Source organism: Durio zibethinus, chromosome 12, assembly GCF_047325235.1.
Source record: "Durio zibethinus cultivar Kanyao isolate XHJ-2024 chromosome 12, ASM4732523v1, whole genome shotgun sequence".
Classification (NCBI taxonomy): domain Eukaryota; kingdom Viridiplantae; phylum Streptophyta; class Magnoliopsida; order Malvales; family Malvaceae; genus Durio; species Durio zibethinus.
The window spans coordinates 18,488,942-18,561,030 of NC_143173.1; the positions used below are offsets into that span (position 1 = coordinate 18,488,942).

The following is a 72,089-nucleotide window of genomic DNA, read 5'->3' on the forward strand; positions in this document are numbered from 1 at the left end:
AATTTATTATTCATTTTTTGTTTTTTATCTTTTCATCTTCTTCAACTTTAAAAATAATATTTATCTATTAATTGTGATAATTGATTTTATCTTTTGGTCTTTTAGTTTTTTTTTTTAATTTTAAATATAGTATTCGCTTATTTAAATTTGGATTAACTATGATAATTGAACATGTTTTTTGGGCTATATTTATCTTTTGATTTTTTTTATTTTAATAAAATAATGTCTATTTATTAATTTTGATAATTAATTGTATTTTTTTCACCATTTTAAAGAGATATATATTATATTAATTGTAGATTGCTTTTTTTGTCTTTTGGCTTTCAACTGACTTAAAGAGATATGTATGTATGTATACATATGTTTTTAAACTCTTTATTTATTTAATGAGATTTTCAAATAATTTGCATTAATATGAATTTAATAAATTTCATAACAAGAATAAAAAGATGCATAAAGTTACTAACGGATAGAGAGATATATTTACAATAGTAGTCCTACAAATATATAACATTATATTTAAATAATATATTAAAAAAAGATCTTATAACACATGGGTTAAAATAACCTACTTGAGTAATGAAAACATTTATGTCGTTAGAGTATCATTAAAAGTATTTTCTAAATGGTATATATTTTTATTTGCTGTAAACCAAATTTTATTTACGAAATTTTAATGGATGTTGAAAATTAACAATATTGCAATTTAACTCAAAAATTGATCAAATTTTAAAAGAATAAGGTATAAACAAATTTAAAAGAAGAATATAAGAGATTTTAATAAATTAACTATACTTAAATAATGTGAAAAGATAGAAAATTCATTATTCAATATTGATTATTAAATTTATTTATCTTTCAAAAGAAAAAAACATATACATATAAAAAGGACACTTAAAATATAAAAAATATTAATATATTAATATTATAAATATATTACTTTAAAAAATATAAAAAAGACAAAAAAATATTAATATTATAAATATATGTGAACTTGGATCCATTATTAAGGTTTAATACTAATTCACAAAACCCACACTTGAAACCAAGACTAAGTTTATTAACTTTTTTATATTTCTTTCTCAATTTAATTTTATCAAAAAAAAAAATCTTGAATTTGTCAATGAGAATAATTCTAACTGTGTCATTGATTAGTGGGGCCTAAGGTCAAGTCCAAAGCCTTACATTGCTAGGTAGTTTATGTTTTTATTAATTAACAAAAAAAAAATTTTTTTGTTTACGTTTTTTTCTCCATATCCATGATTTAGAACTTAAGTTTGAACTATAAATTTTCATGTAAAATTTCATTTATAATAGGCACTACTATAACTAACAAAAAAGGTTGGAAATTTTCCTATTAAATAAATTTGAAGTCAAATGAACACTAAATAATTAATGTCAAATTCAAAAATTTTCATTATTAAATATCATAGTTTTATTTGTAATAAAATAAAACATTGAGTGAAAAAAGTACTCTATGAAACTTTTCTAATTCTTAGGATTGATCTCTTCTTTCTCATGAGAATGATACTTTCATTAAAGTGATTGTTTTTTCTTTTGAAAAATAAATAAATCTAATAATTGAATAATGAATTTCTTAAAATTTTACATTATTTAAGTATAGTAAATTTATTAAATCTCTTTTTTTAAAAAAAGAATTTGTTTGTATCTCATTCTTCTAGAAATTAATCAATCTTTGAGTTAAATTGCAATATTGGTAATTTCCCTAGAATTTCTTAAACAAAATTTAGTCTATAGCAAATAAAAATATATACCATGCAAAAGAATACTTTTAATGATATTCTAATGTTATAATTTTTTTTTATTACTCAACTAGACTCTTTTAACCCATTTATTCTAAGATCACTTTTTTAATATATTATTTAAAATTAAAAATTGAATATATCTGAACAATATTTTAAATATCATATATTAAATAAATTATGATAATGAAATTTATATTTATAGGATTACTATTGTAAATATATCTCTCTATTAGTTAGCAAGTTTATGGATCTTTTTATTTGTATTATGAAATTTATTAAATATATATTAAAGTAAATATATGAACATTCCATTAAATAAACAAAGAGTTTAAAAACATATATACATATATACACACACACACATATATGCTTATATATTTGTAAACTTGTTGAAAGCCAATAGACAAACAAAATAATATAAAATTAATATAATATATATCTCTTTAAAATGATGAAAAATCAAAGAGTGAGAAAAATAAAAAAACACAAGCAATTATCACAATTAATAAATAGACATTATTTTATTAAAATAAAAAGAATCAGAAGGCAAATAAAACTCAAAAATAAGTTTAGCAATCACAATTAATCTAATTTTAAATAATTGAATAATATCTTTAAAATTGTAAAAAAAAAACTAAAAGACAAAAAATCCAAAAAAATTTAATTATTATAATTAATAGATAAATATTATTTTTAAAAGCGAGGAAAATGAAAAGCTAAAAAAATTATCACAATTAATAAATAAGAATTATTTTTTAAAAAAATGAAAAGGTAAAGCCAAAGAAAAAAAAGCAATACACAATCAATTTAATATATATAGCTTTAAAATGGTGAAAATCAAAAGATAAAAAATTTTAATCAATTATCATAATTAATAAACACAAATTATTTTTATTAAAATAAAAAATGCAAATTAAGCCCAAATTAATCCAATTTTAAATAAGTGAATATTTTCTTTCATACTACAAAAAACCAAATGATGAGAGAAAACTCAAAAAACATAATAATCATAATTAATAGATAAATATTATTTTTAAAACTGAAAGCTAGTTGCAACCAAATAGATATACAGTAATTTCCCTTGTAATTCCCTCCTGTGGGGTTTTTTTTTTTAATTCAATTCTCATAACTGTTCAATTTAAAACTTTCTACAAAGGCAGGTTCTAACGTGAACTTTCCAAGGCAAATGCTGGATTCCAAAACTGGATGGATTTCTCCCTCTTTTGGCTATAGATGATATTATTCTGCCATTTATGAGTTCATATTTGCCCATCAGTAACTTGGCTAAGTTTGGTCTTGATCCTTCTACAACATTGCCATAGCCTTTTTTTTTTTTTTTTTCTTTTTTGCTATTTTGAAGATGTCAAGATTTAAGTGTTGATAAATAAAACTAGCAGTTTAGCACTTAATGAATAGATTCTCAGGGTTTCAAATAACGGTTGTGTAAAGGCATTGTGGCAGCTATTTTGTGGTTTCTGTGGCCTCCGCCACCGCCAGATACCCAAAATTGGGGTGTAAAAAGAATTCATGCTCATAACGCTCATAGCTGCAAAATAACAGCGTAGCGAACAATAGCAGCTATAACGGGACGCTATAGCTACAATCACCATTTTCAATCCAAAATGTAATTTGAAAACCCTTTTCTTTTTTCAGCAATTACAGAATTGCACATGAAGAAAACAAATTCAAAACAAGAAAAACCATTAAGTTTACAATTCAATCAACAAATATAAACATAAATCAAGATCAAAGAAAATGTTATTGAAGTTAATTAATGACCACCTCATATCATGAGAGTTGAGAAGAAGCAAAACATCCTTCAACTACTAATATGGAAAGATGAAGGGCTTGGGTTCACTAGTAGTGTGGCTGGTGGCTTGGGTTGAGGAAGAAAGCAGAGATAGCGTGGCTGAAAATTGGAAGAGGTTAGGAGACAGAAGAACCATGAGAGATGCTATGGATTTTTGGAGAAAGAGAGAGAGAGAGAGAGAGAGAGAGAGAGAGAGGGAGATTTAGAGAAATTTAATTGTGAATTTTGAAGAATGTAGGGTTGTGGTTTGGGTTCAGCCTAACAATTATTTATTTTTTTAACTTAAAATCACAGTATTTCGATATTACTAATGTTATTGTTAATTGCATATTTTTATTAGTTAGTAAAGATTAGATTGTCACTATTATATTATTTTGGTTAATTAGTTATTTAATATGTTGCACTTGAAAATTTGATCTATTGGTCAACTATATGTATCCATGATCAAAGAGTTAGTTTTAATTATCTTCCCCTAATAAACATATGTTATAAAAATATCTAAAATGTTCATCACTATTTTTCTAATTAAACTAATTATAATCATAATTAACTTCTATAAGATTTTTTTTTCCGTCATATATATTTATAACATTTATGTCCATGAATTTAATGGGTATAATAATGAAAAAATTTATAATATGCAATTTAATTCTAAATTATAACTATAAAATATGAAAAAAAATATTTTAATTTATAAATAAAAAATTAAAAGTCATAAATTATTTTAAAAATCATAAAGTAATGATTTTTATTATTATAATTATAATTACTATTTTTATAGTAAATTATATAAAAATTTAAAAAAATTCACGATCGAAATTATCGCAATAATCATAATAATTTTTGTTATATCCGCAATCATAATAAATACAACACAACAGAAAACGTGTCTACGACCGCGATTTAAATCTTTGTAATAGATCACACGGCTGCTTGCTAAATGTCTTTATGGCTTTCTCATAGCCTAAATCCATTGGTTCACTATGTTAAAGAAGCAACGAAAACCTAGCGTTTAAATGTACTATATTTTTGTTTAAAAAAAAGTGCTACATATTTTATAAGGGTTTGAACTTGGATAAGCCAGCAAAGAAGTTTTTCAACAGCCCTTTTCATCGCATTCAAATTCAATGATGATAATGATGACTTGAGGAAGAAATACTTCAATAAAGGAGAAAAAGAAATACTACAAGATTAAAGGTACCATATTTTATAAAATAAGCATGAAAAATGAGAGAAAATGTGTTAGCAAAGTGTGTGGCTTGGCAGACAGAACCCCACATTCCCAAGAGACAAACAAGTGAAACTCAACCTACTTCTATAAATAAAATCAAAAATAAAAAGATAAAACACGGAGCCGTTCAGTGAGTATAGAGCGAATTATTCTTTCGCCTTTTACCAAAGAATACTGTGTGCTCGCTGCTCTTAGCGGCATACACCTGTTTTTGAAGGCCTGTTCCTCGTTGAACGGCCAGTCAATTTCAGTTAAAAATTCTTGTTTGCTTGGGCCATTGTCACTTCCCTAAGATGCTTGATTACAGCCAATGAACTATAAAATAACTTAAGAGGCAAAATTGAACAAAAAAGTCATTTTTTTTCATACAACTATGTTTCTAGTCATGGCTTCCACCATTGTTAGCTTGAAAATTATGGTACAACTCAAACAAAAATCCCATTTGTTCAACAAGTTCAATGTCAAGGCGGTGCTTACTGCTGTTGCAGATGTGATTTAAGAAATGCTGGTATGATTTAGATTTGCAGACAGTAAGAATCTTAGTGTTGGAGTAGATGCTTGTTGGTCTATGTTCAAAGTTCATACTTGTAGCAATCAGACAGACTTGATTTGAACCTCTTGTTATGTAATTGGGGAAACTTGATACCTATCTTTATCTGGTTTAGAGTCCTTTGAAGTTTAAACCTATTTAGTGAATTCTTTTTGACTTAAACTTTCAAATTATTTCATCATTTGCAAAACAGGATTGAAATCAGCAAGTACTAAACTGAGAAGTGGTCTGGTGCTCTAGCAATTGTGTCTCTTCAATTGACATAAATAATGGGTTCTGTCGTTAACTTGTTTTGGTTTTGTAAATTAAATTTCAAAAATGTCAGTCCAACTGTATAACTGGAACCTATTTGGTTATATCAAATCCTCAAACCATTACTTATAACCTCATTCTTGTGGTCTAAACAAAGTTTTGATTTCCTGCTATTGAAGGTAGCAGATCTCTTCAAGGAAAGATGATTGAAAAGTTTGCACAATGGTTGGTGAATCTATCCTCAGCTCTTTCAGCAGGTTTCGAATCTCCCTTCCCCAAATCAAAAATGGGAAAAGGAAAATAGGAAAGTTAAAAAATTAGGCCATAGTATAGCTTATAAGTAATCTATAAATTATACTTGTCTTATTAGTTTAATGGTTCATGCATATTTACCATAAAAGATGACATCCAATGACTTTGGTTTTCAAATTTCATCAGTACTCGCAATCACTTACCTATCCTAGATAGAAATGGTTGCAATTCATGGTTGCTCTATGTCCTTGGTTGCTCTATCTCTATAACACTTTGTTCTCCTAATTTTTATAATAAAAGGATGAGATTTGTTAGATAGCAGAATATTACGTACATCAAAATATTTAGTTAAAATATTTATAATTACTTTTACTTCATTTCACTATATTCTTTTGTTAAACAAGGGCATTGAGTGGTAACGTTTTAGTTATAATAAAAAAAAATTTTGTTTGTAGATTTTTTCTTTTAAACAGCACAAACATACAAAAAAAAAGTAAAAATATTAATATTAAATACATATAGGATTCATAAATCTTACAATTGAATTTATTTATTTTACTATTTTTAAATTTAATATTTTTATCAAAATAATAACTTAACTTGATTAATAAAAATGAATATATTTGATTTTTTGTACAATTTTTGCTTAAAATGTGGGCTTCAAGGAAAGATTTAATAATAGAAGTTTTGTCTAATTTTTTTCTTTTAAAAAGATAAAATACGCATAAAAACTATTTGGAAAAGTGTTCATACAACATATGAAATTGAATAGAAGCTAAGGGATTTAATATAACATTGATAAATCCTATAAAACTCGTAATAAATTTTATCTAATTTTTACATATTCTTTGCAATTTATTATCTATAAGACAACATCTTAACTTGATTAATAAATATTTTTATTTCTCATCTTATGCATTTATTTTTTAATTAAAATAGGGGTTAGAATGATGATTTATATGGTAAAAAAATTTTATAAGCAAAAAAAAAGGTGGATAATATTTATATTAGATATATATATATAAATAAATATATAAATATATATATATATATATAAACTAGATTGGATTCTAAGGGTTTAATGTTAATTTCGAAAATCTCATGCTTAATTAAATTTATTTTTATATTTAATTTGTAAATCAATTTTCCCAAAACATCTTAAATAGTTCTTTTATTTTTTTTCATTCACCCTCGTAGTTGAAGATATGAAATAAAGTGATAACATATAATAATAGAATTTTCATTTTAATTCTTACTTTAAAAAATATAAAAAAGGGACACATAAAAATATTAATATTATAAATATATGTGAACTTGCATCAATTATTGAGGTTTAATGCTAATTCATAAAACCCGTGCTTGAAACCAAGACTAAATTTATTAACCTTTTTATATTTCTTTCTCAATTTAATTTTATCAAAAGAATATTTTGAATTTGTCTATGAGAATAATTTTTTCTAACTATGGCATTAATTAGTGGGCCTAAGATCAAGTCTAAATCCTTGCATTCCTAGGTAATTTATGTTTTTATTAATTAGCAAAAAGTTTTTTTTTTGTTTACATTTTTCTCCACATCCATGATTTAGAACATAAGTTTGAACCATATATTTTCTTATAAAATTTCATTTATAATAGGCACACATATAACTAAAAAAGAAAGGTTAAAAAATTTTCTATTAAATAAATTTGAAGTCAAATGAATATTAGAGATTTAATGTCAAATTCAAAATTTTCATCATTTAAATATCATAGTTTTATTTAGAACAAAATAAAACATTGAGTGAAAAAAGTACTCTGAAACTTTTTTGACTCTAAAGATTGATCTCTTTTTTCTTATGAGATTGACACTTTCATTAAGGCGATTGTTTTTTTAAGATAAATAAATTTAATAATTAAATAATGAATTCTTTTTTATGATATTGATACTTTCAATAATGGAATTGTTTTTTTTAAAGATAAATAAATCTAATAATTGAATAATAAATTTATTATAATTTCACATCATTTAAGGATCTGTTTAATAAAGTAAAAACAACTTCTAGAAAATAAAAAAAAATTTCATAAAGATATTTTTAGAAAAGAATTCATTTTTCATTATTTGGATTGTTTAAGAAACAATAACATATCTTTCTTCTTTTGCCACCACAACCAACACGAAGTAGCAGTCTACAAAGTTAACTTTTCTACTTTCTTCCCTCTTCACTATCAGAGATGGTAACTCAACTCACCTTTGACAGGTTTTGACCCAATCCGACTTCTTAGGATTTTTTTTTTAAATTAGATTTCGGATTAGGTCGGATTGAATAATAGTAAGAAAAAGTCAAAGTCGAATCGAGGTTGGGTTTTAAACAAACCCACCTGACCCGACCCGATATATAAAAAATTATTTTTTAATTAATTATTTAATTTTATATTTACATTAAAAAATAATATTTTATTAATTTTGATTTGATTTAGATATGATTTATATAATATCAGTTCGGATCAAGATTGGATGTGAAAAAAAATAAAAAAATCATCAGACCGGATTGAGTTTAGATATTATAAATATAAAATCGAATCAAGTTTAAAGTGAGTAAAAACCTATCCTACCTCAACCCGTTGCCATCCCTATCCACCACAACCCACTAAGCCAACTCTTCTTTCTTATTCTTGTAAGAATAAGAAATATATGGGTATGTTTTAAAATTTTTGACTTTTTTGCTTTTAAAAAATCCTGTTGAAAATTTTTGGTTTTTGATAAAACAAAATCAAGCATGCAAGGTGTAGACACCCAATTTGGTCCAGGCCTGGATCAATTGGGCCTGGTCCAAATGGGTAAGCCCAATTTGACTTTTATTTTGTATTTTATATTATTTTATTTTTTTTCTTTGTATTTTATGCATTTATTTATTTATTATTACTATGTATTAATATATGTATATCTTTATTTATTTATTTATTTTTCTTCTGTTAATATTTATATATGTATTTTATTTATCTAGTTATATATTTATTATTATATTATAATTTATTTATTATTATTTTTTATTTATCTTGTAATATTTTTTATTTATCTTATTATTTTTTTTTTAATTATCTATTAATTTTTTTATTCATTTATATGATTTTTTTTCGTTTATCTGATTTTTTTTCTCTTTTTTGGGGTTGAGATTGAAGACTTTTAAGAATCCTACCGTGAATGGAGATTCAATTAGAGTCCAGATTGGATTCAAAGATTGAATCCCCATCCAAAAAGAAATAGAGATTGATCAAAAACTCTTTTGATCAATTCCTATAAATAGGTACTGGAACAGAAGGAAGAACACATAGAAAAAAACAGTGAGGAAAGAAGCTACTAGTTGAGAGAAAAGGGCATACAAAAGATTTTTGAAGGCTAAGAAAAGGTTTAGAAGTGTTAGAATAGCTATAGGAATCGAAAAAATTTTTTGGAGATTTTTGGCAAAATTTTTTCTGGAAATTTCTAGAAAATTTCTAGATTTCGGTGAACTTTCTGGCGAAAGTTGAATTTTTCGACAACAATTCCGACCAAGTTTGAAATTTTTAGCTAGCTACCCAGTTTTCGATGAAGATTCCCAGAAATCGACCAACTTTTCGGTGAACTTTCGATGAAAAACTCAGATTTCGACGAACAATTCTAGAATCCGGTGAATATTCAAACGGAGTTCTTCAACCATTTTAGAGAGAAGGGAGAGAAAAAGAAAGAAGAGAGAGAGAGAAAAGAAGGTTTCTGTCGAAAAAATGAAGGAAACAGTCTTATATATCATCCCAAAACGACATCATTTTTACGTTAAATAACCCAGAGGATCCGCATATTTTGCCAAGATCCGACCCGACCCAACCCCAGCGTCGACCTGCTTTTCGATCCGCGCATGTTTTGCCTCCCGAAACTGTTAGCCGAGCCGAGCCGATGTCCCGAGCCACTTCTCCGAGCTATTTTTCTTCCTTGAGCGGAGCTGAGCCGAACCGTTCTCCTAGCCGCTCCAGTTTTTTTTTTTAAAATTTATTTATTTATTTATTTATTATAGATTAGGTTTATTTAATATTCTTTTATCTTTATTTTATTTTTATTTTTGTTTTAATTTTCTTTATTTTTTTATTTTTTTATTTTTTTCTTCCATTTTTATTTTATTATTTTCTTTAAATAAAATCAAAAAAATATTTTTGGAGAAAAGTTGAAAGTATCAATTTTCCTTAAAAAATAAATTTTCAAAAAAGGATTTTTTTTGAAGAAAAGTTGAAAGTATCAATTTTCCTCGAAAATCAAAGTTTTCAAAAAATATTTTTGGGAAAAAGTTGAAAGTATCAATTTTCCTCGAAAATAAAAGTTTTCAAAAAATATTTTTGGGGAAAAGTTGAAAGTATCAATTTTTCTCGAAAATAAAAGTTTTCAAAAAAATATTTTTGAGAAAAAGTTGAAAGTATCAATTTTCCTCGAAATTAAAGTTTCAAAAAAAATATATTTTTTAGGGAAAAGTTGAAAGTATCAATTTTTCCTGCATAAGAACAATCATTCTTTTCTTCCTTCTTATTTTTATTTTTTATTTTTATTTTTCTTTAAATAATCCGATGATGGAGCCTCTGCAAGTGAAACAGTAGTTTTCTTGCATACTCCTGAGGTGAGGGAATTTTCTCAATTTTTTGCTAAAAGTATTAGAGTCAATTGAGAATAATTTTCAATAATTAATTACTTGGTAAAATTTTAAGGCTCTTTGGATAACACAAATTCAAGCTGGTACCATCTTTTGATGGGCGTTGTGAGGGTGCTATAACCTTCCTCACATGTAACCGAACTCCCGAACCCTGTTCTGGTTAGTAGACTTGAACCTATTCTTTTAGGGGCCCTTAAACTTAGGCGTTCCCTGAAAGGACAGATTCCTTAGGTGACCAATCGCACCTAGATAAAAAAGATTGGTGGCGACTCCTAAAAGTCAATGTCTAGCAATAGATCCCCTGATCTAGACGTTATGACAGCTTGGTGACTCCATTTGGGACTTTGAGAGTCAGGCCAACAAATAATTTATGTTATCCAAAAGCCTAATAAAATTGAACCTTTTTGTATATATGTGTTATTATTCATTCATGTTTATTTACTTTATTAATTATGTCATTCATGTGCATGTGCATAACATGAGCTCTATACCCGAGTTTCATCCCGCTAGGAGGGAGTAAAGTACCTATTGCTTTAGTGAGGTCTAATGCCTCCGCAGTGGCTAGTGAAATACTCCCAATCAAATTGAACATTTTCCGCTTGTAGCCTGTAATGGGTGAGGATTAGGGTGCCTTACTAGTCTGTGATGGACAAAGATGTAAGGAGCAATTTGGGAACCTTTAGACTTTGACCTTGAACCACATATAGTGAACCTTAGAAGTGCCTAAACCTAGGATAGAGCTCTTTCTACCCAATGATAGATATACCCTAAAAATAGGACACAAAAGGGTGTTTATCTAATCATTTTGATTGTTTAACTTTGTGCATCATTTTCATTATCATATGTAACATTATGCATCAGCATCACTTTCATTTCATCCATGAAACTAACTATGTTGTTTGTCTGATTGTATGCATCTGCATTACTTTCATGATCATGTTTTAACATAATCATTTGCATCCATTTCATATTAGATTTCATTCAGAAAAATATACATTTCATTCGTACATCAAAGCATCATACATAAAGCATAGCATAACATTTCTAATCATAAGTATAGTACTCAAGGTTCAAAGATAGCTCCATCTAGTGAGAACCCTACCCATCAATACAATACAAGATCCAGAGCCAGACAAATGGAGCAAAAAAATTCTCACAGATTTGAAAAGATAGAAAAAGCATATGAGAAGATTGAAAGTGAGTTGAGCAAAATTCTAGATGCTCTCAATAAGATGAATAAGGGAAAATGAGTTGAAGAAAATACAAGCCAACAAGTTCCCTCATTGCAAGAAGTGACTGACCTTTTATATCTTTCAGGTTTTGGCCCACCTCAAGCCCAGTCTGCTCAAGAGGTTTCGTCACAACACTTTATATATCCAACATATCCACGGTTAGCTTTCAACCCAGGGCATTATAATAGCTATGTAAATCCTGTCTTTACTGAAAAAGCAGTAGAACCAATTCCTAATGTAGATGATCTAAAAGAGAAAGAGAAAGAAAAGATAAAAGTGGAAACTCAGAAAAACTCCAAGATTAGTATGCTAGAGCAAAAGCTACGGGCTGTGGAAGGATTTGGTTTTTATGGGTCAATTGATGCTGCTGGACTCTGCCTAGTCCCTGATGTAGTCATTCCTCATAAGTTCAAAGTACCAAAATTTAAAAAATATGATGGTACGAAGTGCCCCAAAACTCACATCACCATGTATTGTCGAAGATAGCAGCTCATGCTCATGATGAAAAACTCTTAATGCATGTCTTTCAGGATGGCCTTACTGGTTTTACGATCAGATGGTATGTTCAGCTGGATAAAACCCGCATTCACTCTTGGAGCGATATGGCACATGACTTCATCAGTCTATATCGACATATTATCAATTTGGCCCCTGATCGTTTGTCTTTACAGAATCTGAAAAAAAAGGTAAATGAGTCTTTTAAAGAGTATGCCCAAAGGTGGAGGGATGTTGCTTCTCAAGTATAACCTCCTCTAATTGAGAAAAAAACTACGGTGTTATTTGTCAGCACTTTGAAGTCTCCCTATTATGAAAAGATGATAGGGAATGCAACAAAGAATTTCATCGACATGGTAATCTCTGAAAAAATTATTGAAAGTGCCATAAAAATGACAAGTTGAAAGGAGGAGAAACCAAGAAGGCATAAGAAAAAAAAAAAGCTCAAGCTCAAGCTATGAGCATTGATAAACAACTATTCAGGGGTTATCAACCCTATCCATCCCAAGGTTACTCTCCATACTATCCTGCTGTGAATAATGTCTCATCCTACCCATACCAGCTAGCTTCACAACCACCTTATTCATCCACATACCGATCAATTTTTAGCCCTCAAGATCTTACATATAGCCTTAACATTCAAGCTCCTGCAAGAACCCAAATTCACCCTACTAACCCAACAAGTGGTTCACGAGAACAACGGACTACTCACGAAAAATCTGTATTTGATCCAATTCCTATGACTTATACAGAGTTATATCGAGAACTCTATAATAGCCATTTGATTGCCCTCAACCATGTGGAGCTGCTTAAACCACCCTATCTAAAGTGGTATAATCCTACAGCCCGCTGCGACAACCACTATGGAATTATTGGCCATTCTACTGAAAATTACATTGTTTTAAAGCATAAGGTGCAATGGTTGATCAATGATGGAATGGTAAGTTTTGATCAAGGAAAAGCAACAACACCTAATGTTAGCGTTCTGAGTGAAAGTCAAGAACAAAAAAGGTCCGGGGAGTCACAATGAATTGAGGGGCAAGATGTCAATAGAGATTCTTCACCTGATCGCATAGAGGGACAATTTTAAAGAATAGAGATAAGGCTGGTTGAAGGTTTCTTTTGTCATTTTAGGATTTCTTTTCAAGTAATTGTTAGATTTCTTTTCGCAATATGATTTCACTTGTTATCATCTTAATAAAGGCAAGTTAATGCATTTCATTACATTTTTCTCTTTTATTTGACCATTACTCTATGCTTTGTTACCTTTCATAACTTTATACTCCCATTCTTAAATTTCAGATGATGAATATTTAGACAATGATAACAATAATTCTGGGATTTAATTTTGAGAACTCATCTACATTAATATGAGGAGATGATTTGAGCAAAAAAAAAAAAGGTAAGCCATTACCAGAGGTGAAAGAGATATGTCTTGAAGATATGTAATCTTCTATACAGGATCATGAGCTTTGTTCAATAGATGATGTTCAAGAAAAGTATTCACAATTGAGATGAAAATGGCCATATTTCTTTTACCATTCGAAAAACCATTTATTGCTACCCCTTTGAGCCTATTATGATTTTTTTTTTCTGAGGAACCCCAACCAATGATCACCCTCTACACGAGGGGGTAATTTTTGAAAAAATCACAAAAGGTCTCAAAGATGGAAAGAGAAAGAAAAGTAAAAAAAAAAATAAATGCCACACATGATTTGGGGTAAAATAATGAGAATCCTTTGTGTAAGGAAAAAAATGCAGTGAAATGATGTGGGGTAAAATGTCAAGTTACATCAAATGATCCTTGGTTTTGAACCTTTTTAATACATGCTTTGAGCCTATTATATCCATTTCTTTTATGACCCCTCACATTGACCTACATTATAACCTGAAAAGCCCATTTGGATCAAGTGTGAATGCTTAACTTAAATGATCATATGTTGAGCAAGGGCATGCTCATGATGAAACAATGGAATCATTGCTCTAAAGTTTGATGTATGAAAGATATCAACAATGGATGAAAAATGAGAAAAAAAAGAAGATAAAAAAAAAGGAAAAAAATGAGAAGAAAAAATGAAAAAAGATATTCAAATTGAAAACCTAAAAGGGTGATTTTGGTAGAAAAAGATCTAAGTCAAATGGTTCACATGGATGGAAGATCAAAGACATTTGAAGACCCCTCAAAGATTGGGGCAAAGTTCGCCAAGCTCAAAATGACTCCAACAGTAAATGGAATGAGTTTTTGAAAAAGAATCCTAGATTAATGTTGAAAATTGTCTGGATATTCATCGTTTGGACATACCATTCATCCCAATGACATGTATCTAATTTATTTCATTTCCCATTTGTTTTGTACCAAAATAGATCTTCATTGATTATTTTTACCATAATTCACCTTGTGTTCTCTTATTGTTATACCCCTAGAATGAATTGAGAAAATGCTTGATTGCATTATATTTGTCAAGATTTGAAATGATAATGAATGAATGAATATGTGCTTAAAAGAGTCTTGCATTCATTTGGAAAGAAATCTAAGATGATGGTGGTGACAAAATGAAGAAATGGTAGAAACCTAAAAGAGATTATTTGGAAGGATATATGATGTGACCAAATGGAGAATATGATAGGGCAAATCTTAAAAAGTGGTATAACCAAATGATGAGTACAAGGATGAATTGGTCGATATGACTTGCAAGTTATGATTGAATGATGAAAATAATCAGTGGACAAAGTTTGTTTTGGAATGGTTAAAATAACTCAGTGATGGTGGATGAAACTTGTTCTAAAATTTTTTAGTGCTGAAAAGTCTATGAATGGTGGTCAAGTGATAATCGATTGATGAAACTTATTCCAAAGTATTGAGAAACTGAACAAGAAATACATGCGAAATGATGGAGTTTTTTAGAGCCATATTACCATAATTATTTAGGATTTCATGACATTATTGACATTCGCATTACATGCATCATGGTGGCATCATTGCTTGAATAGTACATGCACATAATTTGATGAATTAAACTTTGTTTGGACATGCATGGCACTATGAGGATATAGGTTGCCGCGTTTGCATCATTAAGAAGGCATGTGCATATTTGGTCATGACATTCATTCATGCAAATTGTTGAGTCACTTGAAAAATAAATTGTGAATATTTTGATGAGAATTTTTGAGAACTCAAATGAGAGTCTTTGAGGAGTGAAACCCTAAAGTTCGTCGAATGTGAATCTTCGAACAAATGAAAAGTTTTGAACTTTTGGATGTGAATCTTCAAAATACAAAGCTTCAACCTTTTGGATATGAATTTCTAATGTTTTAAATGAGAACCTTTGAACTTAGATGTGAAACTCTAAGTTTATTGCATGTGAACCTTTGAACTCAAATGAGAAGCTTTGAATTTTTGGATGTGAATCTCCAAAATTCAAATGAAAAGCTTTAGATTTTTGGATATGAATTCCAAGTTTGCCAAATGAAAATCTTTGAAAAAAAAAAAACCTTGAACTTTTGGATGTGAATCTCCAAAATTCAAATGAGGAACTTTAATGCGAGTCTTGCAAGTTGCAAATGCAAATCTTGAGATCTTGCAAATTTGAACGAAACTGAAATTTTGAGAACCAAATCCAGTAAATTCTTACGAAGTTAGAAGGTTCTTGTGAATCTGAACCTCTGAATGTTGAACTCAAATTGTGAATCTTTGAGTTCCCATTACAAAATTTCTTCAATCACGATTTATAACTCCTTTGGACATGATTGTCAAAGAGCATTTTACTTTCCAAAGTCGTGGTGCCTCTGTTTAGAGGAGCATTTTACTTTTCAAAGTTGTGGTACCTCTATTTAGATGAGCAATTTGCTTGTCAAAGTTCCGTTGCCTCTGTTTAGAGGAGTAATTTACTTTTTCAAAGTCGTGGTGCCTCTGTATAGAGGAGCAATTTACTTTTCAAAGTCGTGGTACCTCTGTTTAGAGGAGCAAGTTACTTTCCAAAGTCGTGGTGCCTCTGTTTAGAGGAGCAAAGTCGCGGTGCCTCTGTTTAGAGGAGCAATTTATTTTCCAAAGTCGTGGTGCCTCTGTTTAGAGGAGCAATTTATTTTTCCAAAGTCGTTGAGCCTCTGATTAGAGAAGCTATTTATGTTTCTCAAAGTCGTTGAGCATCTAATTAGAGGAGCCATTTATATTTCTCAAAGTCGTTGAGCCTATGCTTAGAGGAGCTTTGGTAAAAAAAAAAAAACAAAAAAACAAAAAAAAATAAAAATGTTGAGTTGAGTCTTGATTGGGTGTCTACGTCTTTGCGCAATTTTTGTTTCACAAAAAATGTGCAAAGAGGGGTAACTGTAGACACCCAATTTGGTCCAGGCCCGGATCAATTGGGCCTGGTCCAAATGGGTAAGCCCAATTTGGCTTTTATTTTGTATTTTATATTATTTTTTTCCTTTGTATTTTATGTATTTATTATTTATTTATTTATTATTACTATGTATTAATATATGTATATCTTTATTTATTTATTTATTTTTTCTTCTGTTAATATTTATATATGTATTTTATTTATCTAGTTATATATTTATTATTATATTATAATTTATTTATTATTATTATTATTTTTATTTATCTTGTAATAATTTTTATTTATCTTATTATTTTTTTAATTATTTGTTAATTTTTTTATTCATTTATCTGATTTTTTTTCGTTTATCTGATTTCTTTTTTTTTTCTCTTTTTTGGGGTTGAGATTGAAGACTTTGAAAAATCTTACCGTGAATGGGGATTCAATTAGAATCCAGATTGGATTCAAATATTGAATTTTCATCCAAAAAGGAATAGGAATTGATCAGAAACTCTTCTGATCAATCCCTATAAATAGGTACTGGAACAAAAGAAAGAACACAAAAAAAAAACAGTGAGGAAAGAAGCTACTGGTTGAGAGAAAAGGGCATACAAAAAATTTTTAAAGGTTAAGAAAAGGTTTTAGAAGTGTTAGAATAGCTGTAGGAATTGAAAAAAAAATTTTGGAGATTTTTAGCGAAATTTTTTCTGGAAATTTTCCAGATTTCGGTGAACTTTTCGATGAAAGTTGAATTTTTCGACAACAATTTCGGCCAAGCTTGAAATTTCTGGCCAGTTGCCTAGTTTTCGGTGAAGATTCTTAGAAACCGACCAACTTTTCGACGAACTTTCGACGAAAAACCTATATTCCGACGAACAATTCCAGAATCTGGTGAATATTCAACCGGAGTTCTTCGACCGTTTTAGAGAGAAAGGAGAGAAAAGAAAGGAAGAGAGAGAGAGAGGGGAGAAGCTTTCTGTCAAAAAAATGAAGGAAACAATCTTATATACCCTTCTAAAACGATGTCGTTTTTGCGTTAAATAACCCAGAGGATTCGTGCGTTTTGTCAAGATCCAACCCGACCCGAGCGTCGACCCGTTTTTCTATCCGCGCGTGTTTTTCCTCCTCGAACCGTAGCTGAGCCGAGCCGACGTCCCGAGCCGTTTCTCCGAGCCAATTTTCTTCCTTAAGCCAATCCGAGCCATTTTCCGAGCCGCTCCAAGTTTTTTTTTTTTAAATTTATTTTTTATTATTACTAGATTAGGTTTATTTAATATTCTTTTATCTTTATTTTATTTTTATTTTTGTTTTACTTTTCTTTATTTTTTTTATTTTTTTTCTTCCATTTTTATTTTATTATTTTCTTTAAATAAAATCAAAAAAATATTTTTGGGAAAAAGTTGAAAGTATCAATTTTCCTTAAAAAATAAATTTTCAAAAAAGGGTTTTTTTTTGAAAATTTATTTTTAAGGAAAATTGATACTTTCAACTTTTCCTAAAAATATTTTTTGGAAACTTTGATTTTCGAGGAAAATTGATACTTTCAACTTTTCCTCAAAAACCTTTTTTTAAAAAAATTTATTTTTAAGGAAAATTGATACTTTCAACTTTTCTCCAAAAATATTTTTTTGAAAACTTTGATTTTCGAGGAAAATTGATACTTTCAACTTTTCCTAAAAAAAAAACCCTTTTTTGAAAATTTAATTTTTAAGGAAAAGTTGAAAGTATCAATTTTCCTCGAAAATTAAAGTTTTCAAAAGATATTTTTAGGGAAAAATTGAAAGTATCAATTTTTCTTAAAAATAAATTTTCAAAAAAGGTTTTTTTTTTAGGAAAAGTTGAAAGTATCAATTTTCCTCGAAAATCAAAGTTTCCAAAAAATATTTTTGGGAAAAAGTTGAAATTATCAATTTTTCTTAAAAATGAATTTTCAAAAAAAGTTTTTGAGGAAAAATTGAAAGTATCAATTTTTCTCGAAAATAAAAGTTTTCAAAATTATATTTTTGGGGAAAAGTTGAAAGTATCAATTTTTCTTAAAAATAAATTTTCAAAAAATCAATTTTTGAGGAAAAGTTGAAAGTATCAATTTTCCTCGAAATTAAAGTTTCAAAAAAATATATTTTTTAGGGAAAAGTTGAAAGTATCAATTTTCCCTGCACAAGAACAATCATTCTTTTCTTCCTTCTTATTTTTTATTTTTATTTTTTTTTAAATAATCCAACGATGGAGCCTTTGCAAGTGAAACAGTAGTTTTCTTGCATACTCCTAAGGTGAGGGAATTTTCTCAATTTTTTGCTAAAAGTATTAAAGTCAATTGAGAATAATTTTCAATAATTAATTACTTGGTAAAATTTTAAAGCTCATTGGATAACACAAATTCAAGCTGGTACCATCTTTTAATGGGCGTTGTGAGAGTGCTATAACCTTCCTCACACGTAACCGAACTCCCGAACCCTGTTCTGGTTAGTAGACTTGAACATATTCTTTTAGGGGCCCTTAAACTTAGGTGTTGCCTGAAAGGATAGATTCCTTAGGTAGCCAATAGCACCTAGATAAAAAAGATTCGTGGCAACTCCTAAAAGTCAATGTCTAACGATAGATCCCCCTGATCTAGACGTTATGACACAAGGTATTTCTCTACAGATTTCATCATCATCTTCACTATTGAAGACCAAATTATGTTTTTTTTACTAAGGTTCAAGATACTGGGTTTGAAAAGACTTACCCCATCTTCTGTTAAGCTACCCAATTGGACCTCGTCCGCCATACTCCTCTACCCAGATTGGACTGAACCCGTTCTGACTTGTTGATAGCCCAATAGAATGGCTTGAATTGACTTTAGATTAAGTTTGCTGGATGGAGAGCATGATTTCACGAATGGGTTAGCCTAACCCACATTAAGTCGGTCTGCCTCATTGCAAGAGGAAAGCTCCAACATCTCTCTCTGTTTGCTTTTGGCAACAAACACAAGAATCTTTTTTTAACTTCTGTTTTCTTTATGTTTTGTTGCTTTAGCTCCTGGGTTTGTGGTTTTTGAGAAATTGGGTATGATTGCCCATTTTTTAAGTTTTTATTTTTTTTTAATAAAATTTTTGAAGCAAAATTCGTTGGATTTGCTTTGGTGGTTGTTGGCAATAAATGAGATAAATTGTGGAAAATCTGTTGGGTTGTGAATCTGTTATATTTGTAAAGGTTTTAAGTTGTTTTCTTAGGGATCTCCACAAGGAAGACATAGGAGATGATCTGGAAATTGTCTACCAGAGTAGAGGAAAGGAAGACATTTTCCCCCAAAATGATACTATATGCCTTTGACTTAGAAATTATTTTCTGTTGACTGGAATATCCAAACACCAAAAAACACTGAAAACAACTTCTGGAAATGATTTTACGCCAAAAAAAATGAAGCCTAAGTATATTTAATTTATTAAATCTCTTATATATATTTTTTTAAATTTGTTTGTATCTCATTCTTTTAGAAATTAATTAATCTTTGAGTTAAATTGTAATATTAGTAATTTTCAACATTCACTAAAATTTCTTAAACAGAATTTAGTCTATAGCAAATAAAAATATATATCATGTAGAAGAATACAATATTCTAATGTTATAAATGTTTTTTATTACTCAACTACATTTCTTTAATCCATATGTTGCAAGATCAATTTTTTAATATATTATTTAAAATTAAAAATTGAATATTTTTGCACAAAAATTTAAATATCATACATTAAATGAATTATTAAAATGAAATTTATATTTATAGGACTACTATTATAAATATATATCTCTATCCATTAGCAAGTTTATGAATCTTTTATTTGTGTCATGAAATTTATTATATATTTTGAAGTAAATGTGTGAAAATTTCATTAAATAAATAAAGAGTTTAAAAACATATATATATATATACACACACACACACATATACATATACCTATATATTTTTAAGCTTGTTGAAAGCCAGAAGACAAAGAAAGTAATATACAATTACTATAATATATATTTCTTTAAAATGATAAAAAAATTTTAAAAAATAAAAAACATAATCAATTATCACAATTAATAAATAAACATTATTTTTATTAAAACAAAAAGAATCAAAAGGTAAATAAAGCTCAAAAGATACGTTTAGCGATCACAATTAATCTAATTTTAAATAAATGAATGCTATTTTTAAAATTGTAAAAAAAGCTAAAAGACAAAAAACCCAAAAAAAACAATCAGTTATTACAGTTTTTAGATAAATATTATTTTTAAAGGTGAGGAAAATGAAAAGGTAAAAAAAAAATTATCATAATTAATATATAAATATTATTTTTTTTAAAATGAAAAGGTAAAGTAAAAAGGAAAAAAAAAAAAAGAAGCAATACACAATCAATTTGCTATATATCTCTTTAAAATGGTAATAATCAAAAGAAAAAAAATTTTCAATCAATCATCATAAGTAATAAATATAAATTATTTTTATTATTAAGAGTGCATATTTGCCAATTAGTAACTTGGCTAAGTTTGGACTTGATCCTTCTATAAGATTGCATAGCCTATATATATATATATATATATATATATATATATATATTGGTATTTGAAGATGTCAAAATTTAAGTTCTGATGATTAAAACTAAAAATTTAGCATTTAATCAATAGATTACATGGCTGCTTGCTAAAATATACCTGTCTTTATGATTTTTTCATAGCCTAAATCAATTGGTTCACTGTGTTAAAAAAGCAACAAAAACCTAATGTTTAAATGTACTATATTTTTGTTTAAAAAAAAAAGTACTACATATTTTATAAGGATTTGAACTTGGCTAAGCCAGCAAAGTTTTTCAACAACCCTTTTTATCACATTCAAATTCAATGATGAAAATGATTACTTGAGGCAGAAATACTTCAATAAGGGAGAAAACGAACTGTTACAATTTTAAAGGTACCATATTTTATAAAATTAAGCATGAAATATGAGAGGAAAAGTGTTACAAAACTGTGTGGCTTGGCAGAAGAGTGAAAAATTGCTATAACTAAGAGTAGAACAGAACCCCACATTCCCAAGAGACAAACAAGTGAACGTCAACCTACTTTTATAAATAAAATCACTAATGGAAGGAATAGAACACGGAGCCGTGCAGTGAGCACAGAGCGAACTATTCTTTCGCCTTTTACTAAAGAATACCGTGTGCTAACTGCTCTTAGCGGCATACACCTATTTTTGGAAGGCTGTTCTTCGTTGAACAACCTATCAATTTTAGTTAAAAATTTTGAGATACCCAAATAAAATTTCATATTTTGTCGAGCCATTATGAACTTTGATTACTGTCAAGGGACTATAAAAGCAAAATTGAACAAAAAGTCTCATGTCTTTTTCATACAACTATGTTTCTAGTCATGGCTTCAATCATTGTTAACTCGAAACTTATGGTACAACTCAAACAAAAGTCCCATTTGTTCAACAAGTTCAATGTCAAGGCGGTGCTTACTGCTGTTGCAGATGTGATTTAGGAAATGCTGGTATGATTTAGATTTGCAGACAGTAAGAATCTTAGTGTAGGAGTAGATGCTTGTTGGTCTACGTTCAAAGTTCATACTTGTAGCAGTTCAGACAGACTTGCTTTGAGCCTTTTGTTATGTAATTGGGTAAACTTATTGTCTATATTTATCTGGTTTAGAGTCCTTTGAAGTTTAAACCTATTTAGTGAATTCTTTTTGACTTAAAATTTCAAATTATTTCAACATTTGCAAAACAGCATTGAAACCAGCAAGTATCAAAGTGAGAAGTGGTCTGGTGTTCTTGCAATTGTGTCTCTTCAATTGATATAAATAATGGGTTCTGTCCTTAACTTGTTTTGGTTTTGTAAATTAAATTTCAAGCATGTCAGTCCAATTGTATAACTGGAACCTATTTGGTTATATCAAATCCTCAAGCCATTACTTATAACCTCATTCTTGGGGTCTAAACAAAGTTCTGATTTCCGGCTATTGAAGGTAGCAGATCTCTTCAAGGAAAGATGATTGAAAAGGTTGCACAATGGATGGTGAATTCATCCTCTGCTCTTTCAGCAGGTTTCGAATCTCCCTTCCCCAAATCAAAAACGGGAAAAAAAAAATATAAAAGTTTAAAATATTAGGCCATAGTATAGCTTATAAGTAATCTAAAAATTATACCACTCGTCTTATTATTTTAATGGTTTATGCATTTATCTTAAAAAATGAGCCTCAGTAGCTTTGGTATATATTCAAATTTCAATACTCACAATCACTTACTTATTCTAGGTTGTGATCTCATTTATAAAATAAAAAACCTCCCTTACAACTCATGATTGCTGTATTTGTGTCCTTGGTTGGTTTAAATATAGAGCTTTGATTGCTCTATCTTTATAACAGTTTTTTCTCCCAATTTTTATAATAAAAAGGTGAAATTTGTTAGATAGAAGAAAATTATACCAAAATATTTAGTTAAAATATTTATAGTTATTTTTACTTTATTTCGCTATATTCTTTTGTTAAACAAGGGCATTGAGTGATAATGATTTAGTTATAATAACAAAATTTTTTTTTTATAATTTTTTGCTTTTAAAAGGCACAAACATACAAAAAGAAAAAGTAAAAATGTTAATATTAAATACATATAGGGTTAATAAATCTTATGACCAAATTTATTTATTTTAAATTTAATAATTTTATCAAAATAATAACTTAACTTGATTAAAAAAATGAATATATTTGTTTTTTTGTACAATTATTGCTTAAAACCTGGACTTCAATGAAAGATTTAATAATAGAATTTTTATATAATTTTTTCTTCTAAAAAGATAAAATACACATGAAAAATATTTGGAAAAGTGTTCATACAACATAAGAATTTGAATAGAAGTTAGGGGATTTAATATAACATTGATAAATATTATAAAACTCATAATAAATTTTATTTATTTTTTACATATTCTTTGCAATTTACTAGCCATAAAACAACATCTTAACTTGATTAATAAATGTTTTTATTTCTCATCTTATGCATCTATTTTTTAATTAAAATAGGGGTTAGCATGATCATTTATATAGTGACCAACTTTTATGAGCAAAACAAAGTGTTTATATTATATTATATTATGTTATATTTTATATGTACACATATATATAAATTCGATTGAATTCTAGGGGTTTAATGCTAATTTCAAAAATTTCATGATTAATTAAATTTATATATTTACTTTCACACTTCATTTGTAAATCAATTCTTCTCGAAACAACATCTTAAATAGTTCTTTTATTTTTTTCATTCACACTAAAAACAGAATTAGAACAATAACTTATAATAATTGAACTTTTATTTGAATTTTTACTTTAAAAAAATACAAAATGGGACTGATGAAAATATTAATACAACAAATATATGTGAATTTGGATCAATTATTGAGGCTTAGTGCTTATTCATAAAACTCACACTTGAAACCAAGACTAAATTCATTAACTTTTTATATTTCTTTCTCAATTTAATTTTATAAAAAAAAAATCTTAAATTTATCAATGAGAATAATTCTTTTTAATTGCCGCATTGATTATTGGGCCTAAAATCAAGCCCAAGGCCTTACATTCCTAGGTAATTTATATGTTAATTAATTAGCAAAAAGTATTATTTTTGTTTACATTTTTTCTCCACATCTATGACTTAGAACTTAAGTTTGAATTATAAATTTTCATATAAAATTTCATTTTCATTTATAAAGGTACACATGCAACTAAAAAAAGAAAAGTTGAAAATTTTTCTATTAAATAAATTTGAAATCAAATTAAAATTAGAGATTTAATGTCAAATTCAAAAATTTCATCATTTAAATATCATAGTTTTATTTAGAATAAAATAAAATACTGAGTGAAAAAAGTATTCTATGAAACTTTTCTGACTCTTAAGAGTTGATATCTTCTTTCTCATGAAATTAATACTTTCATTAAAGGGATTGATTTTCCTTTTGAAGAATAAATAAATCTAATAATTGAATAATGAATTCTTTCTCATGCGATTGATACTTTCATTAAAGGGATTGTTTCTCTTTTGAAAGATAAATAAATCAAATTATTGAATAATGAATTTCTTACCTTTTTACATTATTTAAGTATAGTTAATTTATTAAATCTCTTATATATTTTTAAATTTATTTGTATCTCATTCTTCTAGAAATTAATTAATCTTTGAATTAAATTGCAGTATTGGTAATTTCCAACATCCACTAGAATTTCTTAAACAAAATTTAGTTTGTCGCAAATAAAAATATATACCATGTAGAAGAATACGTTTACTAATATTCTAATGTTATAAATGGTTTTTTATTACTCAACTGGATTCTTTTAACCCATGTGTTGCAAGATCAAATTTTTAATATATTATTTGAAATTAAAGGTTGAATATATCAACACAAAATTTTAAATACCATATATTAAATAAATTGTTATAATAAAATTTATATTTATGGGACTACTATTGTAAATATATTTCTCTATCCGTAAGCAAGTTTATGAATTGTTTTTAGGGGCATATACCTATTCTTTAGAGGGTTGTTCCTCGTTGAACAGCATATTAATTTCAGTTAAAAATTTTGCAGTAAAAATTCGTATTTGATTGGGCCATTGTCACTTCCCTATGATCCTTGATTACGGCCAATGAACTATAAAACAACATAAGATGCAAATTGAACAAAAAAGTCCTATTTTTTTTCATATAACTATGTTTCTAGTCATGGCTTCCACCATTGTTAGCTTGAAACTTACGTCAAACTCAAACAAAAGTCCCATTTGTTCAACAAGTTCATATCAAAACGGTGCTTACCGCTGTTGTAGATGTGATTTAGGAAATGCTGGTATGATTTAGATTTGCAGACAGTAAGAATCTTAGTGTAGGAGTAGATGCTTGTTGGTCTACGTTCAAAGTTCATACTTGTAGCAGTTCAGACAGACTTGCTTTGAGCCTTTTGCTATGTAATTGGGGAAACTTGTTATCTATCTTTATCAAGTTTTAGAGTCCTTTGAAGTCTAAACCTATTTAGTGAATTCTTTTTTACTTAAACTTTCAAATTATTTCTTTATTTGCAAAACAGGATTAAATAACATAAACAGGATTAACCTATTTATGTTATTTTAAGTATAGTTAATTTATTAAATCTCTTATATATATTTTTAAATTTATTTGTATCTCATTCTTCTAGAAATTAATCAATCTTTGAGTTAAATTGCAGTATTGGTAATTTCCAACATCCACTAGAATTTCTTAAACAAAATTTAGTTTGTAGCAAATAAAAATATATACCGTGTAGAAGAATACTTTTATTAATATTCTAATGTTATAAATGTTTTTTATTACTCAACTAGATTTTTTTAACCCATGTGTTGCAAGATCAATTTTTTAATATATTAGTTGAAATTAAAATTTTAATATATCAACACAAAATTTTAAATACCATATATTAAATAAATTGTTATAATAAAATTTATATTTATGGGACTACTATTGTAAATATATTTCTCTATCTGTGAGTAAGTTTATGAATTGTTTTATTTGTGTTATGAAATTTATTGTATCTATTAAAGTAAATATATGGAAATTTCATTAAATAAACAAAGTGTTTAAAAATATATATACAAACACACACACACATATAGTTAAATAAATTTCTAAGCATGTTAAAAGCCAAAGGACAAATAAAGATACACAATTAATAATACATATTTTTTTAAAATGATAAAAAATACAAAGGTAAGAAAAATAAAAATACACAATCAATTATCATAATTAATAAATAGATATTATTTTTATTAAAATAAAAAGAATCAGAAGGCAAATAAAGCTCAAAAAATACATTTAGCGATCACAATTAATTTAATTTTAAATAAGTGAATACTATCTTTAAAATGGTAAAAATACTAAAAGACAAAAATCCCAAAAGAGACGATCAATTATTATAATTAATAGATAAATATTATTTTTAAAGGTGAGAAAAATGAAAAGATAAAAACCAAAAAAATAAACAATAAATTATTACAATTAATAGATAAATATTATTTTTAAAAATTGAAAAGATAAAGCCAAAAGGAAAAAAAAAAACAATACGCAATCAATTTAATATATATCTCCTTAAAATAGTGACAATCCAAAGATAAAAAAAAAATCAATTATCATAATTAATAAATGTAAATTATTTTTATTAAAATTAAAAATCAAAATGCAAAGTAAACCCAATTAATCTAATTTTAAATAAATGAATATTTATGAAAAAATCCAAAAACCATAATTATCACAATTAATAGATAAATATTATTTTTAATATTGAAAGCTAATTCTAGCCAAAAATAGATAGACAGTAATTTCCCTTCTGTTGGGTTTATTTATTTATTTATTTTTTCAATTCCCATAACTGTTCAATTTAAAACTTTCTGCAAAAGCAGGTTCTAACGTGAACTTTCCAAGGCAAATGCTGGATTCCAAAACTGGATGGTGTGCTCCCTTTTTTTTGCTTATAGATGATATTATTCTGCCATTTATGAGTTCATATTTGCCCATCAGTTACTTGTCTAAGTTTGGTCTTGATCCTTCCGTAAGATTGTCATGGCCTAAAATTTTTTTTTTGGTATTTGAAGATATCAAAATTTAAGTTTCGATTATTAAAACTAAAAGTTTAGCACTTAATCAATAGATTACATGGCTGCTTGCTAAACTATACCTGTGTTTATGACTTTTTCATAGCCTAAATCCATTGGTTAACTATGTTAAAGAAGCAACGAAAACCTAGCGTTTAAATGAACTATAATTTTTGTTTAAAAAGAAAGTAGTATATATTTTTTAAGGATTTGAACTTGGCTAAACTAGCAAAGAAGTTTTTCGACAACCCTTTTCATCACATTCAAATTCAATGATGAAAATGATGACTTGAGGCAGAAATACTTCAATAACGGGGAAAAAGAAATGCTACAAGTTTAAAGTTTATTAAAAAAAAAAGCATGAAAAATGCGAGAAAATGTGATAGCAAAGTGTGTGGCTTGGCAGAAGAGTGGACAATTGCATGAGCTAAGAGTAGAACAGAACCCCACATTCCAAGAGACAAACAAGTGAACCTCAACCTCCTTCTATAAATAAAATGACTAATAGAAGGAATAGAGCACGGAGCCTTGCGGTAAGTACAAAGCGAACTATTATTTCGCCTTTTACTAAAGAATACCGTGTGCTTACCGATTTTGGCGTCATACACCTATTCTTGGAAGGTTGTTCCTCGTTGAACAGCCTATGAATTTTAGTTAAAAGTTTTGAAATATCTAAGTATAAAGTAGTATTTTCTCGGGCCATTGTCACTTTCCTATGAACCTTGATTACTGTCAAGGGACTATAAAATAATGTAAGATGCAAAATTGAACGAAAAAGTCCCTTTTCTTTTTTCATACAACGATGTTTCTTGTCATGGCTTCCACATTTTTAGCTTGAAACTTATGGTACAACTCAAACAAAAATCCCAGTTGTTCAACAAGTTCAATGTCAAGGCGGTGCTTACTGCTGTTGCAGATGTGATTTAAGAAATGCTGGTATGATTTAGATTTGCAGACAGTAAGAATTTTAGTGTAGGAGTAGATGCTTGTTGGTCTATGTTCAAAGTTCATACATGTAGCAGTTCAGACAGACTTGCTTTCAGCCTTTTGTTATGTAATTGGGGATCTTGTTACCTATCTTTATCTGGTTTAGAGTCCTTTGAAGTTTAAACCTATTTAGTGAATTCTTTTTGACTTAAACTTTCAAATTATTTCAACATTTGCAAAACAGGATTGAAACCAGCAAGTATCAAACTGAGAAGTGGTCAGGTGCTGTGGCAATTGTGTCTCTTCAATTGATATAAAGAATGGGTTCTGTCGTTAACTTGTTTTGGTTTTCTAAATTAAATTTCTAGCATGTCAGTCCAACTGTATAACTGGAACATATTTGGTTATATCAAATCCTCAAACCATTACTTATAACCTCATTCTTGTGGTCTAGACAATGTTTTGATTTCCTGCTATTGGAGGTAGCAGATCTCTTCAAGGAAAGATGATTAAAAAGTTTGCACAATGGTTGGTGAATTTATCCTCTGCTCTCTCAGCAGGTTTCGAATCTCCCTTCCCCAAATAAAAAACAGGAAAAGGAAAATAGAAAAATTAAAAAATTAGGCCATAGTATAGCTTATAAGTAATCTAAAAATTATACTTGTTGTGTTAGTTTAATGGTTCATACATTTACCTTAAAAGATTACATCTAAGGACTTTGGTATTCAAATTTCAATACTTACAATCACTTACCTATCCTAAGTTGAGATCTCATTTGTTAAAAAAAAAGAAAGAAAAGAAATACACCAGACTTGGAAGTAGTGGAAAGAATCCCTGGCAATTCACGGTTGCTCTATCTGTATCCTTGGTTGCTTTAAATATAGAGCTTTGGTTTCTCTATCTCTATAACACTTTTTCCTCCTAATTTTTATAATAAAAGGATAATATTTGCTAGATAAAAGAAAATTACACCAAAATATTTAGTTAAAATATTTATAATTTTTTTTTTCATTTCACAATATTCTTTCATTAAACAAGGGCATTGAGTGGTAATGGTTTAATTATAATAAAAAAAAAAATTTTTGTAGATTTTTACTTTTAAATAGCATAAACGTACATAAAAAAAAAAGTAAAAATGTTAATATTAAATACATATAGGGTTCATAAATCTTACAATTGAATTTATTTATTTTACTATTTTTAAATTTAATATTTTTATCAAAATAATACTTGATTAATAAAAATAAATATTTATTTTTTTTTGTACAATTTTTGCTTAAAACATGAGCGTCAAGGAAAGATTTAATAATAGAATTTTTGTATAATTTTCTCTTTTAAAGACATAAAATACACATAAAAACTATGAAAAAGTTTTCATACAACATATGAATTTGAATAGATGCTAAGGGATTTAATATAACATTGATAAATCCTATAAAACTTGTAATAAATTTTATCTATTTTTTACATATTCTTTGCAATTTACTATCTATAAGACAATATCTTAACTTGATTAATAAATGTTTTTATTTCTCATTTTATGCATTTTTTTAATTAAAATAGGGGTTATAATGATGATTTATATGGTAAAATACTTTTATAAGCAAAACAAAAGGTGGATAATATTTATATTAAATATATATAAATACATATAAACTCGATTGGATTCTAAGGGTTTAATGTTAATTTCAAAAATCTCATAGTTAATTAAATTTATTTTCATATTTAATTTGTATATCAATTTTTCTCAAAACATTTTAAATAGTTCTTTTTTTTTTCATTCACACTCATAGTTGAAAATACAAAATAAAGTGATAACTTATAATAATAGAATTTTTATTTTAATTCTTACTTTAAAAAATATAAAAAAAGGATATGAAAAAAATATTAATATTATAAATATATGTGAACTTGTATCAATTTTTGAGATTTAATGCTAATTCATAAAACCCATTCTTGAAACCAAACTAAATTTATTAACTTTTTTATATTTCTTTCTCGATTTAATTTTTATCAAAAGAATATTTTGAATTTGCTAATAAGAATAATTTTTTTTAACTGTAACATTAATTAGTGGGCCTAAAATCAAGTGTAAAGCCTTACTTTCCTAAGCAATTTATGTTTTTATTAATTAGCAAAAAGTATTTTGTTTTTGTTTACATTTTCTCCACATCCATGATTTAAAACTTAAGTTTGAACCATATATTTTCATATAAAATTTCATTTATAATAGAAACACATGTCATAACGTCTAGATCCGGGGATCTATCGCTAGACATTGACTTTTAGGGAGTCGCCACCAATCTTTTTTATCTAGGTGCGATTGGCCACCTAAGGAATCTGTCCTTTCAGGGAACACCTAAGTTTAAGGGTCCCTAAAAAAATAGGTTCAGGTCTGCTAACCAGAACAAGGTTCGGGAGTTCGGTTACGTGTGAGGAAGGTTATAGCACCCTCACAACGCCCATCAAAAGATGGTACCAGCTTAAACTTGTGTTATCCAAAAAGCCTTAAAATTTTACCAAGTAATTAGTTGTTGGAAATTATTCTCAATTGACTCTAATACTTTTAGCAGAAAATTGAGAAAATTCCCTCACCTCAGGAGTATGCAAGAAAGAACTACTGTTTCACTTGCAGAGGCTCCGTCGTCGGATTATTTAAAAAAAAAAAATAAAATCAAAATTAAGATAGAAAGGAAGGAAAGAATGATTTTTTTTTGTAGGGAAAATTGATACTTTCAACTTTTCCCCAAAAATATTTTTTTGGAAATTTCGATTTTCAAGGAAAATTGATACTTTCAACTTTTCCCCAAAAAATATTTTTTTGAAATTTTGATTTTCAAGGAAAATTGATACTTTCAACTTTTCCCTAAAAATTTTTTTTTTTTGAAATTTATTTCTGAGGAAAATTGATACTTTCAACTCTTCCCCAAAAATATTTTTTGGAAATTTATTTTTAAGGAAAATTGATACTTTCAACTTTTCCCTAAAAATATTTTTTTTGGAAATTTATTTTTCTTTTAAGAAAAATTGATACTTTCAACTTTTCCCTAAAAATATTTTTTGGAAATTTATTTCTAAGGAAAATTGATACTTTCAACTTTTCCCTAAAAATATTTTTTTTTGGAATTTTTTATTTTTATTTAAAGAAAATAAAAAATAAATAAAAAGAATATTACATAAACATAATCTAATAAATAAAAAATAAAATAAACAAATAAACAAAGAAAAAAAAAAAAAAAAAAAAAACCTGGAGCGGCTCGGCTCGGCTCAAGGAAGAGAAAACGGCTCGGGGGAGCGGCTTGGAGGCTTGGCTCGGCTCGGAGGGGGCTGGCACGAGCGGGTCAGAAAGCGGGTCGATGCCTGGGTCGGGTCGGGTTCGGCAAAACGCGCGGATCCCCTAGTTAACTTAAAGCCCAAAACGACGTCGTTTTGGGAGGGTATAAAAGGCACCTTCCTTCGTTTTTCGACAAAACGCTCCTCCCCCTCTCTCTCTCTTCTTCCTTTTTCTCTCCCTTCTCTCTAGAAACTGAAGAACACCGGTGTCGGATTCTGAAAATTTTCGCCGGAATCAGGAAATTTCGTCGGAAGTTGGCCGGAAGATCGCCAGTTTCTGGGATTCTTCGTCGGAAACTGGGCTGGTCGTCGAAAACTTCAATGTTCGCCGAAATTGTTGTCGGAAAATTCAAATTTCGCCGGAATTTTCATCGGAATCTGGAAATTTCCCAAAAATTTCCAGAAAAATTTTTCGCCAAAAATCTCTAAAAATTTTTTCTCACTCCCAGAACACTCCTAAACTTTTCCTAGCTTCCTATACGCCTCATTTTCTCTCAAATCAGTAGCTTTGCTTACTGTTTTCTGTGTGTCTTGCATTCTGTTCCAGAGTCCCTTTTATAGGGATTGATCAGGAGTTCCTGATCAATCCCAATTCCTCCTTGGACGGGAATTCAATCTTTGAATCCCACTGGACTCTTCTGATTGAATTCCCATTTCCAATGGGATTCTTCAGCCTTCAATCTCAGCCCTCCAAAATCAAAATCAAATAAAATAAAAAACTAGATAATTAGAGAAGATAAATCAGCAGATATTATAGGATAAATAATAATAAAAAAATATATCAGATATATAATTAGATAAGTAAAAATACAAAAATGAATAAAATAAAAAAGATAAAAAAATATATATATACATAAATAATAAAATACACATAAATATTAACAAAAAATAAATAAATAAATATATACATATATTAATACATAATAATAATAATAAATAATACAATACATAAAATACAAAAGAAGAAGAAAAGAGAAAAAAAAATACAAGATAAAATTGAATTGGGCTTACCCATTTGGGCCAGGCCCAATTGATCTGGGCCGGACCCAATTGGGTGTCTACAGCTGCCCCTCTTTGCACATTTTCTGTGAAACCGAAATTGCGCAAAGACGTAGACACCCAATCAAGACTCAACTCAACATTTTTTGGTTTTTTTGTTTTTTTTTTGTTTTTTTTTTTTACCAAAGCTCCTCTAAATAGAGGAACCACGACTTTTGGAAAGTAAATTACTCCTCTAAACAGAGGTACCACGACTTTGGAAAGTAAATTGCTCCTCTAAACAGAGGCAACGAACTTGGAAAAGTAAATTGCTCCTCTAAACAGAGGCAACGAACTTTGAAAAATAAATTGCTCCTCTAAACAGAGGCACCACGACTTTGAAAAGTAAATTGCTCCTCTAAACAGAGGCAACGAACTTTGAAAAGTAAATTGCTCCTCTAAACAGAGGCAACGAACTTTGGAAAAGTAAATTGCTCCTCTAAACAGAGGCACCGAACTTTGAAAAGTAAATTGCTCCTCTAAACAGAGGCACCACGACTTTGAAAAGTAAATTGCTCCTCTAAACAGAGGCAACGAACTTTGAAAAGTAAATTGCTCCTCTAAACAGAGGCAACGAACTTTGAAAAGTAAATTGCTCCTCTAAACAGAGGTACCACGACTTTGAAAAAGTAAATTGCTCCTTTAAACAGAGGCAACGAACTTTGAAAAAGTAAATACTCCTAGACAATCATGTCCGAAGGAGTTGAAAGTTGTGTTTGAAGGGATTTTAGGAGATTATACCCAAAGGTCTTATAAATCAATCCTGATACCAAGAGACATCCTATTTCAAGGATTAGGAACTTACCTGACAAGTTTCTTCTCAAACTTGCAAAGTCTTTTCATACCTGTCTTTTCCATGTGGGATGTTGGAACACCCCTGCTTCTTGAATTTGTACACTATACTTTTCTGAAAGTAGTGTATGCTATGCAATGTGCATGATTTTTAATGCATGCTATGCAAATGTTGGTCAATCAATTCCTGTTCAATGTATGGTACTCAAGTTTCTCAAGCTCTTTTCTTTCTTGGGTGTCAAGCCCTTTGATCCCTCAAGGATCCAATTACACTGCTCTTCTAGGATCGAATCAGTGTAGCTCTTAATTGTCTCTTCCGCTCAGATTCTTCCTTGTTCTGTTTTTCAATACTTTGGAATAAGCTTCATCAATCGATCATCACTTGACCATCATTCAATGAATTTCTCAGCACTAACAAATTTCAAAACAAGTTTCATCCACCATCACTGGGTCATTACTCATAGGTGTCTCAGCATTAACCTTTCCAAAATAGATTTTGTCTTCATCATTCAATCACAACTTGCAAGTCATATCGACCAATTCATCCTCGTACTCATCACTTGATTGTATCACTGCCCCATTTCTTCATTTGATCACATCATATATCCTTCTAAATCATCTCCTCTAGGTTTCTACCATTTCTTCATTTTGTCTCCACCATCATCTTAGATTTCTTTTCAAATGAATGCAAGACTCTTTTAAGCACATATTCATTCATTCATTATCATTTCAAATCTTGACAAGTACAATGCAATCGAGCATTTTCTCAATTCATTCTAAGGGTGTAACAATAAGGGAACAGAAAGTGAACTATGGTAAAGATAATCAATGAAGATCTATTTTGGTAGAAAATAAATGGGAAAGGAAATAAATTGGATGTCATTGAGGTGAATGGTATGTCCAAATGATGAATATTCAGACAATTTTCAACATTAATCTAGGATTCTTTTTCAAAAACTCATTCCATTTACTGTTGAAGTCATCTTGAGCTTGGCGAACTCTGCCCCAGTCTTTGAGGGATCTTCAGATGTCTTTGATCTTTCATTCATGTGAGCCATTTGACCTGGATCTTTTTTTTTTTTTGGTACCAAAATCACCCTTTCAGGTTTTCAATTTGAATCTCTTTTTTTATTTTTTCATTTTCTCATTTTTTTCTCTTTCTTTCTTTTTCTTTTTCTATTTTTTTTTTCATCATCTTTTTTTTTTCTCATTCTTCACCTATTATTGACATCCTTCATACATCAAACTTTTAAGGTAATGTAGCATGATTCCATTGCTTCATCATGAGCATGCCTTCGTTTAACATATGATCATTCAAGTTAAGTATTCACACTTGATCCAAATGGACTTTTCAAGGTTGTAATGTAGGTCAAGGTGAAGGGTCATAAAAAAATGGATATAATAGGCTTAAAACATGTATTAAAAAGGTTCAAAACCGAAGGATCATTTGATGCAGCTTGGCATTTTGCCCCACATCGTTTCACTATTTTTTTTCCTCACACAAAGGATTCTCATTACTTTGCCCCAAGTCATATGTGGCTTTTATTTTTCTTTTGCTTTTCTTTCTCTTTCCATTTTTGAGACCTTTTGTGGTGTTTTTTCTTTTTTTTTCAAAATTTACCCTCCAGTGTAGAGGGTGATCCTTGGTTGGGGTTCTTCAAAAAAAAAATGATAAGCTCAAAGGGGTAACAATAAATGGTTTTTCAAATGGTAAAAGAAAGATGGCCATTTTTCATCTCAATTGTGAATACCTTTCTTGAACATCATCTATTGAACAAAGCTCATGAACTTGTATAAAAGATTGCACACCTTCAAGACATATCTATTTCACCTTCAGTAACAGCTTACTTTTTGCTCAAATCATCTCTTCACATTGACGTGGATGAGTTCTCAAAATTAAATCCCAGAATTATTGTTATCATTGTCTAAATATTCATCATCTGAACTCTAAGAAAGGGAGTATAAAGTTATGAAAGGTAACAAAGCATGGAGTAATGGTCAAGTGAAAGAGAAAAATATAATGAAATGCATTGACTTGCCTTTATTAAAATGATAACAAGTGAAGTCATATTGCAAAAAAAATCTAACATTTTTGAAAAGAAATCCCAAAATGACAGAAGAAACCTTCAACCAGCCTTATCTCCATTGACATCTTGCCCCTTAATTCATTGTGAATCTCCGGATCCTTTCTGTTCTTGACTTTCGCTCAATACACTAACATTAGGTGCTGTTGCTTTTCCTTGATCAAAACTTACCATTCCATCATTGATCAACCGTTGCACCTTATACTTTAAAGCAGTGCAATTTTCAGTAGAATGGCCAGTAATTCCATAATGATAGTCACAACGGGCTGTAGGATCATACCACTTTGGATAGGGTGGTTTAAGTGGTTCCACATGGCTGGGGGCAATCAAGTGGCTATTATAGAGTTCTCGATATAACTCTGTATAAGTCATAGGGATTGGATCAAATACAGGTTTTTCTCGAGTAGTCCGTTGTTCTCGTGAGCCACTTGTTGGGTGAGTAGGACGAATTTGGGTTCTTACAGGAGCTTGAATGTTAAGGCGGTAAGTGGATGAATAAGATGGTTGTGGGGCTAGCTGGTAGGGGTAGGATGAGGCATTATTCACAGCAGGATAGTATGGAGAGTAACCTTGGGATGGATAGGGTTGATAACCCCCGAATTGTTGTCTATCAAAGCTCACAGCTTGAGCTTCAGCTTCTTTCTTTTCTGATGTCTTCTTGGTTTCTCCACCTCTCAACTTGCCATTTTTTATGGCACTTTCAATAATTTTTCCAGAGATTACATTGTCAGCAAAATTCTTTGTTGCATTCCCTATCATCTTTTCATAATAGGGAGGCTTTAAAGTGCTAACAAACAGCACTGTGGTCTCTTTCTCTGTCAGTGAAGGTTGTACCTGTGAAGCTATATCCCTCCATCTCTGGGCGTATTCTTTAAAAGACTCATTTGACTTTTTCTCCAGATTTTGCAAAGATAAACGATCAGGGGCCAAATCGATGATGTGTCGATATTGGCTGATAAAGTCATGAGCCATATCGCTCCAGGAGCGAATGTGGGTTCTATCCAACTGAACATACCACCTGGCAGCAAAACCAGTAAGACTATCCTGGAAGACATGCATCAAGAATTTTTCATCATGTGCATGAGCTGCCATCTTCCTGCAATACATGGTGATGTGGGTTTTAGGACACTTTGTACCATCATATTTTTCAAATTTCGATACTTTAAATTTGTAGGGGATAACCACATCAGGAACTAGGTAGAGCCCAGCAGCATCAACTGACCCATAATAGCTAAATCCTTCCACAGCCCGTAGCCTCTGCTCTAGCATGCTAATTTTAGAGCTTTCCTCAGCTTCCACCCTTATCTTTTCCTTCTCCTTCTTTTCTAGATCAGGAATTGGTTCTGCTACCTTTTCAGTGAAGACAGGATTTATATAGCTATTATACTGCCCTGGGTTGAAAGCTGATGGCATTCCAGGACATGTTGGATATGCAAAATGTTGTGGTGGGACCTCTTGGGCAGACTGGGCTTGAGGTGGGCCAAAACCTGGAGGGTACAATAGGTCAGCCACTTCTTGCTGGCTTGTACTTCCTTCAACTCCTTTTCTTTTATTCATATTATTGAGAGCCTCCAGAATTTTGCTAAGTTCATTTTCAATCTTCTCCTGAGCTTTTTCTAGCTTTTCAAATCTATGAGAACTTTCCTCCTCCATTTGCCTTGCTCTGGATCTTATGTTGTATGGATGAGCAAGGTTTTCGCTAGATGGAGCTATCCTCGGACCTTGAGTACCATACTTATGATTAGAAATGTTATGCTGTACCTTATGTATGATGCTTTGATACACAAATGAAATGTACATTTTTTGAATGAAATCTAGTATGAAATGAATGCAAATGATTGTGTTGAAACATGATCATGAAAAGAATACAGATGCATACAATCAGACAAACAACATAGTTAGTTCCGTGGATGAAACGAAAGTGATGCTGATGCATAATGTTACATATAATAAAAATAACACACAAAGTTAAACAATCAAAATGATTAGACAAACACCCTTTTGTGTCCTAATTCCAGGGCATATCTATCATTGGGTAGAAAGGGCTCTATCTTAGGTGTAGGCACTTTTAAGGTTCACTATATGTGGTTTAAGGTCAAAGTCTAAAGGTCCTCAAATTGTTCCTTACATCCTTGTCCATCACAAACTAGTAAGGCACCCTAATCCTCACCCATTACAGGCTACAAGCGAAAAAGGTTCAATTTGAGTGGGAGTATTTCGCTAGCCACTGCGGAGGCATTAGACCTCACGAAAGCAATAGGTACTTTACTCCCTCCTAGAGGGACGGAGCTCGGGTATAGAGCTCATGTTATGCACATGCACATGAATGACATAATTAACAAGATAAATAAACAGGAATGAATAATAACACATATATACAAAAATGGTTCAATTTTATTAGGCTTTTGGATAACACAAATTATTTGCTGGCCTGACTCTCAAAGTCCCCAGCGGAGTCGCCAAGCTGTCATAACGTCTAGATCCGGGGATCTATCGCTAGACATTGACTTTTAGGGAGTCGCCACCAATCTTTTTTATCTAGGTGCGATTGGCCACCTAAGGAATCTGTCCTTTCAGGGAACACCTAAGTTTAAGGGTCCCTAAAAGAATAGGTTCAGGTCTGCTAACCAGAACAAGGTTCGGGAGTTCGGTTACGTGTGAGGAAGGTTATAGCACCCTCACAACGCCCATCAAAAGATGGTACCAGCTTAAACTTGTGTTATCCAAAAAGCCTTAAAATTTTACCAAGTAATTAGTTATTGGAAATTATTCTCAATTGACTCTAATACTTTTAGCAGAAAATTGAGAAAATTCCCTCACCTCAGGAGTATGCAAGAAAGAACTACTGTTTCACTTGCAGAGGCTCCGTCGTCGGATTATTTAAAAGAAAAAAAATAAAATCAAAATTAAGATAGAAAGGAAGGAAAGAATGATTTTTTTTTTAGGGAAAATTGATACTTTCAACTTTTCCCCAAAAATATTTTTTTGGAAATTTCGATTTTCAAGGAAAATTGATACTTTCAACTTTTCCCCAAAAAATATTTTTTTGAAATTTTGATTTTCAAGGAAAATTGATACTTTCAACTTTTCCCTAAAAATATTTTTTTTTTGAAATTTATTTCTGAGGAAAATTGATACTTTCAACTCTTCCCCAAAAATAGTTTTTGGAAATTTATTTCTAAGGAAAATTGATACTTTCAACTTTTCCCTAAAAATATTTTTTTTGGAAATTTATTTTTCTTTTAAGAAAAATTGATACTTTCAACTTTTCCCTAAAAATATTTTTTGGAAATTTATTTCTAAGGAAAATTGATACTTTCAACTTTTCCCTAAAAATATTTTTTTTTGGAATTTTTTATTTTTATTTAAAGAAAATAAAAAATAAATAAAAAGAATATTACATAAACATAATCTAATAAATAAAAAATAAAATAAACAAATAAACAAAGAAATAAAAAAAATTCAAAGAGAAAAAAAAAAAAAAAAAAAACCTGGAGCGGCTCGGATCGCGGCTCGGCTCGGCTCAAGGAAGAGAAAACGGCTCGGGGGAGCGGCTTGGAGGCTCGGCTCGGCTCGGAGGGGGCTGGCACGCGCGGGTCAAAAAGCGGGTCGACGCCCGGGTCGGGTCGGGTTCGGCAAAACGTGCGGATCCCCTAGTTAACTTAAAGCCCAAAACGACGTCGTTTTGGGAGGGTATAAAAGGCACCTTCCTCCGTTTTTCGGCAGAACGCTCCTCCCCCTCTCTCTCTCTTCTTCCTTTTCTCTCCCTTCTCTCTAGAAACTGAAGAACACCGGTGCCGGATTCTAGAAATTTTCGCCGGAATCAGGAAATTCCGTCGGAAGTTGGCCGAAAGATCGCCGGTTTCTGGGATTCTTCGTCGGAAACTGGGCTGGTCGTCGGAAACTTCAAAGTTCGCCGGAATTGTTGTCGGAAAATTCAAATTTCGCCGGAATTTTCGCCGGAATCTGGAAATTTCCCAAAAATTTCCAGAAAAATTTTTCGCCAAAAATCTCTAAAAATTTTTTCTCACTCCCAGAACACTCCTAAACTTTTCCTAGCTTCCTATACGCCTCCTTTTCTCTCAAATCAGTAGCTTTGCTTACTGTTTTCTGTGTGTCTTGCATTCTGTTCCAGAGTCCCTTTTATAGGGATTGATCAGGAGTTCCTGATCAATCCCAATTCCTCCTTGGACGGGAATTCAATCTTTGAATCCCACTGGACTCTTCTGATTGAATTCCCATTTCCAATGGGATTCTTCAGCCTTCAATCTCAGCCCTCCAAAATCAAAATCAAATAAAATAAAAAACTAGATAATTAGAGAAGATAAATCAGCAGATATTATAGGATAAATAATAATAAAAAAATATATCAGATATATAATTAGATAAGTAAAAATACAAAAATGAATAAAATAAAAAAGATAAAAATATATATATACATAAATAATAAAATACACATAAATATTAACAAAAAATAAATAAATAAATATATACATATATTAATACATAATAATAATAATAAATAATACAATACATAAAATACAAAAGAAGAAGAAAAGAGAAAAAAAAATACAAGATAAAATTGAATTGGGCTTACCCATTTGGGCCAGGCCCAATTGATCTGGGCCGGACCCAATTGGGTGTCTACAACACATATAACTAAAAAAGAAAGGTTGAAAATTTTTCTATTAAATAAATTTGAAGTCAAATGAATGCTAGATATTTAATATCAAATTCAAAAATTTCATCATTTAAATATCATAGTTTTATTTAGAATAAAACAAAACTTTGAGTGAAAAAGTACTCTGAAACTATTGATTTCCTTTTTCTCATGAGATTGATATTTTCATTAAAGCGACTTTTTTTAAAGATAAATAAATTTAATAATTAAATAATGAATTCTTTGTTATGAGATTGATACTTTCGTTAAAGAAATTGTTTTTCTTTTGAAAGATAAATAAATTTAATAATTGAATAATAAATTTCTTATATTTTCACATTATTTAAGGCTCTATTTAATAAACAAAAAACAACTTTAAGAAAATAAAAAGTTTTTTCATAAAGATATTTTTCAGAAAAGAATTAATTTTTCATTGTTTGGATTGTTTTAGAAGCAATAACATCTCCTTCTTCCATTTCCACCACAACCAACCGCAACCAACGCAAAGTAGTAGTCTACAAAGCTAACTTTTCTTCTTTCTTCGCTCTCCACCACTAGAGATGGTAACTCAACCTGCCATTGATGAGTTTTGACCCAATCTGACTTTTTAGTGTTGATTTTTTTTTTGAAAATCAGGTTTCATGTTGAGTCAATTGGATAATTGTAAGAAAAAGTTAAAGTCAAAATTTAAATAAACCCAACTTGATTTGATATATATATATATATATATAATTACATTTAATTATTTATTTAATTTTATATTTATATTAAAAAATAATATTTTATACTTAAAAATAATATTTTATTAATTTTAAATTGAATCGGATACAATTTATATAATATTGGATCGAGTCGAGTTTAGATATAAATAAAATAAAAAAGTCATCGGATTGAATTGGATTCAGATAATATAAGTATAACATTGAATTAAATTTAAGATTAGTAAAAACCTGACTCACCCTTACCTATTGCCATTCACCACAACCCACCAAGCCAACTCTTCTTTCTTATTCTTGCAAGAATAAGGAATCTATGGGCATGTTTTAAATTTTTTTATTTTCTTACTTTTAAAAATTCCTGTTGAAAATTTTTGGTTTTTCCCAAAACAAAATCAAGCATGCAAGGTATTTCTCTACATATTTCATCATCATCTTCACTATTGAAGATCAAATTTTCATTTTTTTTAATAAGGTTCAAGATATTGGGTTTGGAAATATTTAACCCATCTTCTGTTAAGCTACCCAATTAGAGCTCGTCAGCCATACTCTTATACCCAGATTTGACCGAACCCATTCTGACTTGTTGCTGGCCCAATACAATGGCTTGAATCGATGTTAGATTAAGTTTGCTGGATGGAGAGCACTATACCACGAATGGTAAGGCGAACCTACAATAAGTCGGTCTGCCTCATTGCAAGAAGAAAGCTCCAACATCTCTCTCTGTTTGCTTTTGGCAACAAAGACAAGAATCATTTTTAATACTTCTGTGTTCTTTATGTTTTGTTGCTTCAGCTTTTGGGTTTGTGGTTTTGAGAAATTGGGTCTGATTGTCCTTTTTTAAGTTTCTGTTTTTTTTTTTTCACTAAAATTTTTAAAGCAAAATTTGTTAGGTTTGCTTTGGTTGTTGTTGGCAATAAATGAGATAAACTATGGAAATTCTATTGAGTTGTGAATCTGTTATGTTTGTAAAGGTTTTAGGTTGTTTTTTTAGGGATCTCCATAAAGAAGACAAAGGAGATGAGTTGTGGAAATTGTCTTCTAGAGTAGAAAAGAGGAAAACATCTTTCCCCAAAATTATACTGATTACCTTTGACTCAGAAATTATTTTCTGTTGACTGGAATATCCAAACACCAAAAAAACACTAAAAACAACTTCTGGAAATGATTTTACGCTAAAACAAACGAAGCCTAAGTATAGTTAATTTATTAAATCTCTTATATTTTTTTATTAAATTTGTTTGTATCTCATTCTTTTAGAAATTAATTAATTTTTGAGTTAAATTGTAATATTAGTAATTTTCAACATCCACTAAAATTTCTTAAACAAAATTTAATCTATAGCAAATAAAAAAATAAACCATGTAGAAGAATACGATATTCTAATGTTATAAATGTTTTTTAATTACTCAACTAGATTCTTTTAATCCATAAGTTGTTAGATCAAATTTTTAATATATTATTTAAAATTAAAAATTGAATATTTTTGCATAAAATTTTAAATATCATATATTTTAAATTATTATTATATTTGTAAGACTACTATTATAAATATATATCTCTATCCATTAGCAAGTTTATGAATCTTTTATTTGTGTTATGAAATTTATTATATATTTTAAAGTAAATGTATGAAAATTTCATTAAATAAACAAAGAGTTTAAAATACACACACACTAAGTTTGTTGAAAGCCAAAAGACAGAAAGAAATACACAATTAATATAATATATATCTCTTTAAAATGATGAAAAATTAAAAGGTAAGAAAGATAAAAATAACAATCAATTATCATAATTGATAAATAGATATTATTTTTATTAAAATAAAAAGAATTAGAAGGCAAATAAAGCTAAAAAAAAACGTTTAGCGATCACAATTAATCTAATTTTAATAAGTGAATATTATCTTTAAAATTGTAAAAAAAAAAAGGACAAAAAACCCAAAAGAAACAATCAATTATTACAATTAATAGATAAATATTATTTTTAAAGGTTAGAAAAATGAAAAGGTAAAAACAAAAAAAAAAACAATAAATTATCACAATTAATACATAAATATTATTTTTTAAAAAATAAAAAGGTAAAGCCAAAAAGAAAAAAAAAACAATACACAGTCAATTGAATATGTATCTCCTTAAAATGGTGACAATCAAAAGATAAAAAAAAAAAACAAAAAAATTCAATCAATTATCATAATTAATAAATATAAATTATTTTTATTAAAATAAAAAAATCAAAATGCAAAGTAAACCCAAATTAATCCGAATATTTATGAGAAAACCCAAAAGGCATAATGGTCACAATTAATAGATAAATTTTATTTTTAATACTGAAAGCTAATTCCAGCCAAAATAGTTACACAGTAATTTCCCTTTTGTGAGGTTTTTCCCTTTTTTTTTTTTTCAATTCCCATAACTGTTCAATTTAACACTTTCTTCAAAGGCAGGTTCTAACGTGAACTTTTTAAGGCAAATGCTAGCTTCCAAAACTGGATGGATTTGTCCCTCTCTTATGGATGATATTATTCCGCCATTTATGAGTTCATGTTTGCCCATAGTAACTTGGATAAGTTTGGTCTTGATCCTTCTATAAGATTGCCATATTCTTTTTTTTTTTTTGGGTGTTTGTAGATGTCAAAATTTAAATTCTGATGATTAAAACTAAAAGTTTATTAATCAATAAATTACATGGCTGCTTGCTAAAATATACCTGTGTTTATGGCTTTTTCATAGCCTAAATTCATTGGTTAACTATGTTAAAGAAGCAAAGAAAACCTAACTTTTAAATGAACTATATTTTTGTTAAAAAAAAAGTACTATATATTTTATAAGAATTTGAACTTTGCTAAGCCAGCAAAGAAGTTTTCCTTTTCATGACATTCAAATTGAATTATGAAAATGATGACTTGAGGAAGAAATACTTCAATAAGGGAGAAAAAGAAATGCTACAAGTTTAAAGGTACCATATTTTATAAAATAAAGCATGAAAAATGAGTGGAAATGTGATAGAAAAGTGTGTGGCTTGGCAGAAGAGTGGACAATTAGAAGAGCTAATAGTAGTTAAGAACCCCACATTCCCAAGAGACAAACAAGTGAACCTCAACCTACTTTTATAAATCAAATCGCAAATGAAAAGAAGAGAGCACCGAGCTGTGTGGTGAGCAGAAACTGAATTATTCCTTCACCTTTTACTAAAGAGTACCGTGTGCTCACTACTCTTAGCGGCATATTTCTATTTTTGGAGGGTTGTTTCTTGTTGAATGACCTATCAATATCAGTTAATTTTTGAACGACCTATCAATTTTAGTTAAAAATTTTAAACTATCAATTTCAGTTAAATTTTGAAATACCAAAATTAAAATTTGTGTTTGCTTGGGCCATTTTCACTTCGCTATGATCCTTGATTATACCAATGAACTATAAAATTGAACAATAAAGTCTCATATTTTTTCATATAATTATTTACTTGTCACGGCCTCCACCATTGTTAGCTTGAAACTTATGGTACAACTCAAACAAAAGTCCCATTTGTTCAATAAGTTCGATGAAGGCGGGATGTGTCACGGGTCAACACTTAAGCTTCGACTCTCGTGACTCCAAGATCCGAGTATTCACTCATCCAGTGTCATAGATCAGCTTATCTGTCACAATTCACACCCTTATAAGGTATCGTCCGTTTTAAACTTTTGATTTCAGGATTTTGTCCTACAAAAGATGACTTATAAGTATGAGATAATGTGAATCATTTTATATCCCAATGACCTTTCTTTTATGTTTGATGTGAGATTCAGGATTTTCTCCTTAAGTCTATGACACTGGGCTTACTGCCGTCGTGATGTGATTTGGGAAATGCTGGTATGATTTAGATTTGCAGACAGTAAGAATCTTGGTGTAGGAGTAGATGTTTGTTGGCCTATGGTCAAAGTTCATACTTGTAGCAGTTCAGACAGACTTGCTTTGAGTCTTTTGTTATGTAATTGGGGAAACTTGTTATCCATCTTTATCTGGTTTTAGAGTCCTTTGAAGTCTAAACCTATTTAGTGAATTCTTTTTTACTTAAACTTTCAAATTATTTCATTATTTGCAAACACAGGTTTGAAATAGCACATTTTAAACATTGAAACCAGCAAGTATCAAACTGAGATGTGGTCTGGTGCTCTTGCAGTTGTGTCTCCTCAATTGATATAAATAATGGGTTCTGTCGTTAACTTGTTTTGGTTTTGTAAATTAAATTTCAAACATGTCAGTCCAATTGTATAACTGGAACCTATTTGCTTATGTCAAATCCTCAAACCATTACTTATAACCTCATTCTTGGGGTCTAAACAATGTTTTGATTTCCTGCTATTGGAGGTAGTTGATCTCTTCAAGGAAAGATAATTGAAAAGTTTGCACAATGGTTGGTGAATTTATCCTCTGCTCTTTGAGCAGGTTTTGAATCTCTCTTCACCAAATCAAAAACAAGAAAAAGAAAATAGAAAAGTTAAAAATTATACTTGTCGTGTTATTTTAATGGTTCATGCATTTACCTTTAAAGATGACATCACTTACCTATCTTCGGTCGTGATCTCATTTGTTAAAAAAAAAAAAAGGGAAATATAGGTGACTTGGAAGTAGTGGAAAGAATCCCTTGCAACTAATGGTTGCTCTATCTGTGTCCTTTGTTGCTTTAAATACAGAGCATAAACTCCGCAAAATTTAACAAGACAGTAATTGTAGTAAAGATCTCTGACAGTTCTTCTTACAACAGTGCTCCTGTAATGGCTTCCACCACTGTTAGCTTGAAGCTTCTGGTAGACTCAACAAGCCAAAGGGTTCTGTTTGCTGAAGCTGGGAAAGATTTTGTTGATTTTCTGTTCAACATTCTGTCATTGCCTCTTGGCACTGTCATAGGGCTTCTCACCAAACAAGACATGGTCGGTTGTCTCGGAAACCTTTACGAGAGCCTTGAAAATCTGAGCGATACTTACCTGCAGCCAATGACGAATAAAGACACCCTTTTGAAGCCTAAAGTTTCCGATTATGCTGCAAATTTACCATCCTTGCTGCCAAACATTCAACCGCTAACATCCACCAACATTTATAACTGTGGCAGTAGTTACCATTATAGCGGCTGTCGTATCTATGTGGCAAATGATTCGAACTCCATTTGTCCTTCCTGCAACAATATTATGAGCCAAATCGCAACCGTTGTCAATCCACCAACGAAGAAGGCTTCATCATGTGATGAAGGTGGTTATGTCAAAGGGGTTATTACTTACATGATCATGGATGATCTGGTTGTAAGGCCTATGTCAACTATTTCTTGTATCACTTTACTCAACAAGTTCAATATCAAGGATGTAGGGGTTCTTGAAGAGAAAGTGATTAATATAGGGGCGGATGAGGTAAGAAATTACCCCATTTCTTTTGTTGCCTTAATTTTAAGTAGGGTTAATATCTTGAATGCGTTACTAACTATGAACTATGGTAAAATATTTAATACGTTACCTTAATTTTAAAAATCTCTAATATGATATATGAATTATAAATTATTAACTAATATGATATCCATCCATTATACTCTTAAAATTATTAGTTTCCAATGATGACATGTGATTGACATGCAGCTTTCATTATAATTATGAAATCATTTGTGATATTGTTTCTTTTTAATTATCCGAGGTGTTATTTTTCACGTGAAATTAGAAAACTTTAGGATGTGGCACTCTTTAATTGATGATAAAAGATTGGCTTAAACTTGCTTTCTGCAATAGGGTGTGAAATTGCTGAAGGCATCTTTGCAGTCCAAGACCGTGCTTACTGATGTGTTTCTCGGGAAGAAGGCCGGCCAAAGTGATGCTAGCAATTCTATTGCAGTACTTTCAATTATGATTTAGGAAAAGCTGGTTGATTTTCGGTTTGCAGACAGTTCTAAGAGTCTCAATGTAATAGGGGATGCTCACTGATTTCTGTTCAAACTTTAGCAGTTTGTATGAGAATTGCTCTGAGCCTTTTGTTACGTAATAATGGTGGTTTTAGAGACCTCCCATGTCTGAACCTATTTACTACTAAAATCTTTTGGCTTATTGCAGGAGTGTGGATCGTTGATCTCAAATATAAGTTGTTTCATTGTTTGCTTCATATATATAGCATTCATCAAGCCTGATTCAAATATGACAGCCCAAATCTATGACTTATAAGTTTTTTAACTGGTACCTGATTCGAAATTCGAAGCCTCAAAGGCTTTTCTTATTCCTATCCTTGCCTTCAGGCAATTTGAACAGATTGTTGCCTTCGAAATCATTAAATGAGATTATAGTCGAAAATTCCAATGTTATGCAATGAATAATTTTCTAAAATTGTTTAAATTATGAACCTAAAATTTAGGTCCATTAATGCATATAGTTATCTATAAAATGTGATATTCAATAGATCTAGAGTTTGAATTCTAATATTTGCAAACAGTCCATTTTCCTATCTTAATGCTGCATTTTTTTTTTTTGTAAAAAAAAAAAATTAAACACTTAAGCGAGGAAACTAAAGTATCGAGCTGATAAACAGCGACGACATGGAAATTATATAGTATCAGCTTGAGAATTGGTCTGGTGTTCCTGCAATTTTATCTTTAGATTGCAAATGATAGATCATGCTCTTCAATTGATATTAAATAAAGTATTCTTTGTTCTTCACTTCATAGATTTAATTTTGTAAATTGAACTTTCAAGAATTAATTATCATAATTAATTATTAATATTTATTTTTTATGTATTATATATAATTTTATGATCATTAATGAACATATTTATTGACAAATTCATTAATTTAAAAGGTGTTTTTAAAAGTATAAGAAATTTATTTATCTATTAAAATTTTAAAAATTTTATTTTGTGGAACAAACTCATTTAAATTTTCATACAAAATTAAAATATTAAAAAAGTTCTAATGTGAGATAACAAAATTTTAATTAAAATTTTTAAATATACTCTAATTTTATCCTCTAATAATTCATGAAATTATAATAATAATTATATTGTTTTACATTTATTTTTTATTTGTTTCAACTGGATAATCAAATTGAATAAATTTTTTATTTTATTCATTTGTTTACAAATAATGCTACATGCTTTTTGTACTATTTATTTTTTTCTCCTTAAAATGTGTTGTTAGACTAAGCATTTTACGTTTATGTTCTGCACGGTTAATTTTATAATTGGATAGCATTAGAATTTATAAAATTTTGATAGTTATATGATTTTATATTGTATCATCAATATCATATTTATTTCTCTTTTTTAATATTATACTTAAATTTTAAATAAAAACATGAAAATCTCAATAATAAAGATGAATTAAATTGTTCCATTTACTATTACTATTGTAATGATTTTGGAGATCGCTAGACAAATTTAAAAATATAGGGAGTCACCAAAATCTTTTTTAGTTAAGTATGATTGGTTACTTATTAAAACTTATATTTTTAATAAAATCTTAAAATTAATTAAATTTTATTAAAAATATAATTTTAGAGTTTACAAAAATAGTTTGAGTTTAAAAATAAGATTGCACTTAGGGAAGAATTAGCATCCCACAGCATCCATTTTAAAAAATAGTACCAATTAATTTCGTGTTATTCTTTGATCTTGATAAAAAAAAAAATAAATCTTAATATGATTTTAAAATTAATTTCCTTAAATCTTTTTACAATCAAAATTTTATCTTTTTTATTTTCTTAGGAATTATTTCTTTTTTATTCAAAAAATACATTGGAACCTTGTTATTGAAAGATTGTCAAAGTGCTCCAGTATAGTGGTAACAAACTGTATTTGTAGGCTTTGAAATGTAGTAATTGTGATTATTTACTATGTTTCCTTGAATAAAAGAGCAGTATTTGACTTGATGGCTTTTAATTTAATGAATATTTACTACATTTCTTTGAACAAAAAAACCGTATTTGGTATTTAATTTTTTTTATCTATTTGACTTGACAGTTTTTTATTTAATGAGTATTCATTATGGGTATGACAATTACTTTGTTTCTTTAAACAGAAATGTAGTATTTTGTTTCTTTAAACATAAATGTAGTATTTGGAATTTAATTTCTTTTTCCTATGTTTGACTTGATGGTTTTTAATTTAATGAGTATTTATTATAAGTATAGCAATTACTGCATTCTTTTGAAGTACTATTCGGCTTCTTCTTTTTTTTTTGTATTTGACTTAATAGCTTTTGATTTAATGAGCATTTATTATAAGTATGGTAATTGTTGTATTTCTTTAAACAGAAAAGCATTATTTAGCATTTATTTTTTTCATCTATTTGACTTAATGACTTTTGATTTAATGAGCATTTATTATGGGTTTGTTAATTACTGTGCTTCTTTGAAGCTAAACATAGTAATTATTTATTATATTTGTTCAATTACCACATTTCTTGCAAATGAAATTAATGCAATAATTGACGACTAAGTTTTTCTTTATAATTGGCCACTCAAATACTGCGTTTTCTGCATTTCTTGGATCAAATTAATGCAGTAATTGATATATTATTGTGTTTATTATGCAAGATATTATAGTAAAAATACATGATTAAGCAATCTCAAATTCTTCCAACTAAACACAAGAATCTAAAAATAGAATGCCATAAAAAATTACACTTTTTCGGAAATCATACTTTCTTCAAGAATTTAAGATTTTGTGAACCAAATGCCCTTAAAGAGAAATTTTCTCTTCTTTCTTTTCTAAGGATTTCTTAAGAATCACTACTCGGATTTTCTTAAAATTTTATCTTTGGAGATTTTTATTTTTTAATTAAAGCAAGTAATATTCACACATTGTTATATCTAACCTTAATTTTTTTATATCTTTTCTTTTATTATTATTTTTATTGTGTAATTAAGAAAAATAAGTAAATGATAACTTTTTGTGTTAAATATTTCTTTAAATACTCCAATATTTTGGTAACATTTAAAAAAATATATTTTAATTTAGAGATTTTAAGAAATCACTACTTGAATTTTTTTAATATCCTATCTTCTGATGTTCGCATCTATTTTTTTCATAATTTAGTGATATAGATGCAATACAAATAATGAAACATTATATTCATGATGTATGCATTTGTTATCAATTTATTTACCTTTTATTTTATTTTATTTTTTATTTTTTATTTTTTATAAATTATTTATCCTTTTTTAAAAAGATTTCTTTATTAATTTTTTTTCACAATTTATACATATTTTATAAAAAAAAGATTTTTTATTAAATTTTGTTATAAATACTTTAATACGCTGACATTTAAAAAAATTTTATCACCTAAAAATTTTAAAAACTCACTACTTAAATTTATTTAAAATCTTATTATCGAAAAAATCTTTATTTTCTTCAAACATTTAATAATAGAAATTCTTACAAAAATATATAATTATTCCTAGTAATTATGTTCTTAAACATTATTAATGATTTCAAAACATGTATATTTTATAAAAATATTGTTGATATGAGTAATAAAAAGTCTAAAAATGTATAGATATTATACCAAACAGTGCTTGATGTTCAAATCCAGTCATTTGCTCATTAGGCCCAGGCAAATAGAGTCTAGCTACAAAGGAAGGATCCAAGCGGGTTGGGCTGTTGAACGCGTCGGGTTGGATGCGGGTCGGTTCGGCTAGCCACAAGTCAGGTTGAGCCACTTTTTTTCTTAAACTATAAAAACCCAAAGCTTTTTTTTTTTTTTTTCATTTCATTAAAAAAGACCCAAACCTTTCATTTCATTTCATTACATTTCATTACATTTCATCTTTCCTTCTTTAAACAAATGCTATCTCTTAATCGTTTTAAACACAAATCCAGCAGCCACCTTGTTTACCCGAAACCCGGCGAGCCGCTGCCGGCCGGCATCTCTTGGGTCCCAAAATTTCGTCGCAGGTTCTCCTCAACCCCCTAATGAGCATTCCCAGCTTAGTTTTCCTTAAAAACGCCTCAAGAAACCTAGATATACCCTTAAATTTTCGGCCAAAACTCCTTGAAACTGCCGGCTTCCACTGTCGATCCCTTTGAAACCAGAGTATGTTCTTCTTCACTTCATGCTCTTTATCTCCACCATTTTGGATTTTCAAAATCTCTTCACGATCGCTGAACCACCCTATGCGGCCTCCACCGCTCACTGCCATCCGCCATCGTCGCTAAAGAACCGTCCTTTTCTCTCTCTACAAATTCTGATGCACCCCTGATTACCAAAAAAGAACACCCTTATGTCCAAAACACTCACCTTCAGATTTTGCTTGTGTTGTTTCTTTTTTTTTTATATACTGACAGCCATTGTGTTTTTGTGACTTTATTTTTTGTATTTTGTGGCTTTGACTGAGGTTCCTCTCCAAAAGGAAGACTGTGGTTTTGTTTGTTTTGATTTTCGGTTTGGTTACTATTGACAGTGGGTGGCTGTGTTTTTTGATGTTGATTGTGTAGGTGTATGAGGGCAAGTTAGTGAATGGGAGAGCTTATGATTGTTTGGGATAGGTGGTTATCGAATGGGAGTGAGGCTCTCGGCTGAGGGTGCTTGGGTGATGGGAGCTGTGTTTCGACCAAAAGTGGGTATATAGGGGTTCTTGGCTTGTGGTATTTACTAGTGGTTCGGTTGGAGGATGAGGCCATGATAGTGGCTTGTGTAGAGGGGTTCTGGTTCGGTTAGGTAGTTGGATGAATAGAAGCTTCTCTGGTGATGTCTCGGTGGGGCTATGGTTTCGGCTCTAGGCAGTGGTGGGGGTCGGGTCTTTGGTGTTTCATGGGTGGCTGTAATGGTGTTGATGGCATTCGCAGTAGAAAGTGGCCTGGGATTATTGGTTCTAAATTCCCCTTTTTTTTGCAAAATCCCTACTCTTTAAATTCAATTCTTGATAAGATAAAAAAATCTCAGCATGGGAAATGGGATTTTGGACTCTTGTTCCAGCAATGGATGTTGTGTGTATTGCTGTATTTGGGGAGGATATATAGTGATGACATAGAGGTAGTGTTCGCTGCTCTGATGTCTTTTATTTTTCATCAATTCATGTTAAGTTAGGACGGGTAAAAATGAAAGGGGTAATTGAAAAGCTGGAAACGAATGAACAAAAAAACAATGAATGAAGTTGACAAGAGAGCAGACAAAGGCAGTCAACGTCTTTTTTTTATTATGTAATTTTTCAATTTTTTATTAATTTAATTTTAATAAAAATTGAAAATGGGCTTTATGATGGATTTTGGCTCACAATTAAACTTTGAGCTTCTTAACTGAAGCTTCAAAACTTAATTCGATATTGATCCAATAATGAAATTAAATTAGCTTTAAGTCCATGCAAAATATTCAAAATATCAACTCAAAACAAAGTTCATTTGAGCTCAATCGGATAAATCTAATTAAAATATTTAAGTTAGCCTAAATCAAAATACTAAGATCAAATTTAAAAATTGAATAAATTTAAATTGATCTAGATAAAATTATTTACAATGACAATTTGAATATAAATGTTAGCTTTATTATTTTTTAAGTTATTGGATGATGAAAAAAATAGTTTGTATAACATATTTATTCAACTTAAATTTTATTTTTGGATAAACAATGTGTTTTATTTATCTAAAGAGAGAAGAATATCTTGTTACTATTATAAATGGTATAAACTATATATTAGCAAATACAAATGCAAAATTAAGTATAAAAAAAATGTTTATCGAGTGATAAGATGCATTATGAATTTTTACAATTTATAATTACACTAAAAGTTATATTTCTCAAGAGATTTATTTTTGAGAAGTTAAATCTAAGAAATTCACCCATGCTAATTATATTGCACTTGAATTCATAATAAAAATATTGTTAGGACTAAAATTCTTTAAAATTGGTTTACATTAGTTATATTTAAGTGGTTTTGCTCTATTAAGATTTAATCTAAATATTATTTGTAAAACTTGTAATCAAATTACCTTTTATATATAAAAGCAAAAATACATAGATATAAAGAGAATATCAGATTTTTAAGTTTTAATATAATTGCATCTTAAAATTTATTCAAACGAAAAATTCACTACCCTTACATAAAAATTAATCTTGTGAATCATATTGACAATTTTGCAATTCTAATATTAAGGACATTTTACTAAATAATTAGTTAAAATAGTTAGATAAAATATTTTTATTTTTAATTTGAAAAGTATAAGACTCAATTTTATCAAATCCAATAAAAAGTTTCAAAATGAAAAAATAAATAGTACAAAGAACATTTATCATTATTTTTAAATAAAAAATCAAATAAAAAGTATTGAATTTGACTATCCAACTAAAAAATATAAAATAAAATAAAACAATATAATTCTTTTTGTAATTTCTTGACTTATTAGATTATAAAATTAGAATATATAAAAATTTTAATTAAAGATTTGTTACCACACATTAAAACTTTTTTAACATTTTAACTTTGTATAAAAATTCAAATGAACTTAATTAACAAAATAAAATTTTTAAAATTTTAAGAAAGAAACAAATTATTTATACTTTTGAAAATAGTACCTTTGAATTAAAGAATTTTTCAATAAATATGTTTGTTAATAATCATAAAACTAATTATATAATATATAATAAATTTTAATAATTAATTATGATAATTGGTTTTTTGAGCTTTCTTTACCTTTTCATTTTCTTTAATTTAAAAATAATATTTATTTTGGTGTCTTTTTTGCTTTCTTTATCTGTTCATTTTCTTTGATTTTAAAAATAATTTTTATTAATTAATTGTGCATCTTTGGTTTTCTTTACCTTATCATTTTCTTCTATTTTGAAAATAATATTTATTAATTAGTTGTGTATCTTTGCCTTTCTTTATTTTTTTATTTTTTCAGTTTTAAAAATAATATTTATCTATTAATTATTATCATTGGTTGTATTTTTTTATTTGATTATCTTTTGACTTTTATGGTATTGAAGATAATTTTCACTTAATTAAAATTAGATTAATTTTAATCATTGATTGTGTTTTTTTTAGCTATATTTGCCTTTAGATTTTTTTATTTCAGTAAAAATAATTTATATTTATTAATTGTGTAATTTGATTGTGTTTTTTTTTTTAATCTTTTGATTTTCACAATATTTAAGATATAATATATATAATAAATTAATTGTGTATTGCTTTTTTGCCTTTTGGCTTTACCTTTTCATTTTTTTAAGTAATATTTACTGATTAACTATGGTAATTCATTATTCATTATTTGTTTTTTATCTTTTCATTTTCTTTAACTTTAAAAATAATATTTATGTATTAATTGTTATAATTAATTTTGTATTTTAGGATTTTTTTGTCTTTTAAGTTTTTAAAATTTTAAATATATTTTCATTTATTTAAATTTGGATTAACTGTGATAATTAAATGTATTTTTGGACCTTATTTATCTTTTGGTTTTTTTTATTTTAATAAAAAAGTCTGTTTATTAATTGTGATAATTGATTGTATTTTTTATTTTTATTTTTTTGCTTTTTTATTTTTCACCATTTTAAATAGATACATATTATATTAATTGTATATTTCTTTTTTTGTCTTTTAGCTTTCAACAGACTTAAAAATATAGGTATGTATGTATGTATATATATATATATATATTTAAACTCTTTATTTATTTAATGAGATTTTCAAATAATTTACATTAATATGCACTTAATAAATTTCATAACAAGAATAAAAAAATGCATAAACTTGCTAATGGATAGAGAGATATATTTACAATAGTAGTCCTACAAATATAAATTGCATTATAATAATTTATGTACTATATGGTATTTAAAATTTTATAGAGGTATATTTTATTTTTAATTTTAAATAACATAGTAAAAAATTCTTGTGCCACATGGATTAAAATAACCTATTTGAGTAATGAAAAACATTTATAACATTATAATATCATTAAAAGTATTTTTGTAAATGGTATATGGTTTTATTTGCTATAAACGAAATTTTGTTTAAGAAATTCTAGTGGATGTTGAAAATTACCAATATTGCAATTTAACTCAAAAATTGATCAAAATTTGAAAGAATAAGTTACAAACAAATTTAACAGAAAAAATATAAGAGATTTTAATAAATTAAATATACTTAAATAATATGAAAAGATAAGAAATCCATTATTGAATATTGATTATTAAATTTATTTATCTTTCAAAAGAAAAACAATCCCTTTAATGAATGTATCAATCTCACGATATAGAAGATGTCAACCCTTAAAAGGCAAAAATGTTAATTAGAGTACTTTTCACTCAATGTTTTTATTTTACTCTGAATAAAACTATCATATTTAAATGATGAAATTTGTGAATTTGTCATTAAATCTGTAGTATTCATTTGGCCTCAAATTTATTTAATAGGAAAATTTTTAACTTTTTTTGGCTATACTTGTACCTTTTGTAAATGAAAATTTATATGAAAAATTGTAGTTCAAACTTGAGTTTTAAGTCATGGATGTAGATGAAAAAATGTAAAAAAAAAGAAAGCAATTATCATTTTGCTAATAAATAAAAACATAAATTGCTTAAGAATGTAAGATCTTGTAATTGATCTTAGAGCCACTAATCAATGTCACGGTCAAAAAAAAAAAAACTATTCTCATTAACAAGTTCAAGACAAAACTATTCTCATTAACAAGTTCAAGACATTCTTTTAACAAAAATTAAATTGAGAAAGAAATATAAAAAGGTTAATAAATTTAGTCTTGCTTTCAATTGTGGGTTTTGTGAATTACTATTAAATTAAAAAAAATTCCAAATTCATATATATAAATATATATTTATAATATTAATATTTTTATGTGTCCCTTTTTTATATTTTTAAAGTAGGAATTCAAATGAAATTTTCATTATTATAAGTTATAGATCTAATTCATTTTTTCATCTATGAGTATGAATGAAAAATATAAAAGAAGTATTTAAGGTATTATTTTGCAAAGAATTATTTTGCTAATAAAATACGAAAATAAATAAATAAATAATTTAATTAACTATGAGATTTTTGAAATTGAAACTAAACTGTTAGAATTCAATCAAGTTTATATATATATATATATATATATATATTTAATATAAACACTATCCACTTTCTGTTTTGCTATAAAAGTTTTAATCATATAAATCGTCACCTTAACCTGTATTTTAATTAAACAATAAGTGTAAAAAAAAAGAAAAAAATTAGTAACCAAGTTAAAATATTGTTTTATGAATAGTAAATTGAAAAAATGTAAAAAAAAATAACATTTATTATGGTTTTTATAATATTTATCAATGTTAAATTAAACTCCTAGCTTCCATTCAAATTTATACAGCATATTTTCAAATAATTTTTATGTGGATTTGATCTTTTTAGAAGAAAAATTGTACAAAAATTCTATTATTAAATCTTCCATTGAAGCCAATATTTTAAGTAGTTATTGTTTCAGAAAACAAACATATTCATTTTTATTAATCAAGTTAGGTTATTATTTTGATAAAAACATATTAAATTTAAAAATAGTAAAGTAAATAAATTCAGTTATAAGATTTATAAACCTTTTATGTATTTAATATTAACATTTTTATTTTCTTTTTGTATATGTTTGGGCCGTTTAAAAAGAAATTCTATAAAAAAAAATTATTATTATAACTAAATCATTACTGTTCAATGCTTATGTTTAATGGAGTATAGTGAAATGAAGTAAAAAAAAAACCATAAATATTTTAACTAAATATTTTAATATAATTTTCTTCTATTTAACAAAACTCATCTCTTTGATTCCGCTCAACCTAAGACCTACAAAATAAAAATGTTAAGATCTAATTGTTAATTAGCAAAAAAGAAAAAATTTAACTTTTAGAATATTCTTGGAAACTTCAGTTGAGTATTTTATTTTGCTTGAAAATTGTTGATTTTATTTATTTATTTATTTATTATTAAATCATCAAATCATGTTGATGGAAAAATATTTAGCTATTTTATTAGCAATAATCTAATGTGAAAAAATTCTCAAGAAATAGATAAAAAAATTTAAAAGTAACATGGATTTTTAAATATTCATAATTTTAAAATACAAAAAAGACTTTTTTATTTGGATTTCTTAAAATTATAGCATGATAATAATCAAATAAGTATAAAAAGATTTTATTTGCTCACCACAAAAAAAATTAATAAAATCTTTTTAATATTTTTCACCATTTCATTCGTAAAAATGATTTGATTGTTGATAGAGTTTTTAGGAAGATAAAAAAATCAATAAAATAAAAATTATAACTTTAAATTTAAGATTAAAGAGTTAAAATATTAAATACATCCAAAATAATTATCTACAAACTACATAAATTTATAGCATGAATGTAATTGCAAGTGTAACATTTCATTTTTTTAAATACTATAAATTTAAACAAAAATGTCTCCATTTTGAAATGTATTTATTTCACAAAATTTATCAATTTTATATGTTGTACTCGATATCTTATAAAATTATAAAAATTATACAATTATTTTAATCATATTATAATTGGTTTAATTAGTTTTATCCTTATAAACCTTTATATCTATCATTTTAATTAATTTAAGAAGTTTAAAAATAAAAGAAAAAATAACTTACCCAAAAGAAAATAATGCTTTTTTATTGAAAATTTATGTAGCCATTTTTGTCAATAGCCATGATTAAATTGTAAAAAAAATGACGGTAAAAAATGAAAGTTTTTAAAAAATAAATAATAACAAATACATCAATTGGCTAATAAACAAACTTGAAATGCAAAAAAATAAAAAAAAATCATAAACCATGATTAGAATTTTACAAAATTATAAAATTATCAAAATGAAAAACACGATAACAAAATAAAACCTTCTAATTAGTAATATGACAAACAAGAGAAGAAAGTGTGAGGCATGAAAGACACTCATATAACTTCTCATCCTTAAAAAAAATGGAAAATCATAAGTTATAAAAAAATCAAAAGTAAAAAATATAAATGTTATAAAACCAACAATTTGATCAATAAATTTTAATAGATAATGCCTTTAAAGAAAACGAATACAAGAAAATCAAAAGCCAATAATCCAAGTAATATGACAAATAAGAATTGGAAAAAAAGTATAATAAAGACATGAAAGAAATTCATATAACCCTCAACCTTAAAAGAGATGGAAAATGATAAGTCATAAGAAAATCAAAAGTGAAAAAATATAAATGTTAGAAAATCGAAAGTTTAATCAATAAATTTTAACAAATAATGGTTTTAAATAAAATGAATGCAAGAAAATCAAAAGTCAATAATCCAAGTAATATGACAAACAATAATTGAGAAAAAAGTATAATAGAGGCATTAAAAACACTCATATAACTCTCACGTTTAAAAAAGATAGAAAATCATAAATCACAAGAAAATTAAAAATAAAAAATCTAGATATTACAAAACCAAAGAGTTGATCAATAAATTTTAAAAAATAATGGTTTTAAAGAAAATGAATACAAAAAAATCAAAAGTCAATAATCTAAATAAATGTTAGAAAATCAAAAGTTTATTGTGTTTTATGTAATAAAATTAAAATATATAAATTTATAATTCATGTATAAAAGACTTGGCATTTTATTACAAAATATTTGAATTTTATATGTATAATGATTTGATATTGTTGAGTCTCATACTTTTTTAATTGAAAATAAAAAATATTTTTTCTAAGTTTTTTAACTAATTATTTAGTAACATGTTTTTTTTTTAGCATTAGAATTGCAAATTCATTAATATGATTCACAAAATCAATTTTTATGAAAGGTTTAGTGAATTTTTCTTTTAAATAAATTTTAAGATGCAATGTATAAGACATAATTTGATTACAAACTTCACAAATAATATTTAGATTAAATCTTAGTAGTGTAAAATCACTTAAATATAACTAATATAAACCAATATAAAGAATTTTAATTTTAAAAATATTTTTACAATCAATTCAAATGCAATATGATTGATATAGGTGAATTTTCTTATATTCAACTCTTCAAAAGTAAGTCTTTTAAAAAATATAGATTTTAGTACAATAATAAATTGTTAAAATTCATAATGCATCTTATTATTCAAACTAACGGGATAGCATGTGAACGCATGATATTTTAACTAATATTCTCTACACAATTTTGCATTTGTATTTCCCAATATATAATTCGTACATTTTGGAATAGTAATAAGATATTCTCCTATCTTTAGATAAATAAAACATGTCATTTATTTTTAAAAAAAATAAAATTTAAGTAGAACAAAATATGTAATCGAAACAATACCTTTTTTCATACATCAACTAACTAGAAGAACAATAAAGCTATCATTTGTATTCAATTTGTTATGGCAAAATGAGCAATTTAATTCATCTTTGCTTTTGGGATTTATATTTAAAATTCAAGTATAATATTGAAAAAGAGAAATAAACATGATGTTGATGATACAATATAAAATCATATAATTATCAAAATTTATAAATTTTAATATTACCTAATTATAAAATTAACCGTATAGAGCATGTGTATAAAAAACCTAGTATAATCAAGATTTTGAATTTTTAATAATTTAAACCCTAATTTTCTTGCAAAAAGCCTTGTAAGATTATCAAAATTTGTCAAACTCATTTTTAACTATCTTGAACTATTCAAACAACTTTCCTATGATAAAACAAAATTATTCAATTGATCATTTAAGCTTCATATGCCCTTAAGCTTGTGCATAATACAATTTAATCAAGTATAATAAAATTTTCAAAAAGTAGGATACCGTCAATATCAAATATTAATGTACAAGGTCATGTTTAAAAGCCCATGCTCATCTTAAAAATTGAAATATAAATATATCTAAAAAATTTACAAAAATCAATATCACCAAGCATGAAGATATATTTATATCAATGTTACCGAGCATTCAAGATCAAAGACAAGTGCATACTCAATTTTAAGTTCATACTTTCTCCAAGATTATATAATTTATAACATGGATCTCATCAAATAAATTTTATATAATTAAAGATGTATCATTTTAACTCAAAGAATGATTAATCAATAAACATGTATATGAGATTTAAATTAAGTGGGCAACCAAAGATTCAAATTGACTTTAAATGAATATGTAGCATGAAGGTTACACATATTTCATTGTGAGTCTAAGGAATCCAATCTTCAATAAAAAAATACGTAATAGCCTCTTACTCTTGCACACCTACCAAATACATTAATCATTTGAATTTTTGTTCTAAAATGGTTTTAGATCCTTGATGGTTATAGGCCTTATCTCTTGTTTCTTTATGAATTAACACTTAATCTTATATGGAACATGCCTAATAGAACAAATGAATGAAGAATAACCATAAAAATTTGAATGATTGAATTTGATCATTTTGTTAGTTAAGTTGTTCTTAGAAATCTCTTATTTTTCATTTATTAATTCTTCATATTTTATTTTCAAATCTAAATTTTCTTTATCCAAAATTTCAATTTTCTTTTGACAAGCTTCAAAATTCATTTTCAACTTCCTCATTTTGCTTTTCTAAATCTATCTTTATTTTTATTAGAAAGCCATTTTTAACACTAAATTTTGAAATCATTTTTTTATGTATTTCAAATTCATATTTTCAAACTTAATTAATTGTTAATTCTTCATATGTGCATTGCAAATCATCATATGTGTATCCACAAAATTGAGTTTGGTAAGATATTTTCTCAGGTTCCTTAAAAGCCAAGAGGAAGGATTCATTTTGATTTGAGATGTGGCTTCATTTAATTACTTATGTTCATCATCCTTGTTACTTGTTGAACATTGACTTTCACAAGCTTCTTGTTCAATCAAGTCTTTCTTACTAGTTTTCTCATACAACTCTTCTAACTTATCCCATTTTTCTTTGATCATGAAATAAGTTGAAATATTATTGAAATACTAACCATTATTCATGGGACAATGTAACATGTTCTTTATCTTGCAATTTGTATCAATAAGCTCCAAGAGCTTTTCATTTAATTTTTTAAAAATTTGCTGGAACATTAAACCTTTTAGTGATAATCTTCCATGCTTCCATATCTTATGCCATGATAAAACCTTCATTCGTGTCTTCTATCGAGTAAAATTAAAACTGTCAGCATTGGAGTCTTCAAGATGGATTGCCTTTTATCACATGTAGTATAGAAAACTAGAGTAATATGGTTACTCTAAGTTATTACACCTATGAAGTAGAGTCCATGCTTTAATACCATTTGGCAGTTTAAGTGTCCACGTTCGAATACCATTAGCTATATAGGGGTGAAATGGATTGTCTTTCGTTTTTTCAAAATTGGAGTTCGATAAATATAAAAGGAAAACCAAAACAAGAAAACAGCCTATTACAGTAACGGAAATTTTCGTCACTAAAGTTATTTATTTTTAGTAACAAAAATTAGCGACAAAAATCTTCACCACTAAAAGTTTTTTTTAACGACAAATTATTGACTAATTTCGATGAAAATGTTGTTTAGCTATAGCAACAGAATTAGTGATGAAATTCTGTCAATAAAAACCTAAACATACCGATGTAATTAGATCCAATTGTTAATTTCATCAGTAATTTGTCGTGTTAAAAATGGTGTCTACCAATTTTAGCGATAAATTTCATTGCAATTTATGGTATTTATACGGAACTAGCGACGAAAATATTCCATCAAAAGTTAAGAAAAATTATGAATTAGAGACGGAATTATTAGTGATGAAAAATTTGCTAATTATAAATATTAATTTTCAAAATTCAATTTTCCCTCTCCTTTCTCTCTTCTCCCTCCCTTCTCTTTTTTCTTCTCTCTCCTCTCCTCGACCCAATCACCTCTGACCGCCGATAGCTCTCCAAGCCCATTCTGGACCGAATCCGACCTTGAACTAACCGAAAAACCGCCAACCGTCCCTTCTTTTCCCCGAACCGGCTCTCCTTCCTCACATGTTTTTCGGTGAACCACCGGCGTCCCTCATTTTTGTATTGCAGGCGTGGCAACCCTTTGGCTGCTCCATAATTTGGCTTCTCTCTTAATTAGGTTATGGTTTTCGATTTTTGCTTTTATCTGTTTTAAATTTTTGTTGTGGGTTTAGGTCCTTAATATTTGAATGTGTTTTAAATTTTTTGTTGAATTACCATTTGCATCTCAATGGACTTGCATTCATGTTTTTAAATATATGAAGGTTGCTGGTAGTTTCTTTTGGAAAATTCATGGGTTGTTTTAATCTCATTTGTTCTTCTAGGTTCTATTGCTTACAACCTGGGAACAGGCTGTGGTACATCTGTGCTTGAATGGTTGCCGTTTTACAGTGTGGTTCATCTGTATTGCTTACATGGATTACCTTTCAATTTTTCTACCAATTACACTATAAGATATATCCTCTATTATATATATTACTAGGGTTCTATAATTGTAATACCCCATACGAATTCTTTATTCTATTGTGAGAAATTAATTTTCATGGAGGCTATAGTTCTAAGATTTACATCATATGGGCTCTAATTTTAGCTAATCCCAACAAATTTTAGACTTTGAAAGTTTAATTGTGCTTTAAATATCCAAGGTAACTAAATTAGAGTATTGGAAAATATCATGGCTGGCTTGAAATTGTGTGGGAGGTATTTGAAAGTCTTTGGTAGAACTTGGACATTTGAGGATTTTCTTGGAAAACAATGAGGCTGGCATAGGATTTTTTTTTTTTTTTTGCTGGTCTTGACTTCAGCTTGCTAAACTTGAATGTAAGGAGGCTAGCATTGAACATATGGGTAGATATTGAGCATGTGGAAGCTGACTTTAGACAAATTGAACAGACTTTGGTGCTATAAACCCAAGTGAAAATGTTTCAATGAGATAAACAAATGTTAATTGGTCTTTTTTCTCATTCTGTTGGTATCATTCTGTTCTTTTGATATCATACACAAATTGATCTTTGTTCCTTTGCTATCATTCTGTTGGTGCATTTGGTCTTAGTATGTAGTATGTAGCTTCTATGAGGTTTGTTCTTTTCCTCTCAAGGCCAGAAAAGATTTGGCGACTGATCTTTTCAAGGTGAGAAAAATTCTTTTCTTCATGTTAAACTTACATGGTGATTGGATTTTGCTATACCAATAATAATTTTCATAAGGTTGGGTAATTTTAAATATGTTTATATCATCATTCTGTAAGATTTAAAGCATGATTATGTGATGGGTGTAAAGGCTGGAATGGAAATAATTAAGTTGTAAAGACTAACAAGAAATCTGTGAAGTAAAGATCAAGTGTTGAACACCTGCAACTTGGAAATTAATTCTGTAATAAATAGGCTATATGTCAATATTTGAAATTTTATAGGATAGAAAGCTAGTCAAGTCTATTTTCTAATGAAACAAACGAAATTGGATTTGAAATTTCCTAAGTTTAAATAGATCATGTTTAGTAAAGACTATACATGCTGTCTAGAAGCAGCAGCAATGGTATATTATGAAAATTGCTGTAATTAATCTACAAAGAGTTACAAGTTGAGCCATATAGTTGAAAAGATTATTGAGTCTAATTAAATAAACGGAATTGGATTTTAAGTTTTCTAAAGGAAGATATCCTATTTCTTCTAAAGGGTATGCATGCTGTCAGACAGCAGCTGCAAACTTCAAATACGAGAATTTCTGGAATAAATTTACAAGGAGTTGACTCTTATATGGTTGAAAATCTTATTGAATCTAGTTTTTAATGTAAACAGAGTAAAAATCCGAGTTTTCTAAGTGAAGATAGTGAATTTTTAGTAGACATTGTTCAGTCTACCTAACAATAGCACTAGGGGAAATTTCAAAATTTTACTGCATTTTAAGTATAATGGATTATGACTTGATCTTGATATGTATGGAAAGCTCATTAAATCTAGTTGTTAAATCATTAAACGGATCATAATTTGGAGTTGTATACCTTGAGCTATAATCATTTTAGTAAAAGGAGTGCAGGTTGCCAGAACACGTTTGTTAGACTACTATGCATTAATTTTGGAAATTCTTTGTACAAAAGAGAATTGATGATTCTAATATATTCAATGATATTGGATAAGTTTAATTTATGGATTATTTGGATTATTAGGTTCTTGAGAATATTTTGAATAGATTTTGGACTTATTAACTCAGCTTGCCAACTAAGTAACTTACCAAATCTCCTGTTATTTTTAAAGTGTGTGTGTGTGTGTATATTCTTGAAATAAGCAAAATATGATTGTCTATTTTTATATGAAATTGGGTCTTTGTATGGATTATTTTGTATTTCTGAATATGAGAATGATTTGAAAGGCGTGAATTGATAATTTTATTGTGCTTTGAATCTTTTCTGAAGTGATACCTTAAGAACTATGTTGGAATTGAATATGATCTGAAAAGCTGGTTTTTCTATTGCTGTTGTAGTTTAGATGCTGGGAACTCCTTATTGAATGGTTAACTTGGATTTGTGTATTGGTAATTGAGCTTTTACTATTTGCTTTGCTAGTTTTTGGTAGCTTTCTGGCCTTTTGGCTTATTATCAACAAATTTCTTTTCACCAATCAAAAAACAAAAAAGAAGTCATCGTTGAAAATTGACAGTGTATGGATAATTTGTGATACGTAGGGACGGTGCACCATTGATAGCTGCCGATGCAACAAAAGTAACTCCGTTTTTTTTTTTAAACTTTTACATATTGCCCGTCTCTATCGTTATATTTAATAAAAATTTAAAATTATACACATTTCTATCTATATACCTATAATATAATACTTATTCACATTCTCATTTGAATAAAAAAATTAAATTTTTCATTGAACATAGGTAAAATTGATATTTTTACTTTAATCAATGTTAAGCAAACTAATTCCTAATCAAATAGATTTATTAAGTTATTCTTCAAGTCAATCGTTATTGTTCATTAATGTCAAAATGCCAAAATGCGCAAATGTTCAAATTATAATAATATTATATGAATTAATTTTGAATATCATGATTTTGTATTTTGGCCAGGTAAACCGAAAAATTTTATACTATTCATAAGTTCTTATTAAATTAGTATAAGTTGACAATCAACGCACCAATTTGATAATGAAATATATTTGGATTAATGTCATAAATAAATTTTAAATTAAATTAAATATTTAATGTAATATATAAAATTTAAAAAATTTTAATTTAATATTTAAATTATAAATCTATTATTAAAATTATATTTAAAAATTATTTATTCGACAAATATTATCATTTGAAATTAATTATATTAAGAGTATACCACTTAATAAATTTATAATTAATTTATCACATTAAAGATTTTTAATTTTTAAATACCATATTAACTCTATATATTTTTATATTTCATGTTAATGTTAATAATTTATGTTTGAACTAAAATATATATATATATATATATAAGAATTTTTTTGGACAAATTGAAATGTTATTAAAAAAATTACGACAACAAAAAAGATAACAATAAAAAGTACAACAAAGTACTGATAGTCAGAGTATAGACAATTTTATTGTATAACTTATATTTGTATACATTTTCAAAATTTTCTATTATATTGTTATCTTAAATTCACTAAATTAACAAATGATATTGACTTAACATCGCAAAAATAAAAAAATTTTATTACACTTTAATTTACTAAATTATTTATCATTTATATAAATATCAAAATAACTAAAAATCCTATCCAATGCAAAATGAATCTAATTTAAAATTGATTGAACTCAAAATAATCGAAATATCAGACAATTCAAGTTTAAAATGATAAAAAATTAAAATGATCAAATCTTAGCAATCCAAACTTGCAAAATGGGATTAGACTCTCCTTTATTATTTTTTTATTAATTTTATTACATTCATTACCACCATTCGCAGAAGTATGGTGCACTCATAAATCATGAAAGTTATACATATAAATAATAATTAAAATATATTATAAAATAATGCAAAAAGTAATATAAGGGAGTTGAAAGTTGAAAACCTAGTGATTTTAACTGGTCAATTAGGATGAGCTTTCGTCCACTTCCACTCCAATCCGGTTCTTGAAAAACAACACTTGCTTCTAAGTCAATTTAATATTGAATTATTATTTTTTATATTCGATTTTAATTTGATATATATTTAAATAATTTGCATTCGATTTTAATAATTTTTATAATATTGTATATTATAAAAAAATTATTTTTAATATAAATTATATTTAATTATATATAAATATAATATTTTATATTAAAATAATATTTTAAATTAAAATATTAAATAATAATTTTATTAATACATAAATATAAAATTAAATTTTATATATATATATATATATATATATATTCCAATACAAATCTTAAAAAAAAAATAAAATTCAACCTGTCTCAACCGACTTCCGACTCAAAAAAACCCATCCTATCAAATCCAAGTCCGGCAAAATCCGTTGGATAGGTTTTGCCATGCCTGACTTGAACCCAAATTCCACACTCAAATATGATATCTCAAGTTATATGGCTGTCAATCCTAGAGCAGCTTTAAGGAATCTTTCAATTCTATAATAATCTGCACCTCTCAGGTATCAAAATTTCTCCTTCTTCTTCCTCTGGGTATTTTTATTCTTTAAGTACTCAGTTCTATAGCTTTTCCTTTTTGTTGAGTGGATCTACATATGCTTTTTAATGGGTGGAGATTGCTCCATTTTACACTTTTACAGCTGAGAATTTTATCCCATTTCATGGGTGTTTTTCCCTTGCAATTTTGATGGGTATTTTGTATTTTCTTAGTGCATTTCCCCGCTGGGCATCCCTTTTAATGAACTTACTATAATCTGGAACCCTTTCCTTTCTAGGATTTTATGTTTGATAACTTTCTCTGCGTTTTCTTTTGGTGGTGGTGGTGGTGGTGGTGGAGGCTTTGTTTCTTTGATAATATTTATTTGACAGTTGTTCTGTGATGAAATTTATCTTATTTTAAGTCACCTTTGCTCTCTTTCGTTAATGTAACCTAAATTTAGTGAATTTTGTATTGAGATTTCAAAAGTTAATGGCTTTAACTGCACTTCTATTGTATACGAAACTTAGTATGGTATGAATATTTTTGAGATTTCAAAAGCTGGAATATAATTGCTGCTATATATCAATATGTCTTAGAGTTCTTAATTTGGGAATTTACTAAAAAAAAATTGATTGATTAGTGATATTATCACCTATTGTAGCAATCCTAATGAAATTGATTTATACATATCCTGAGTCAGCACTTAATGTATGCAATTCATTTATGCATATCCTGAGTCAGCACTTAATGTATGCAATTCAACTTCTATTTTCCATGGTATGGGGATTGTAGATTGTTGAAATTAAGACATCACACCTGGTTATCTAGTATCTTTAATTTTTATGTAATATTATTTTCTTAGATTTTGCTTGCAGGGGAGTTCTTGTAGGGAGCTTAAACAATTTCATTGTTATGCTAAATTTATTTACCTTCATTTCTGGCCTTTACTGAGTGTGATAAATGTTGCCTACCAGGGATATTTCTGAACATGGATGCAAGTGCTTCACCACCTAGTTCCAAAATGCAAAACATCTTTGAAAGATAGGATGCAAATGCAGGACAAAGATGTAATCAGCATATTGCCCGACGATATTCTTGTTCACATTCTATCATTCCTTTCAACAGAAGAAGCTATAAAAACTTCTATATTATCAAAAAGATAGAAATTCCTTTGGATTTTGGTTCGCAACTTCTGTTATTGTGACCCAACAGTCTGGTAAAGGCCCATGAGTTATGATCAGATTCTAGTAGTTGGGGCTAGTTTCTTTGTTTCATTAGAGAGAACCCCTTGTTCGAAATGGACCATGCATGGGGAAATTGCGTCGTTGGTTAGATAAACCTGTAGGTGCATCCTTTCTTCACTCATGGCTGTCTGCTGCAGTAAAGCATAATGTTCAACAGCTGAATCTTCGCTTACCTAGGGAAATAGAGTTTGTGTTGCCTGATAGTTCTATTTACGTCCATATCACTGAGCAGTTTTTGGTTGAAAATGCATTGTACTCTGAAGCTTCCAAGTTTCATCTGCTTCTCCAGCCTTAAGGGACTTAAATCTTTGTGGTGTTATGTTTGAGGATGATTAGTCTGTCCAACAACTATTTTCTGGTTTTCCGGTCCTCCAGGACTTGACTTTGTATAATTGTGATTGGGAAAATATAAAGGAAATCACTATTGAAATTCCCACATTAAGGTCATTGACAATTTCCGAAAAGGTTTTCTTGGAAGATAATTTCCTTAATTGCAAGATCATAATTTCTGCTATGAATCTCAAGACTCTTGATGTTTGCACTTCTCTGAAGGTTGAACTTTTACCATATAACCTGGTATCCCTGAATGAAGCATCTATCAATGTCCATAACTGGATTGATGGGAAGCAAGAATGCGGTCAGTGCCTAGGAAAACTACTTTGTGGACTTAACAAGGTTAAATCTCTTAAACTGTCAAATGAAGCCCTTGAGGTAATGTTACTTCCTTTATTGGACACAATTGGAACTAGAAGAACCTTTGTTATTTCTAATTTTTATATTCATTTTGTGCAGACTCTATAAATATAACTCCAGACTACAAATAACTTCATTTTTAGTCTTTTTCTCTGTGCAGTCTCTCCTCTTTGCAGAAAGTAATCAAGGACATCTTCCTACATTTAATAATTTGAGTATGTTGAATGCATCTGTGAGTGGTCCTTATATTGATGATAATCACGCTAGTGGTGCATTGATGTATTTGCTTCAAAAATCATAAATCTCTAGTCCTTTTGAGAGAACGTATGTGGGGACTGGATATTTTGTTATTATGTTTCTTATTGCTGCATTTTCACATTCATAAGCAAGTGGAATCTATTTACTGTAAGATTTGTTAGCTTTGACGTTAAATGGTTTTATTATACACATTTAGGGATTCAAACCAGAGGACAAAGGCATGATAATCGACATTGTACCTGCTTGTTTTTGGTCTTGCCTCAAATCTGTTCTCATCTTTAATGCTGGTGGGGTTGCAGCGGGGTTGTGTTTCTTAAAATATTTGTTTGGGAATGCACCTGTTTTGGAGAGGTTATCTGTTGGTTGCACACTAGAACTATCAAAAGATTTAGATAAACAAGAAGAGATCCGTAATCAATTACAACAACTTCGTGGAGGCTCAGGAGGCAGTTGTATAGTCGTGTAAGGATGTTCCCTAAGAGCTCTGGGTTGTGAAAGCCATCTCTGTTAAGTTCCATACTTGATTCAGGGTTAGCTTAAATTCCAGCTCTTTGTCAAATTGGAGGTATGCATATGATCTCAAGCTCTCTGACATAAATATCAAATTTATCTTTATAGGATTATTCAAAGTTGAATATTGCAACTACATTTTAATTGTATTCAACTTTTTCACCGTATTTTATTGAATATTTTCTAATAAAAATTAATAATAAAACAATATAAAAAAATTCCGTTTATAAAGTCTAAATAAATTTTAGAGAAAGCAACAATTAAAGGTGTCATTGAGTCTATTGGATTCAGTTGGTATCTCCAAAATCAAAGCTAAGGCTCGGCCTGCCCATTTAAATTATATCTAATATTTAAATATGAAGAAATTAATATTAATATTTAAAAAGTTTAAATAAATGTTATAATAAAATTAAATAAAAAATTATTTACTAACATCATAATATCTTGAATCAAATCAAGCCCAAGTTTTTAAAATTTCATCTAAAATCTAACTTGTATTGAACCAAGCTTGAAAACTCGATAAACAGCTCAGCCCCACAGCTAAAGTAGTTTATTAATTTATCTATAAGAGAAGTTAGGCGGAGCTGCTCGAACAAGCGTGTGGGCCTAGGTGGACTCAATAGAAAACTTTCAAAAGCCAAGCCTAGATTCGAACTGGCCCAATCCCATATACACCGCTAGGTGAACTATTTCTTTTTTCTGGTCCCATAACTTGTTAATAGGGAATAATGAATTTACATTAATTCAAATCATATTATAGATTTGCAGTATGTATCGTATTTTAGTAACATTAAAAAAATAAATAAAGAGAAGAGGGATACACGTACTCATACATGCAAAAGGTGTCCATTGATCAGGTAGATAAATCAGGCTGTGAGAATATAATTTTTTTTATAAATTTATTAAATTTAACATAAATAAATAAATTTATTTATATTAAATTTTTAAAAAATGCATTAGTTGAAACTCAAGAAATCCTTTATGGTAATTAAAAAGAAAGAGTGTCCATTGATTAAGTATAGAGTCGGATTTATAATACTTTCTTGTAAAATGGGGCTCAGCCCACTGGTAACAAAATTTTTTAGTTAAACTTCTAAATATATTTTAAAATTAAAATTAAATGAACTATAATTTATATAATAATAAAATATTTTAATCACGTCAGGCTCAAACAAAAATATATGTCCAAGCCTAGTCCAAGTATGCAAGCCTAATCGGGTAGCTTGTCTGGTGGACATCTATATACATACGTAGATATAGAATGATTTTGATAAATTATTGCTTTCGTAAAAACTTTAGTTAAAGGTCTAACCGATGTGTTATTGAAAATTTTCAATGGCTTTTATTTAATTGTGATTGATGTCATCCATAAGTTCTATATTTTAATCTGCCTGACTTCTTTTTCATTTCATGTTTTTTTTCAAGCACTTCTTCCACTGTAACTTAGCGGAAGAAGCCAATTCAATTTTCTTCTTCTTAAGTGATTGAGAAAGAATGTCCAACCATCTCAATTCTCAATCAGCATTTCTACTTTTCATCAAACATGGAACTAAGAAACATCCAAAACAAGAACAGGTGGGACAAAAAGAAGCCCACTTTCTTTGTCACTACGAAAGCATTTCCTAAAAGTATGACTTTGGTGCACCCCATTTGTCGTCCCACTCTAAAGCTTTTGATTGCTGACATTTGCTTCCATAACACAGGACTCAACAATCAGACTCTATTTTAATACCAGCCGCTCCGATCATTTGCCTCCCAGTGTGTCATACGTTGCTTTGATTAAAAATTTATTTGGATAAAAGATGAGATTGATTTTAATAAAATTAAAAATAATAATGAAAGTAATATTAATTATTATAGTGATAAAATTTAAAATTATATCGATAAAATTAAAATCAGTAGTATAATATATATTTTGATATAAATGTAATACTAACGCTGATATAAAGTGCAACGAAAAAAATAACCGTTAAAAATATTATATTAAAATTTAAATATAAACAAATTTATAATAAATATTTGATATTTTTTAAATTAATAAATAATAAATTATTTTATATTAATAATATTTTTGTTAATAAGTTAAAAATTAGTAAAATTATATTTATATCAAATAATATTTTTATTATTAAACATTTGAGAATTAATTTATAAATATTAACGTTATTTAACATTTAAAATCTTGATTTTTTTAATAAATAATGAAATATTTTTTAGATTAAAAAATATATTAAAGTTTAAGAATGTTGAAATTGTTAAAAATTTAAAATTAGGAGCATTTTAAAAAATAAATTAAAAGGAAAAAATTGTTCTATTTAGAGTCCGGTAATCCACTGGACCCCTCTTCCTTTAGTAGAATTTAGCTCTTTCGGTGTGGCCCAAATGACCCAATCGCACTATTTCTATGACACCCAAACACTTATTGGCAATAAAATTAAAATAAAAAATGACTCAAATGTACTGATGATTCAATAAAATTCAAATGGATCCCAAGAGATTTAGCATCGGATACAGATACATGTTCAACACGTTCACTACGAGCAAGTGTTTTTCTTTTTTCTTTTTTTTTTTCATATTTCGAGAATCAAATCTTTCGTACACATATGTTGAATTAATGTTGAGTACAAATATTTTATTAAGGCTCCATTTAGAAGTGTGATAGGAGTGTCTTCTCATTGCGTTGGAACTTGCGTTTTACAATTGAATTCTTAAAAGTTTCAATTATAAAACGTAAACTTTCACCATATTTTCCAATGGAGTATGTGAAAAGTCATAAATCACATATTTTATTTTACAGTTTTTAGTTTAGTGATTAAAGGTGTTTAAAAAAAATTAAAGATTTGATTTTGAGTTAAAATTTTTTTTTATATTAAAATTTTATCTTCTTGATTTAACAAAAAAAATATTAATAGAGAATGCATATATAAAGGGAAAGAATTTATGATCACCACAAAATTTGAAAAATAAAAAAATTAAAAATGGATTTCCTTAAACATCCATAAATATATTTTTTTGGACATTTCAAAATTTTCTTTGAACATGTATATTTTTTAATTTCTTAATCACTTCATTCAATTTCACTACGTAATATCCAATCATAATCCACAGTCGACCAGCACCCAATACTTAGCAGACATTCACTATA

General features: G+C 28.1%; 2 protein-coding genes and 4 non-coding genes across 10 annotated transcripts; all 6 read left to right on the forward strand.

The window, feature by feature from the left end:
* The first annotated feature begins 4,928 nt into the window (after positions 1-4,928).
* LOC149515831 (U5 spliceosomal RNA) lies at positions 4,929-5,046 on the forward strand. Its single transcript, XR_016326408.1, has one exon. It is a non-coding gene; the product is annotated as a U5 spliceosomal RNA (small nuclear RNA).
* Positions 5,047-21,678: 16,632 nt separating this feature from the next.
* Positions 21,679-21,796, forward strand: LOC149515832 (U5 spliceosomal RNA). Its single transcript, XR_016326399.1, has one exon. It is a non-coding gene; the product is annotated as a U5 spliceosomal RNA (small nuclear RNA).
* A 5,912-nt stretch (positions 21,797-27,708) lies between these two features.
* On the forward strand, positions 27,709-27,828 carry LOC149515833 (U5 spliceosomal RNA). The gene has a single exon (XR_016326407.1). It is a non-coding gene; the product is annotated as a U5 spliceosomal RNA (small nuclear RNA).
* Positions 27,829-43,881: 16,053 nt separating this feature from the next.
* Positions 43,882-44,000, forward strand: LOC149515834 (U5 spliceosomal RNA). The gene has a single exon (XR_016326413.1). It is a non-coding gene; the product is annotated as a U5 spliceosomal RNA (small nuclear RNA).
* A 186-nt stretch (positions 44,001-44,186) lies between these two features.
* On the forward strand, positions 44,187-46,885 carry LOC111297708 (uncharacterized). Of its 2 annotated transcripts, XM_089741676.1 has the most exons (4): positions 44,187-44,400; positions 44,526-44,589; positions 45,485-46,121; positions 46,491-46,885. In XM_089741676.1, the coding sequence occupies exons 3-4, from the start codon at positions 45,495-45,497 to the stop codon at positions 46,611-46,613; spliced, it is 750 nt and encodes a 249-aa protein (XP_089597802.1). In that variant the 5' UTR covers positions 44,187-44,400; positions 44,526-44,589; positions 45,485-45,494; the 3' UTR covers positions 46,614-46,885. The 2 variants fall into 2 exon arrangements, with proteins under 2 accessions (XP_089597802.1, XP_089597801.1); XM_089741675.1 differs by lacking the exons at positions 44,187-44,400; positions 44,526-44,589 and having other exon boundaries at positions 45,425-46,121; positions 46,491-46,758.
* A 19,165-nt stretch (positions 46,886-66,050) lies between these two features.
* LOC111297013 (uncharacterized) lies at positions 66,051-69,109 on the forward strand. 4 transcript variants are annotated; one of them, XM_089740948.1, is made up of 4 exons: positions 66,051-66,261; positions 67,214-68,194; positions 68,337-68,408; positions 68,631-69,109. In XM_089740948.1, exons 2-4 carry the CDS (start codon positions 67,997-67,999, stop codon positions 68,898-68,900), a joined length of 540 nt encoding a protein of 179 aa, XP_089597074.1. In that variant the 5' UTR covers positions 66,051-66,261; positions 67,214-67,996; the 3' UTR covers positions 68,901-69,109. The 4 variants fall into 4 exon arrangements, 2 of the variants coding, with proteins under 2 accessions (XP_089597074.1, XP_089597075.1); XR_016326037.1 differs by having other exon boundaries at positions 67,214-68,500; XR_016326038.1 differs by having other exon boundaries at positions 67,214-68,391.
* The last annotated feature ends 2,980 nt before the right edge of the window (positions 69,110-72,089 follow it).

Excerpts from the sequence above, each read along its gene's own strand:
- LOC111297708 (XM_089741676.1), top strand. The coding sequence starts at position 45,495 with ATGGCTTCCACCACTGTTAGCTTGAAGCTTCTGGTAGACTCAACAAGC. Across the intron at positions 46,122-46,490 it reads TTAATATAGGGGCGGATGAG|GGTGTGAAATTGCTGAAGGC; the intron begins GTAAGAAATTAC and ends TTTCTGCAATAG.
- LOC111297013 (XM_089740948.1), top strand. The coding sequence starts at position 67,997 with ATGAATCTCAAGACTCTTGATGTTTGCACTTCTCTGAAGGTTGAACTT. Across the intron at positions 68,195-68,336 it reads TGTCAAATGAAGCCCTTGAG|TCTCTCCTCTTTGCAGAAAG; the intron begins GTAATGTTACTT and ends TTCTCTGTGCAG. Across the intron at positions 68,409-68,630 it reads TGAGTATGTTGAATGCATCT|GGATTCAAACCAGAGGACAA; the intron begins GTGAGTGGTCCT and ends ATACACATTTAG.